Here is a 71,896-nt window from a genome sequence, read left to right as displayed (position 1 = left end):
TCGTGATCACATGTATTGTTCCAGTTTTCCATAGAGATGCTTTAGTTCTATTTGATCCAGTATCTACTTATTCTTATGTGTCCTCCTACTTTGCTTCATATTTGGTTGTGCCTCGTGATTCTTTGAGTGCTTTTGTGCACGTGTCCATGCCGGTGGGGGATTCTATCACTTTAGATTATGTCTATCGTCCGTGTGTGGTTACTATTGAGAGTCTTGAGACTACCATGGATCTTTTACTTCTTGATATGGTGGATTTTGATGTCATATTGAGTATGGATTAGTTGTCACCCTATCATGCTATATTGGACTGTCACGCCAAAATGTTGACCTTATTCATGCCAAGGTTACCTAGAGTAGAGTGGAAAGGGACTCATGGACATTCTACTAGCAAGGTTATCTCTTACGTGAAAGCTCGGCGTATGGTCGAGAAGGGGTGTTTAACTTATTTGGCTCATATTCGCGATACTAGTGCGGATGTTCCTTCTATGGATTCAGTCCCAGTTGTCCGTGAGTTTCCAAATATATTTCTTGTAGATTTTCTGGGGATGCCACCCGATAGGGATATTGACTTCTGTATTGATTTGGCTCCGGACACCCAGCCCATTTCTATTCCACCATACCGTATGGCCCCGCCGGAGCTAAAGGAATTGAAGGAGCAATTACAAGACTTTCTTGATTAGGGATTCATTAGATCTAGCGTCTCGCCCTAGGATGCACCAGTGTTATTTGTAAAGAATAAAGATGGTTCAATGCGGATGTGTATAGATTATCGGTTGTTGAACAAGGTTACTATCAAGAACAAGTATCTGTTACCAATTATTGATGACTTATTCGATCAGCTTCAAGGTGCCAAGGTGTTTTCAAAGATTGATTTGAGATCTGGTTACCATCAGTTGAATATTAGGGCATCCGATTCCCCTAAGCTAGCTTCTCGGACTCGGTATGGGCATTATGAATTCCTAGTAATGTCATTTGGGATGACAAATGCTTAGACAACATTTATGGATTTGATGAATCGGGTGTTCAAGCCCTATTTGGATTATTTTGTAGTTGTATTCATTAATGATATATTTATTTAATCCAGCAGTCGAAAGAGCATGAGAAGCATCTTCGTATTGTGCTTCAGACTTTGAAGAATAATTAGTTATTTGCCAAATTTTCAAAATGCGAATTTTGGTTAGACTCAGTTGCCTTTTTGGGGCATGTTGTATCGGCAGAAGGCATAAAAATGGATCCTAATAAGATTGAGGTCATTCAGAATTAGCCTAGACCTACTTGAGCTACAGAGATCCGGAGTTTCCCGGGTTTGGTAGGTTATTATCGCTTGTTCGTGGATGGGTTTTCATCCATAACATCCCCATTGACCAAATTGACCCAGAAGGGTGCCTCATTAAAATGGTTAGACGAGTGTGAGTTGAACTTTTAGAAGCTCAAGATTGCTTTGACTACGACGCCAGTGTTGGTATTGCACACAGGTTCAAGATCTTATACAGTGTATTGTGATGCATCTCGCATTGGTCTTGGTATAGTATTAATGCAAGATGGCAGAGTGATTGCATATGCTTCACGACAATTCAAAGTTCATGAGAAGAATTACCATGTTCATGACTTAGAATTGGTAGCCATTGTTCATGCGATGAAGATTTGGAGGCACTACTTTTACGGTGTCATGTGTGAGGTATTCACTGCTCATCGTAGTCTACAATATATGTTCAAACAAAAAATATCTCAATTTGAGGCAGAGAAGATGGTTGGATCTGTTGAAAGACTATGATAGCACCATTTTGTATCACCCTGTAAAGGCCAATATGGTGGTCGATGCTTTGAGTATAAAGGTTGTGAGTATGGGTAGCCTTGCGTATATTCCGGTGGTGAGAGGCTGTTAGTTGCAGATGTTCAGACTTTAGCCAATCAGTTCGTGAGGTTAGATGTTTCAGAGTCTAGTCGGATTTTAACGTGCACAGTTGCTCAGTTTTCTTTGTGTGGGCACATCAGAGAACGACAATATGATGAGCCTCATTTGCTTGTCCTTAAGGATACTGTGCGGCATGGTGGTGCCAAGCAGGTTGTTGTGGGGGATGATGGAGTTCTGCGAATGCAAGGTCGTATTTATGTGCCTAATGTGGATGGGCTTCGTGAATTAATTCTTGAAAAAGCCCACAGTTCCCGGTATTCTATTCATACGGGTACCGAAAAAATGTATCAAGATTTGCGGCAACATTATTGGTGGAGGAGAATGAAGAAGGATATCGTCGCATATGTAGCTCAGTGTCTAAATTGCTAGCAAGTACAATACGAGCATCAAAGACCTGGTGGTTTGCTTCAAATGATAGAAATTCCTGAGTGGAAATGGGAGTGTATCACTATGAATTTTGTTGATGGACTCCCAAGGACTCAGAGGAAGTTCGATGCAGTATGGGTCATTATGGATAGGCTGACCAAGTCAGCACATTTCATTCTAGTAGCAATTACCTATTCTTCAGAGCAGTTGGAGATTTACATCCGCGAGATTGTCCGTCTTCACGGTGTGCCCGTGTCTATTATTTAATTTCGAGGTACGCAATTCACCTCGCACTTCTGGAGGGTTGTACAACATGAGCTAGGCACGCAGGTTGAGTTGAGTACAACATTTCGTCCATAGACAGACGGACAGTCAGAGCGCACTATTAAGATATTGGAAGATATGTTTCACGCTTGTGTTATAGACTTTTGGAGGTTCTTGGGATCCATATTTTCCACTAATGAAGTTTGCCTATAATAACAGCTGATAGTCGAGCATTCAGATGGCTCCGTATGAAGCATTATACGGGAGGCGATTTCGTTCACCAGCTGGCTGGTTTGAACCGGGAAAGGCTCGGTTGTAGGGTACCGATTTGGTACAGGATGCCTTGGATAAGGTTAAGGTAATTCAGGATCGACTTCGCACAGCTCAGTCTAGGCAAAAGAGTTCTGTCGACCGTAATGTTCGTGACATTGCATTCATTGCAGGAGAAAGAGTATTGCTCCGGGTTTCACCTATGAAAGGTGTAATGAGATTCGAAAAAGGGCAAGTTGAGCCCTAGGTATATCGGACCCTTTGAAATTCTTGAAAAGGTGGGTGAAGTAGGCTACATGCTTGCACTACCACCTGGTTTATCAGCAGTTCATCCGATGTTCCACGTGTCTGTGCTTCGAAAATATCATGGTGATCTGTCCCATGTGTTAAATTTCAGCTCAGTCTAATTCGACCAGGCTTTGACTTACGAGGAGGAGCTGATAGCTATTCTACCCCGGCAGGTCCGACAGTTGAGGTATAAGAGTTATCTATCAGTTTGAATGCAATGGCGAGGTCAGCCGGTTGGAGCATCTACCTGGGAGTCTGAGTGAGACATGCGGAGTAGATATCCACGCCTTTTACCAGCCCAAGTACTTTTTCTAATTCCGTTCGAGGACGAACGTTTGTTTTAGAGGTGGAGAATGTGATGACCCGATAGGTCATCTTTAAATTTAACATTCGATTATGTGCTCTAAGACCTGGAATAGCACCATTTAGCATTCCTTAACTTGCGTGCGCAGTCCATAATTATTTTAGAAAAGTTTTTACGTGAAAAATGGATTAAAATGTGAAATAATGCTATAAAACTCACTTAAGTTGACTTCGGTCAACATTTTGAGCAAACAGACCTCGATCAGTGTTTTGACATTTCCGGTAGGTCTGTATCGTAATTTGGGACTCGGGCGTTTGCCCAAAATTTAATTTGGAGAACCCCAGCTTCAGTTATCGCAATTTATTAAAAATTGGAAGTTTGAAAGCTTAAATATTTCAAAGTTTGACCACAAATTGACTTTTATTGATAGCGGGGTCAGAATCCGATTCTGGAAATTTGAATAGGTCTGTATCGTTATTTATGACTTGTGTGCAAAATTTGAGGTTAATCGGACTTGATTTGGTAGGTTTCGGCATTAAATGTAGAAGTTGATTTTTTTTTAGTTTCATTAGGCTTGAATTGGGGTATGATTCGTCTTTTTAGTGTTGTTTGATGTGAATTGAGGCTTCGACTAAATTCGTATGATATTTTAGGACTTGTTGGTGTATTTGGTTGAGGTCCCAGGGGCCTCGGGTATGTTACGGGGTGAGTTTTGAACGAGTTTGGGCATTTCGGTACTCTGATGATGTTCTGGGAATAGTTGGAGTGCCGGGGGCACATTTTGGAGTGTTAAGGCAAAGCCTCATGTGCTGACCTTAGAGGAAATTTGCGGACTGCAGAAATCCTCTTGTGGCCGCAGAAAGGAGTATTTGCAGGTTCGATGGTCTAACTTCGGAAGCTTGTATTTTTTTTATCTATAAGGAATTTGGAGATAATATAAAAAAGAAAGTTGTATCCCATTGAGTCTAGTTTTTAGAAATTTAAAGCATTCATAGTTTGGACAATTGTACAGAAAAATGGATTAAACTATGAAATAGTGCTTTAAAACTCACTTAAGTTGACTTCGGTCAATATTTTAAGCAAACGGACCCGGATCAGTATTTTGATAGTTACGGTAGGTACGTAATGTAATTTGGGACTTGGGCGTATGCCCGAAATTTAATTTGGAGGTCCCCAACTTCAGTTAGCGCCATTTATTAAAAAATGGAGGTTTGAAAGTTTAAAGATTTCAAAGTTTGACCACAAATTGACTTTTATTGATATCAGGGTCAGAATCCAATTCTAGAAATTTGAATAGGTCTGTTTCGTCATTTATGACTTGTGTACAAAATTTGAGGTTAATCGGACTTGATTTGATAGGTTTCGGCATTGAATGTAGAAATTGAGAATTTTTAGTTTCATTAGGCTTGAATTGGGGTATGATTCGTGTTTTTAGCATTGTTTAATATGATTTGAGACTTCGACTAAGTTCGTATAATATTTTAGGACATGTTAGTGTATTTGGTTGAGGTCCTGTGGGCCTCGGGTATGTTTTTGGGTGAGTTTTGAACGAGTTTGGGCATTTCGGTACCGTGATGATGTTCTAGGAACAGTTGGAGTGCGGGGGCACATTTTGGAGTGCTGAGGAAAAGCCTCATGTGCGGACCTTAGAGGAAAATTGCGGACCGTAGATGAAATTTGGGGACCGCAGAAATCCTCTTACGGCCGCAGAAAGGAGTATCTGTAGGTTCGATGGTCTAACTTCTGCTTATATATTTTGATCTATAAGGAATTTGGAGATGATCCAATAATGAAAGTTGTATCCCTTTGAGTCTCGTTTTGAGAAAGTTAAACTATTCATCATTTGGACATTTTACAGAAAGTTATGATCAATTTACCGAAACCTGATAGTGCAGTCACTGCTCGACTGCGACTGCACAATTTGGGTTGCGGCCGTAGAGACCTTAAATGTGCGGTCACCACATTGGGAGATTAGATTGGTACCATATAAACGAGGGTTTCATCTCTCTTTTTTATTTTGGGACTTTGGGAGCTCGGTTTGTGGCGATTTTTTGAGATCTTTTCAAGAAATTCACCGGGGTAAGTGATTCTAACTCGGATTTGGTTAATATACATGAATATATCTTTATTTTCATCATTTAATTAGTATTTTAAGATGGAAATTTGTGGAAAATTATAGAAATTTCATAAAACAAAAATTTAGGATCTGAAAGACAATCCGATGTCCGAATTCGATAATTTTAGTATGGTTGAACTCGTATCGGAACGAGTGTCTGGATTCTGTGATTTTTTGTCGGGTTCCAAAAAGTGGATCCCACATTAACTTTTGGTTGACATTCCTAAAAATGACTTAAATTAAGTCTCTTTCGAATCATGAATAATTTCTAAAGCTCCAATTGAATTGTTGTCCAATAATTTGATAGGTTTGATTGGTGTGGAGATTAATTCGAAAGGAAAAGTTGTGGTCGAGTGATTACTTGAAATTGCGAAGCGAGGTAAGTGAAGTGGTTAACCTTGACTTGGGGGAATAGAACTCTTGAATTATTTATTACGTGAATTTCATGTGTAACGACGGATAGGCGAGGTTTCAAGTGCCTATACGTCGTCAAATTGGTTGTTTGCATATTTATCTGAAAATCATAAATTATTTTTTATCATGAATTAATAAACGTATTAATTATTTCTCTCATATTCTTTGTTCAATATTATGTCTTGAATTCATGCTATAATTGCTACATACTTATTTGACTTTTGTTTCTTAATTTCTACTTGACATTTAGCATATTAAATATTAAATTATCTATTTTCTCCTTGATTTTTATAATTAATTGCTACTTGTCATTACTTGTTTCCTAAATAAATCATAATTATTGTATGCCTTGTTGCCTAATAACTTCTTATTAAATGTGGTATTTATTGAAGTGGTTTTACAGTTAAGTGTTGTTAGATTATATTGTAGGATCGAGTTTCACGCCGCAACAGGTTATATTTTAAGTCTATATTGTTGGAGCGGGTTGCACGCCGCAACGAAATTGAATTGGAAGATTATATTATTTGAACGGGTTGCACGCCGCAACGGATTTTATTCTAAGTTTATATTGTTGGAGCGGGTTTCACGCCGCAACAAAACTTAATTAAAGGATTACATTGTGGGAATGGGTTGCACACCGCAACAGAATGATAAAAGAAAATAATTGGCTATGACTACTGAATTGACTTCAGTTATTGATATGATTTAACGCTTTTACCTCTATTCATGTTATTATTATTATTATTATTATTATTATTATTATTATCGCATACAAGTTAATGTAAGTGACTTGTCTTAGCCTTGTCACTACTTCGTCGAGGTTAGGCTCGGCACTTACAAAGTACACGGGGTCGATTGTACTCATACTACACTCTACACTTATTGTCCAGATATTGGAGTTGGTCCTAGCGGTGTACGGTAGATTTGCTCGGATTCAGCTATCAGAGGAGACTTGAGGTATAGGCGCACGACGTTCGTAGCTCTGAAGTCCCCTTCTACTTTATCTTAGTTGTGTGCTTTCTCCGAGACAACTTTATTTTTATTCAGACCCTTGTTTTTATTATTCTAGAAGCTCGTGCATTTGTGACTCCAGTTCTGGGATGGTATTTAGACATCATTATTATTTTGGTTTGTTCATTTAAACTCATATATTATTCCAGTTGTTGGGTTCATTACTATTTAATTAAGATGAATTGTTAAAAATGTTTAAATTATTCTAACGTTGGCTTGCCTAGCAAGTGACATTGGTGAAGATACCTTTCTTGGCTGAAATATTTTCTAATCCCCTCTTAAAAAGTTTTTGACGCTTGATTAAACGCATGTCTCTCCGCATTTAATGCCCCGAACATGTGTCACTCCACGATTTAGCAATACTTTCACCGGTTCTTGAGGTAATTATGGACACGATTTTAGCCGCCTATTCCTTTACTTATACGCCTCATTCTTCTTCTTTACACTTCACCGTTTTTCAAAACTCTCTCAACTTATTTGCATTCAACTCTTTTTTACTTTCATTCCTCTTTAATCTTCTTCTTTAACGAATTCTTGCTTTCTTCTACTAACTATGACATTCTCCTCCAAGAACTCAAGTTCTTCAAAAAAGAAAGAAAGTACCGATGATGCTATCCCTCCCATGGTGAGCACCATTATTCCTAGAAGGCTCACTACAACCAAGGATTTTGAAGAGAAATTTCGTTTTGCCAACTCTTGTACATGGGATGTTGGTGTGTACCCTTCTTCTATCCGTCCTTCTAGCATTCTTGTTGTGAAGGAAGATTGTTGTTTCCATGACCTGAACATCATCACTCCCGACCTGGTGGAGTGAGTAACCTTCCCTAAGAAGGGTTTTATCGTATGTTTATACGTATCCCTTTACTTTGGGCCCATTCTCATTGAGCGGGGGACTTGACCCCATAATCTTGGAGTTCTGCTTCTAGTATCAAGTCTGTTTGGAACAGGTGAGCCCTTCTGTGTGGCGAACGATATCCTGTCTTCGGCGTCTATGCCAGGAGATGAGGGAAGAGCTCTCCTTGACTCGAATGATGAACCTTTACTCCCTCAAGATTTTCCACCAGGGACATCATCCCACCAGGGGAGTAATAAACTTTAGCAAACGTGGTCACCATGCTTTGCTCACCAGCATGGATGATGACAACTGTCACGACCCAAACTAACCCTTGTCGTGATAGCGCCTATCGTGGAACTAGGAAATCTGACTCATTTCCAAAACAAACAGATATTTTTATTTCAAAGATAATTCCAATGTTATTTAACATAAAAACCTTCGTAAAGGAGTTCCATTCAAAATAAAAGTGCGGAAGGAAAAGCCGGACATTGGGGTGTCACTAGTCATGAGCATCTACTACAATCTGTCTAATAATATCAAGGCTAACTCATCCTGGAAAATAGCTAAATACAACTAGAGGAAGATAAGATGGAGAAGCAGAGGCTGCAATCGCCAAACAACTACCTTGTTATCTCCAATAAAATTTGCAACGAGAATAATCAATAACCGCTACCGTGTCCAGCTACACCTGAATATGCACACAAGGTGCATGAAGTAACGTGAGTATGCCAACTCAGTAAGTAACAACAATAAATAAATACTAAGCAGTAGTGACAAGCAATAAAGCATATAACATTCATATCTGGAAATCTCAGTAAAATACCATATGCTTTTAAAATCAGGGTTAGAATAAAAACATCTCGTTTAACCCAGTTCTAGTAAAAATTATTTAAAGATATTTTTCAGTATTTTTCAAACAGAGGGAAAATGCAAAGGTGAGAAACAATGATGAAATCATAAATAGCCCCTCGAGCAAAACATCACTCATATAAAGCCCCTCGGGCAAACCTCACAGTCACTTTTTCCACTCGGGCATACCTCACAGTCACTCTTGCCACTCGGGCATACCTCACAATCACTCATTCCTCCCAGTCACTCAGCACTCGGCAGTCAGCACTCGCACTCAGTAGGTACCTGCGCTCACTGGGGGTGTGTACAGACTCCGGAGGGGCTCCTTCAGCCCAAACGCTATAATATGAATGGACAACTCATGTGCTATAATAATAAAGTATGCTACATGCGGGCATCCCCGATCCACACTCGTCCTCATAATCAGGCCCTCGACCGATATCAAGATGCTGCGGCGTGCAACCCCACCCCATAAATATCCTAAAAAATCAGGCCCTCGGCCTCACTCAGTCATAAACCTCTCAAGTTACTCTGGCATTTCAGTAAAATAGGGCATTTAGCCCAAAACATTTATATGCATCAAAATAGAGTCATAAAACTGAGTTATGTGGTAAACAAGTATAAATATGACTGAATATAGATTTTCAATAAAAAATAATGAGAGGATAGTAAGAAAATGCCCCTAAGGGTCCAAACCGCACTGGCGCAAGGCCCAAACATGGCATTCAACCCAATTTACAGAAACTCTTTCTAAAACATATAAGTATCATATAGTTTCAACAAAGTATGCAACTTTACAGTTGCTACGGGACAGACCAAGTCACAATCCCCAACAGTGCACGCCCACATGCCTGTCACCTAGCATGTACGTCACTAAAATAGTAGAATGATACAAATTCCGGGGTTTCGTACCCTCAGGACTAGATTTACAATCATTACATACCTCAAGCCGGTAAAATCTCTACCCCGTAATGCTCTTGCCTCTGGACTCAGCCTCCAAATGCTTCGAATCTATTCACAATCAGTACAATACCATCAATACGCGCTAATGGAATGAATTCCACAAGAAAAGCTATAAAATTAGACCAAAACCCGAAATTGGCTCAAACCTGTCTCCGGTCCCACGTCTCAAAATCCGACAAAATTTACAAAACTAGAAAGCTCATTCACTCATGAACCTAACCATACCAAATTCATCAAAATCTGACATTGTTTGGTCCTTCAAATCCTTAAATTACTCTTCAAAGATTCCAAGCCCTAACCCCTCATTTTTTCGAATTATAATGATTAATTAACAGAAAATCACCATATATACGAGTATTAGGGCTCAATAAACTTACCTCACTGATATCCCTTGAATCACCCTTCGCGAAGGGTTCTATTTATGGTTTCTGCCCAGGTTTTTCGCACATACGGAAACTTTCACGCTTCTGCGCCACCGCACCTGCGGAAAAGTCCATCGCAGGTGCGGAACTCACTTAGGAGCCCAACTTCCGCTTTTGCAGCCCAAAACCCCGCGTCTGCGAAGGCGCACCTGCGCGTTTCCTCCACTTCTACGAAGCCTGCCTAACATCCCCCTTTCTGCATCTGCGCCCCAGGTTTCTCACATACGGGCTCGCAGATGCGACCTCCAACTCGCACCTGCGCAACCTGCCTAGCCTAGCATTTCCCACTCCTGCGCACTCCCCACGCGCACCATCGGCCTCGCACCTGCGACTCTTTCTCCCGCAGGTGCGAAAATAGCAGTAGCAACAGCTTCAGCTGCATTTTCCAACTTCAACAAATCTGTTAACCACCCGGAATCACCCCAAGGCCCTCCGGACCTCAACCAAAAATACAAACAAGTCATATATCAACATACCAACTTAGTCGAACCTTTGAATCACTCAAAACAACATCAAATCATCAAATTACCCTCGGATTCAAGCCTAAGAACTTCTAAATTTCCAAATTCGGCAACCGATGCCGAAACCAACCAAACCACGTCCGAATGACCTCAAATTTTGCACACACATCACAAATGACACTACGAACCTACTCCAACTTTCGGAATTACATTCCGACCCCAATATCAAATTTTCCATTGACGACCGAAATCGCCAAATTACCAATTTTGCCAATTCAAGCCTAATTATACCACGGACCTCTAAATCACATTCCGGACGCACACCTAAGTCTAAAATCACCTAACAGGGGTAACAGAACCATCAGAATTCAAATCCGAGATCGTTTACATATAGGTTAACATCCGGGTCACTTTTCCAACTTAAGTTTCTACTTAAGAAACTAAGTGTCTCAATTCACTTTGAAACCACTCCGGTCACGAACCAACTGACCCGATATAACATAATATATCTGAATAACACAAAAGAAGTAGAAATGGGGAAAATAGGGCTATAAATATAGAAACGACCGGCCGGGTCGTTACATCTTCCCCCTCTTAAACATTTGTTCGTCCTCGAACAAGTCTAGAAACATACCTGGAGTCTCGAATAGGCGTGGATATCTGCTCCCCATCTCCCACTCAGTCTCCTAGGTGGCCTCCTCCACATGTTGACCTCTCCATCGCACCTTCACTGAAGCTATATCCTTTGACCTCAACCTTCGAACTTGCCGATCCAAAATAGCCACCGTCTCCACATCATAAGTCATATCACCCTACAACTGAACCGTGCTGAAATCCAAAACATGGGACGGGATCTCTAATATACTTCTGGAGCATGGAAACATGAAACACTTGATGCATACTGGACAAGATGGGTGGCAAGGCAAGCTTATAATCCACCCCTTATCCTCTGAAGCACCTCAAAAGGCCCAATGAACTGTGGGCTCAACTTGCCCCTCTTCCAAAACCTCATAACACGCTTCGTGGGTGATACCTTCAGCAAAACCTTCTCCCAAACCATAAAAGACACATCACAGACCTTCCTATCCATGTAGCTCTTCTGCCTAGACTGCGCCGTGCAAAGCCGCTCCGGAATCAATTTCACCTTATCTAATGCATCCTGGACCAAGTTTGTACCTAAGAACCCAGTCCTACCCGGCTCAAACTATCCAACCGGAGATCTACACCTCCTCCCATATAAAGCCTCGTATAGAGCCATCTGAATACTCGACTGATAACTATTGTTATATGCAAACTTCACGAGTGGAAAAAATTGGTCCGATAAACCCCCAAAGTCAATGACACAAGCACGCAACATGTCCTCCAATATCTGAATAGTGCGCTCGGACTGCCCGTCCGTCTGAGAGTGAAAAGTTGTGCTCAACTCAACCTGAGTACCCAACTCTCGCTGCACGACCCTCCAAAACTACTATGTGAACTGAGTACCCCTATCTGAAATCAAGGAAACTAGGACACCATGCAAGCGAACGATCTCTCGGATGTAAATATCTGCCAACTGCTCTGAAGAGTAAGTAGTACCAACTGGAATGAAGTGCGCGGACTTGGTCAGCCGATCCACAATAACCCAAATAGCGTCGAACTTCCTCGAAGTCTGTGGGAGCCCAACTTCAAAGTCTATGGTGATCCGCTCCCACTTCCACTCTGTGATCTCTAATCTCTAAAACAAGCCACCGGTCTCTGATGCTCATACTTAACCTACTGACAGTTGAGACACCGAGCCACAAACCCAACTATATCCTTCTTCATCTGCCTCCACCAATAGTGCTGCCTCAAATCCTGGTACATCATCGCGGCACCCGGATGGATAGAATATCGCGAGTTGTGGGACTCCTCAAGAATCAACTCTCGAAGACCATCTACATTAGGTACACATATCCGACCATGTATTCTCAGCACGCCGTCATCACGAATAGTCACATACCTAGCATCACCTCTCTGAACCCTATCCTGAAGAACTAGCAAGTGGGTGTCATCATACTGACACTCCCTGATACGGTCATAAAGAGAAGATCTGGAGACCATACAAGCCAATACCCGACTAGGATCCGAAATATCCAATCTGACAAGCTGGCCTGCTAAGGCCTGAACATCCAATGCCAAAGGTCTCCCTGCTGCTGGAAGATATGCTAAACTCCCCAAACTCTCTGCCCGACGACTCAAAGCATCGGCCACCACATTGGCCTTCCCCGGATGATACAAAATAGTGATATCATAGTCCTTAAGAAGCTCCAACCATCTCTGCTGACGCAAATTAAGATCCTTCTGCTTTAATAGATACTGCAGACTCCGGTGATTAGTATAGATCTCAGAATGAACCCCATACAAATAATGACGCCAAATCTTCAAGGCGTGAACAATGGTTGCTAACTCAAGATCATGTACAGGATAGTTCTTTTCATGGGTCTTCAACTGGCGCGAGGCATAGGCAATCACTCTACCCTCCTGAATCTAAACACAACCAATGCCTATCCTCGAGGCATCATAATATACGGTGTAAGAACCTGGAGCTGATGGCAGAACTAACACTAGAGTTGTGGTCAAAGCAGTTTTGATCTTCTGAAAGCTCTCCTCACACTCATCCGACCACCTGAATGGAGCACCCTTTTGGGTCAATTTGGTCAAGGGCGATGCAATAGATGAAAATCCCTCCACAAAGCGACGATAGTAACTCGCCAAACCAAGAAAGCTCCTAATCTCTGTGGTTGAGGACGGTCTAGGACAATAGTGCACCGCCTCTATCTTTTTCGGATCCACCTGAATACCATCACTGGACACCACGTGCCCCAAGAATGCTACCGAGCTGATCCAAAACTCACACTTAGAAAACTTTGCATAAAGCTTCTCCTCCCTCAATCTCTGTAATACAATCCTCCAATGCTGAGTGTGCTCCTCCTGGCTACGAGAGTACACCAGGATGTCATCAATGAATACAATAACGAATGAGTTCAAATAGGGCTGGAATACATTGTTCATCAAATGCATGAACGTTGTTGGGGCATTGGTCAACCCAAAAGACATCAACAAGAACTCATAATGGCCATATCGGGTCCTGAAAACTGTCTTATGAATATCTGAATCCCAAATCTTCAACTGGTGATAACCGGACCTCAAATCAATCTTGGTGAACACCCTCGCTCCCTGAAGCTGGTCAAATAAATCATTAATACAAGGCAAAGGATACTTGTTCTTGACTGTGACCTTGTTCAACTGCCTGTAATCAATACACATTCTCATGGAACCATCCTTCATCTTCATAAATAGAACCGATGCACCCCAAGGTGACACACTAGGCCGAATAAACACCTTATCAAGGAGTTCCTGAATATATTCTTTCAATTCCTTCAACTCTGCCAGTGCCATACGATATGGTGGAATAGAAATGGGCTGAGTGCCCGACACCAAATCAATACCAAAGTCAATATCCCTGTTAGGCGGCATGCCCGACAGGTCTGCAGGAAACATATCCAGAAAATCATGTACCACCAAAACAGAATCAATGACAGGAGTCTCTGCTCTAACATCCCTCACAAAAGCCAAATAAGATAGGCAACCCTTCTCAACCATGCGCTAAGCCTTCAAATATGAAATCACCCTACTTGGTACATAATCTACAAAACCGCTCTACTCAACCCTCGGAATTCCTGACATAGTCAACGTCACCGTCTTAGCGTGACAATCTAGAATATCATGACATGGAGATAACCAATCCATACCCAATATCACATCAAAGTTGACCATACTGAGTAGCAAAAGGTCCACTTGGGTCTCCATACCCCCAATAGTCACCACACATGACCGATATACGCAGTCTACAATAATAGTATCGCCCACAGGAGAGACTCACGGGTCATATCCAGAAAATGGGAAAAATACGAGGAAACATATGAATACGTAGAACCAGGGTCAAATAATATTGAGGCATCTTTGTGACAAACTGAGACAATACATGTAATCACAGCATCTGAAGCAATAGCATCTGGTATGGCAGGGAGAGAATAGAAATGAGTCTGACCACCCCCTGATCTGCCTCCCCTCTAAGGCGACCCCTAGCTGACTGACCTCCACCTCGAGCTGACTGGGCGGGTGGTGAGGTAACTGGTGATGTAGTTGGAGGCTGACTCCTCTACTAAGATAGACCTCCATGGCTACGAGGACATTGCCTCCACATATGCCCAAGCTCCCCACACGCAAAATAACTCCCTGAGGTGGCGGCGGAAATTGAAGGGAACCCCTAGCACCGGGATAACTGGTAGAAAAACTTGGCATAGAAGAGCCCGGAACAGGTGGAGCACGGGACAAGCTCTGAGCTGGAAGGGCACTAAGTGATGAGTAGCCCTGATGAGAACTGTGAGAACTATAGCCAGATAATGCACCACGGTGAAATGGCTGAGCTGATTGAGCCTGTATGACATGACGACCTGTACTGTGCTAGAACTGACCCCCAAAAGGAGCACTGCTAAATCCACCCTGACCACGAGTCCTCTTGGACTCCCTCTCAACTCTCTCCTGACCGCAAACCATCTCAATCTGCCAAGCAATGTCGACAACCTCATCAAATGTAGCACCGAAAACCCGTTCCCTAGTCATGAGCAATTATAGCTAATAAGTGAGGCCATTAATAAACCTTATAATCCTCTCTCTATCCGTGGGAACCAACCAGATAGCATGACGGTCCAACTTGGAGAATCACATCTCATACTGTGTCACAGACATATCACCTTGGAGAAGCCTCTCAAACTGTCTGCGTAGCTCCTCTCTGCGGGATCGAGGCACGAACTTCTCCAAAAAGACCACGAAGAACTACTTCCAAGTAAGGGGTGTTGCGCCAATAGGCCTACGCCTATCGTAAGTCTCCCACCATCTGAGTGCAGTCGCAAAAAATTGAAAGGTAGTGAATGAGACCCCATAAGTCTGCAAAATACCAGTAGTACGGAGTATCCTCTAACACCTGTCCAAAAAGTCCTGAGCATCCTCTCTCTATGTGCCACTGAAAAGTGGTAGCTGGTGTCTCCCAAACCTCTCCAACCTACGTTGATCATCCTCATAATCCTGAGCAATAACAACCGGCTGGGCTGGTGGTGCCTTTGATGTTTGAAGTCCCTGAATAACCTGCTCGGGTGTGCGAGCGACGGGAGTCTGAGTGCATCCCCTCGCCTGAGAAGTGGTTGCGCCCATCGAAATAGAGACCGCCTGAGCAAGGCCAGTACACACTGTCAGAATCTGAGTTAGGGCTTCCTGAAGGCCTGGGATCACAATAGATACAGGTGGTGCCTGAGCTGGTGTATCAATAATTGGAACTTGGTCCTGATCCGGGATAACCGGTGGACCTGCAGGTACTGCCCCAGCTACTGTATTGGCTGCACCTCGGCTTCTCGCGGCCCTGGTTGGTGGTACTGATGGCTGGACCTCTTGACCGGTAGCACGAGTCCTCACCATCTGTGAGAGAATGAAACAACAAATGTTTAGTTACTAGAATCTACAAATTCGCACGACAAAAAATCAAGAATGTGGAGTTTCCTAAAGGTTCTGCAGCCTCTCGAAGATAAGTACAGACGTCTCTGCACCGATCCTCAAGACTCTACTAAACCCGCTCATGACTCATGAGACCTATGTAACCTAGGCTCTGATACCAATCTGTCACGACCCAAACTAACCACTATCGTGATGGCGCCTATCGTGGAACTAGGATAGCCGACTCATTTCCAAAACAAACCAATGTTTTCTTTTCAAAGATAATTTCAATGTTATTTAACGTAAAAACCTTGGTGAAAGAGTTCAATTCAAAATAAAAGTGTGGAAGGAAAATCCCGGCATCGGGGTGTCACTAGTTATGAACATCTACTACAATCTGTCTAACAATATCAAGGCTAACGCAACCTGGAAAATAGCTAAATACAACTAGAGGAAGATAAGAGGGAGAAGAGCAGGGGGCTGCGATAGCCAAACAGCTACCTTGCTATCTCCAAGAAAATATGCAACCAGAACAATCATTAACTGCTACCGTGTCCAGCTACACCTGAATTTGCACACAAGGTGCAGGGAGTAACATGAGTACGCCAATTCAGTAAGTAACAACAATAAATAATGACTCAGCAGTAGTGACGAGCAATAAAGCATACAACATTCATATCAAGAAAACTCAGTAAAATACCACATGCTTTTAAAATGAGGATTTGAATTAAAACATCTCGTTTAAACCCATTTCCAGTAAAAATCATTTAAAGATATTTTTCAACAGTTTTCAAACAGAGGAAAAATGCAATGGTGAGAAAAATGGTGAAATCATAAATAGCCCCTTGGGCAAAACATCACTTATATATAGCCCTCGGGCAAATCTCACAGTCACTCGTGCCACTCTGGCATACCTCACAATCACTCCTGCCACTCTGGCAAACCTCACAATCACTCATGCCTCCCAGTCACTCAGTACTCGGCACTCGAACTTAGTAGGTACCCACGCTCACTAGGGGTGTGTACAGACTCCGGAGAGGCTCTTTCAACCCAAACGCTATAATATGCAAGGACAACTCATGTACTTCACAGATAACTCAAGTGCTATAATAATAAAGTATGTTGCAGGCGGGCAAACCCCGATCCATACTCATCCTTACAATCAGGACCTCGGCCGATATCAACATGCTATGGCGTACACCCCAACCCCATAAATATCCTCACAAATCAGGCCCCCGACCTCACTCAGTCATAAACCTCTCAAGCCACTCGGGCATTTAAGTAAAACAAGGCATTCGGCCCAAAACACTTATATGCATCAAAATAGAGTCATAAAACAGAGTTATGCGGTAAACAAGTATAAACATAATTGAGTATAGATTTTCAATCAAAAATAATGAGAGGATAGTAAGAAAAAGTCCCTAAAGGTCCAAACCGCACTTGCGTAAGGCCCAAACATGGCATTCAGCCCGATTTACAGAAACTCTATCTAAAACATATAAGTATAATATAGTTTCAACAAAGTATGCAACTTTACAGTTGCTATGTGACGAACCAAGTCACAATCCCCAATAGTGCACGCCCACACGCCCGTCACCTAGCATGTGCGTCACTAAAATAGTCGAATGATACAAAATCTGGGGTTTCGTACCCTCAAAACTAGATTTACAATCGTTACTTACCTCAAACCGGTCAAATATCTACCCCGCAATGCTCTTGCCTCTGGACTCGGTCTCCAAATGCTCCGAATCTATTCACAATTAGTACAATACCATCAATACGCGCTAATGGAATGAATTCTCGAAATTGGCTCAAACCCGCCCCCGGACCTATGTCTCAAAATCCGACACAATTCACAAAACTAGAAAGCTCATTCACTCACGAACCTAACCATACCAAATTCATCAAAATTCGACATCGGTTGGTCGTTCAAATCCTTAAATTACTCTTCAAAGATTCCAAGCCCTAATCCCTCATTTTTACTAATTACAATGATTAAATGATGGAAAATCACCATATATACGAGCATTAGGGCTCAAGAAACTTACCTCACTGATAGCCCTTGAATCACCCTTCAACAATCCCTTAAAAAGCTCCAAAAACCGACTTGAAATTGGTGGAAATGAACCAAATTCGCGAATGGTTCTATTTATGGTTTCTGCCCAGGTTTTTTGCACCAGCGAAACTTTCATGCTTCTGCGCCACCGCGTCTGCGGAAAAATCCATCGCAGGTACGGAACTCACTTAGGAGCCCAGCTTCCGCATCTGCGGCCCAAAACCTCGCGCCTGCGAAGGCGCACTTGCACGTTTCCTCCACTTCTGCGAAGCCTGCCCAACATCCCCCTTTCTGTATCTGCGCCCTAGGTTTCTCACTTACGGGCTCGCAGATGCGACCTCCAACTAGCACCTGGGCAACCTGCTTAGCCCAGCATTTCCCACTCCTGTGCACTAGCGGCCTCGCACCTGCGACTCTTTCTTTTACAGGTGCGAAAATAGCAGTACCAGCAGCTTCAGCTGCATTTTCCAACTTCAATAAATCTGTTAACCACCCGGAATCACCCCGAGGCCCTCGGGACCTCAACCAAAAATACCAACAAGTCATATATCAACATACCAACTTAGTCGAACCTTTGAATCACTCAAAACAACATCAAACCATCAAATTACCCTCGGATTCAAGCCTAAGAACTTCTAAATTTTCAAATTCGACAATCGATGCCTAAACCAACCAAACCACGTCTGAATGACCTCTAATTTTTTACACACATCAAAAATGACACTACGAACCTACTCCAACTTCCGGAATTCCATTCCGACCCCGATATCAAATTTTTCACTGACGACCGAAATCGCCAAATTTTCAATTTCGCTAATTCAAGCCTAATTCTACCACGGACCTCCAAATCACATTCCGTGTGCACTTCTAAGTCCAAAATCACTTAACGGAGCTAACGGAACCATAAAATTGAAATCTGAGATTGTTTACATATAGGTCAACATCCGGTTGATTTTTCCAACTTAAGTTTCTACTTAAGAGATTAAGTGTCTCAATTTACTCTGAAGCTACTCCGGTCCCAAACCAACTAACCCAATATAACATAATATAATTGAATAACACAAAAGGAAGTAGAAATGAGGAAAACAAGGCTATAACTCTCGAAACGACCGTGGATGGATTGAGAGGTTCATTGTAGTTTCCACTAATGACATCATCCCAGCAACAACTCCATCTTTCCATGAGTCATGGGCTCGTACACGTAAGTTCAACGTTTGTCTTTTCCCTCATTGAAGGTTGTTTCAAGTTGTTACTGATCCTTCTTTTTTCACTATTTTAGCAACTTGGTGGACACCACCAAGGGTTGGAAGCTTGGACCAGTGGGTCTAGAAGATTTTGGATATTACCATGCCTAAGACCCGCCGGTGGAAAGATCTGGCCCTTCAAATATGTTTGGAAGGCCATGATAAGTTGATTCTCGAACTAATCTTGTTTTTACCTCACGTATAAGGAAATTGGCTATCTTCTCTTTCTGTTGAATTCAGGTCTTTCGCAGGGCTCCGTTATCGTCACTGATGAGGACGTTTTGACTGATCCCACAGATGCGGTGAGGTTACTTCATGAGGCTTTCACTCGAATGAGTGCCATCGGACCTGCTTCCGGTGCAGGTGCTTTCTTTTGGAGTCCCCGGCCAAAGAACAAGCAACAAAAAAGGCGATGTTCCTCTATATTTAAGGGTAAAAATAAAAGGGTGAAGAATGCCACGCCCAAGTCAGCAGCAACCACTATGGTGATTGATGATGATGGGGAGCCAGTGATGAATGGGCTTCCCTATAGAGGAGACTACGACCTTCATTAGCTTAATAGAATGCTCAATCTGAAGAGGTAATATCACCAATAGAGGACGTCGTCCAAGCGCTCTAGGGAGAGTGTGGTATAGTGGAGGATGTCAATTCTTACTTTCGAGCCCCAGTTGCTGCTCCCGGTACTGTGAGGCTGGGTACCGGGCCTTTTCCGTCGTCGGTTGATGAGCAATCAATAATTATCATTGCTTTTTTTGCTACCGCTTCTCAACCCACAATACCATCAGCTTCATTTCCTTATTCGCCAACCATGCATTCACCATCAACAACCCCTATATCATCCCCACCAGTCGCAGACATCTGAGAGGAGGATGTTCCCCCTCCCCAGTCCCCAAATCATGGGAATTTGGGGCATAACTATTCACCCTCTCTACAGATCCTCAGAGGAGGAAGATCGTCTCCTTCTCGGTCTTAATCGAGTCCTATCTGTTGTCCCGGCCGGTGGAACTTGCCAATTACCTGAAGCCACTTTCTTTAGAGAAAGATAAGAAGAAAATACACTCTCTTTCGGGGAAGTGTATGGTAAACAACGCCATGCACAATGCAACATCGGTATGATATTTATTCCTTTTATTGCTTCTTCTTGTCTTGTTATGACAGGATTTCTGATTTGAGTTTTTGCTTTGCAGGCTAACTTCCTTGCTTCCGAGGGCCATCAGAAGTTGATCCTCGATAAAGAAAAACTCACGTCCTAGGGGATCAACTGTTAGCCGAGGGGGATCAAATTGTTGCTCTCCTTCTGGTACATGAAGCACAAGCTGCCGAAGTCGTTGAGTTGGTGACTTAGTTGAAGCAAAGTAAGCAGGAAGTAATGACCCTCAGCTAAGTGGTCACCCTGTTAAAAGAACAATTTCAAGAGGCCAGGGCAAAATAGTCTGAGGCTCAAAATATTGTTTTTGTTGTTGTCGAATGCGAGGCTGCCTTTACTAAAAAACTTAATAATTTGGAGGCAACCTTGAACTCCAAAATTGAAGAGGTTGCTACTGCTTAGGAGAAGTGTGCCCAGATGGAAGAGAAGAATAAGAGGGTCATGAAGAACAATGAAGTTTATAACTCCATTATCCGTGACCTTGATCTCATCCTTCAGGCCACAAGATCCGAGCGGAATAGCCTTTCGACCGAGGTTGATCTACTTAAGTCATAGCTTCAGCTCCGAGAGGATTCCCTCATTGTTGAATAACTACACCCTATCTATAACATGAGGAGAAAATTTTTGGAAGAGGCCAAAGTGGGTGTCATTGATTTTGATGTCGAGATCGCCACGGCTCATGAGCTGGAGTTAACTGTTCGAAGGGGTCTCCTTGTTCAACCTGATGCGCCTAACTCTTGTGGTTCCGGTTCCGAGTACTCGGGAATTAAAGAAGAACTTGAAGGGGATGATGATGACGGCTGAGATCTTGAGCCGCCATCAGATCCACCTACTTCTCTTGGGGGTGCAGGCACTTCTCTTCCCCCGAGCTTTGGGGACGCAATAGTTTAGATTTTTGCTTCTTTTCCCCTTTGTTTTTCTTGTCATACTTTTGTACTTGTGCTGTTTGGCACGTCAATAATGTAAAAATGCTTTTTCGTTTAAGCATTGTGCAAATTTTACTTTTTGTGTCAAGCTATGCAAGGCTTTGGGTGCATCTTTACCCAATGGTATTTGGGTTCAGGGCATAAATTCATCCGGAACTAACCCTTTATTATGAGAGTTTCATAAGAGAGGGCCCTCTTATGTTTACGGTGCTCTTGAAGAGGACGTCTCTTGTTCATTCCGGCACTAGCATTTGAAGTACTTGATTAACTTTCAAATGATAAAATTAATTCATCATTTGGACAAGAAACAAGATAAAAATAAAAGCACTTTACTTTATTCATTCCATTTTCAAAAGTACATAAGCATTCGTTGTGCTGAAAAGAAATTTCCATAACTTATGGCGAATTTATACGACTTGTTTCTACGAGGCTGGTCACGCAGTCCCCAATCCCGATGATACAACTTTGTTCCCATTTTTTTGTAATCCCGATTTATGTGGCAGTCATATTGCCATATTCTCATATCATTCCCCCAAGTATTCGAATATGGAGAATGCAAATTGGAATACTGGAAGTCTTTCCAAGAATAAGGTTAATTCCCTGAGACTTAAGGTTGCGTATAAATACTTTGTAGGAGACCATTACTGAAGAGATTTGCCAACCCAAGAGATTTGATCCTTGGAAAGAAATTCATTCTTTCCAAGAATAAGGTTAATTCCCCTTACTCTTCCTTGATGTGCGGATTTTGACAGCTTTCCATTTTTAAGTCTTGATAGCGTCAGATTTGCTCCTTAATTCTGGGTCCTTCCAGTAATAGCTACTGATTGATTATCTTACCGGATCTTCAATGTTTCTTTTCCTTTTTAACTCTTCAATCAATCTCGGATTGATTATCTCGCCGGATCGCCAGTGCTTCTTTTCCTTTTGAATGCTTTAATCAATCTTTGATTGATTTCTTCCTTCAGCTTTGATTGTTTCTCTTTGTGCACTTTGATCTTGGTTGATTTACTTGAGTCCCTATACCAAAATAAATTATATTATTTTCATCATTAAAACTAAAACCTAATAATCTCCCCATTTTTTGATGATGACAAAAAAATAATATATGTAAGCATTAGTTAACTTCCCTATATTTTACTCCCTCTCAATGAGTGCAGTTGACTCCCCCTCAATAGGTGTCGTTGGGACTACTTCTTTTAGTCGACTTCTTCTGTAGTATCTATAGTCGACTCCCCCTGCAATATATGTACCTGCACGAATATACCAGATAAAAACCACAATACACCAGATACTAAAGCAGAATTTGTAGCATGATATGCATGCAGAGTTAAAACAATCATCCAACGAAACCAGTCCAAAACAACAAAGAAAAAAATTGTTTGAAACGTCCACACTAACGACACAAGAAATAAGTAAGAGTGTTGCAAATCACCTCCTTCAGTTGATCAAAGCTAGCATTAGCTGAGACAGTCACTCCATCAAGCTTGCAGTGTACTTCCTTGAATGCCTTGACTGCGTTTTCCCTAACTCTGAGAACTGCAACCCTTATCTTTGAAACATCCGACCTTGTCTCTTTGGATATTGCATGAATGTCCCCAATAGTGGACTGAGTGGCAGTAAGAAGATCTTTGATGGTGGTCAGCTGGTTGTCAATGACAGTCAGTTTCTCAACAAAGTCACGATTACTAAGACTGTAATGGGAAACATAGGCTTTGGTCTTGGGATCAGGTTGAACATGCTTGACCTCACCTTCCTGTTTCTTAACCCATGAGCCCTTCACACACACATATCTCATACTAGCAAACGCCCTAGAATTGTAAGATTTTGAAACAGACACGAAGGGATATTCAGAGATAGATATATTATGAGCTTCCAGAAAGTGAGTGATGGCCATGCGATAGGGAAGACTGGTGGGATTGTCAGCCCTTTCAGTCATAAAATTTATGACTCAGGAGGACAGTTTGATCTTGAGTTTGGTCACAAAGCAATAGACAAGAAAGGTATCTCTTTGAGATAAGGTGGAGAAGGAGTCAGTATGAGGGAGCAGAGTAGTTGCAACAATGTGGTCTAGAACACGAGTTTAAAAGCTAACATCACTTGGACCTAACTGGTTCGGGAGGGATTTAGATGAACACTCAGCAATACAACGTTTTGCTTGATCAAAGGTGATTTCCAAATCATCAGGCCAACAATTTTTGAAAAGCATGGGAAAACCAGAACACTTACACTGGAAAATTAATTCAAACATGGCACAATCAAGAATGATGCGCTATCCTAACACTAAGGATCCCAACTTGTTAGACTTACTATAGAGAAGATTGTCTTAAAACATTCTTACTAGGGGTTCATAGACTTTAGGAGGGGGAACAGAAAAGAATTTTGACCAGCCTTGATAAACAAACAGATCTTTTACCTTACTGTTTAGGGCTTCCATGTCATCAAGGTTGACTACTCTTCCATGAGCGATTGACTTGTCTTTCAGAGCAATAAAAAATCCATGTTTGGAGAATCCTAGAAATTTAGGCAAGACTCTAAAGAACTTGAGAGATCTATTTTCGATTTCTTTGGAGTAAAAGATTCATGAGGTTCTTCCAAAGGTATTTTTTCTAGGGCTTTTTCTCCTTGAGGGTGAGAATGATCTGAGAGTTCTGTCTGAGATGAGGCAAAGCCTTCTGAGTGGTCGGTCCCTAGGTCTACTTGTTCTGGAGGCCGGGAAGAAGGTTTTGCTCTGGAGCGAGTACTTTTCCTGGTGCAGACTGAGGGATTTTTAAAGTGTTTAGCCATGGAAGAAACTGGTTTAAGACAGTTTCGGAGAGGGTTTCTAGGCGATGGGAACAATGGAGATTGGAAGAAGGTTTCAGAGATTAAAAGAAGGGGTTTCTGATGATTGGGTATAGGAAAGGAAATGGTGTCAGTTGAACAAGCGTGATGATTGGTTTTCCTTTCTTGAACGCTGCAACTGGTGTGAAAAGAGAGGAAAAGACAGGGAATTCGGAGGCTCTATTAATGACTATGAAAAGACAAAGTTTAAACATTAGGCATACAAAACATAAAAATATCATATATGTCCTAATATTAATGATCAATGGAAATAATACCAAGTATTTCTCTTAAAAAGCAAAATCTGTCTTCAAGTAAAGGTTTAGTGAAAATATATGCTAATTGATCAGTAGTTCCAACAAAAGATAATTCTATATTTCCCTTAAGAACATGATCTCTAATGAAATGATGCTTGATGTCTATATATTTTTCCATAGAGTAATGCACAAGATTATTTGAGAGACATATAGCGCTAGAGTTATCACAGAAAATTGAAATGGGTTTAAAGGATAGTTCATAGTCACCCAATTGATGAGACATCCATAGTAATTGTGCACAACATTGTCTAATGGCGATATACTCAACCTCAGTTGTGGATAGTGCAACTGATCCTTGCTTTTTACTGTTCCAAGATATCAATGCTTTTCCAACATTTCCGCTGGTGATTTTTCTGTCTTCCTTATCACCTACAAGATCAGCATTTGAAAAACCTTCTAGTTTAAAATTGTTAGAGCGTGGATACCATAATCTGTGAGACATAGTTCCAATGAGATATCGAATAATTCTCTTTACTGCAGTCAGATGTGATTCTTTAGGAGCTGACTGAAACCGGGCACATTTACAAACACTAAACATAGTATATGGTCGACTAGCAGTTAGATAAAGAAGGGATCCAATCATTCAATGATATTTAGTATCATCAACAGGATTTCCCTGTTCATCTTTGTCAAGACTTGTTGAAGGACTCATTGGTGTGCCAATAGCTTTAGCATTACTCATACCGAACTTCTGAATCAACTCATTTGTGTATTTTGTCTGACATATAAACATTCCTTCTTCAGATTGTTGAATTTGAAGTCCAAGAAAGAATGTTAGCTCTCTCATCATACTCATTTCAAACTCACTTTGTATAAGATTTGAAAATTCCTTGCACATAAGAGTATTAGCACTACCAAAAATAATATCATCAACGTACACTTGAATAATGAGATTACCTTCCGATGATCTTTTAATAAAAAAGGTAGTGTCTACTTTACCTCCTGTAAATCTGTGATCAATAAGAAACGAGCTAAGTCTTTCGTACCATGCTCGTAGATCTTGTTTAAGTCCATACAATGATGTGGTCAATTTGTACACATGGTAAGGAAACTTTGAATCTTCAAATCCAGGGGGTTGTTTTGCATATACCTCCTCCTCAATGAAACCATTTAAAAAGGCACTTTTGACATCCATCTGGAAGAGCCTAAATCTTTTAAAGGATGCGTATACAAGAAGAATTCGTATTGATTCCAATCGAGCTACTAGAGCAAAGGTTTTGTCGTAGTCGACCCCTTCCTGTTGTGAGTATCCTTGAGCTATTAATCTGGCTTTTCTTCTCACAACCTTTCCATCCTCATTTAGCTTATTTCTGAAAACCCATTTTGTTCCAATTACAGGAGAATTTTCAGGCTTAGGCAACATTTTCCACACTTGATTTTTGTCAAATTGATCTAGCACTTCCTGCATTGCTTTTAACCACCTTGAGTCTTTCAGATCTTCCTTTATTTTCTTTGGTTCAATCTGGGAAATCAGTGTTATGTTTGCTTTCTTCTTGAGAGCTCCCCTGGTTTTCATTCATTCGCTTGGGTCTCCTATGATAAACTTTTGAGGATATTTTGGTTCACCTCTCCATTCATTTGGACGAATTGTACTTGTATGAGTAGTTGACTACTTTGGAGATTCTGATTGACTTTTGCTAATCTCATTAGTTGACTCCATTACACCATCAGGTTTATTAGTCGACTTTTGAGATTTGCTTATTTCCTTAATTTTTTGAATTTGATCTTCATCACCTGCAATAATTCCTTTCTCGGCCGAAGTGTTATTTTTATCTAAGATAACATGTGTTGATTCTTTTACACACAGTGTGCATTTATTATAGACTCTAAAGGATCTACTATTTAATGAATAACCCAGAAAATACCTTCGTCACTTCTTGGATCGAATTTTCCAAGATTGTCCTTACCATTATTGTCAATGAAGCACTTGCTTCCAAACGGATGAAAGTAACTTATACTGGGTCGTTTACCTTTCCACAATTCATAAGGAGTCTTCTTCAGGATGGGTCTTATGAGGCATCGATTGAGAATGTGACATGTTGTAATTACTCTTTCTGCCCAAAAGTGATTTGGCAATGAATATTCTAGTATCATAGTTATTTCCCTATATTGTAAAGTACCTATTTTTTCGCTCAACAACTCCATTCTGTTGGGGTGACCTTGGAGCATAAAAATTGTGGGTGTATGTTACACACCATATTTTTGTACGTGAGAATACGTCGTAAGTCAATTGATGTACACTCAGAAATAAGATTATATTTGGAAACATATAAAGCAAGTTAATCATGTTACCTTGGAGGTTATAAATATTTAAGATCATGAATAACGAGTACCAAGGGGGTTGTAAAGCTTAGAAGCTAAACCAATTGAAGAAAATAAGCTTCGTCGAAAGTCGACAAGTTTGGTGTTACACCTCGTGCGTCCTAAGGTGATGTATAATGAATATGAGACTTTTTAATCATGATTTGAATGAGTTTAAAGTCATAATATGACTATATGTGATGTTTGTATATAAAATATAATATTTGGAAAAATTTGGATTTAACTTACGGAAAAATCGAGTTAAGATTTGCCTTGTAACGAGCCGTCTTGAGAAATTAAATTCGTAAGCTTTATGATGTCATTTTGGGACATATCTCATACCAAAATGAAGGTCTTGGAACATAGTTTCCAACGGTCCAAACCATATATTCATACGACATTGGGTTAGAGAAAATATGGATTTTTAAAGTAGGATCGCCAAGTCACGTCGCCGCACTTCGGAGAAACTGGCACGTTTATAGGCCAAGTTGCGACGCAGTTTTCTCCCAATCTATTGAGAGTTACATGGAAATATATATATATATATGTATATATATATATATATGTCTGGTTTCCAATTCTGTAAACCGTTTGTTAATACGATATCGGAGTAGAGAGATACAAGTGTCTGAAGTGGCACTACTCAAGTTGCCAAGCATGCAGCTTACCCACCTGCTTGGAGAATTGAGGCGGTGGTCTTATCCCCTTATATATTGTCATCAATACATATGTTACTCACACAAAACCAATCTCAAGATCTCCAAAATCATCCCAAACATATCTCAAGATCACAAGAACAAAACTCAAGAAAACAACAACTCAAATCATCATCAAAGATGTTAAAGACTACAAGAGAATGCTTCTATGGTGTTGTGGTATGATTGAGGGCTATTGTGAGCTAAGTTGATATGGGGTTTCTAGTTGTAGCTGTTGTACAAGGTATGTATAACATCTTCTTAATTGTGCCTAAGGTTAATCTTTTGTTGGTTGTTTTGTTTGAGTGAAAAACCATAAGATGCACTTGAAGGAACATGAGATACATTTGTCTTTTTGGTTAGACTGTTTTGTGGCTAAATATATGGTTTCTGGTGGCTGGAAATTGTGAGAAATAGTTTTATAATGTTGTGGCTGATGTTGTTAAGCTTTTCTATGTGTTAATTAAGTTGATTGAAGAAGAAAAGATGAAAAATAAGTGTTTGAGGATAAAAATTAAGGTGCTAGACGTATGGGGTTGTTTTGGAAAGCATTTTGTCGATGTTTTAAACTAGAAATAATATGGAACATATATGTATGATTTTTGAAGGTTGTAAACTAATTTATGGAATAAGAAATGGATTCAATTTATATATTGTTATGAGTAAAAACAAGCTTGCCACTCAATATGATTGTTAAGATAATCGGAGAAACTCATATTAGATTATATTGTTGTTATTGCTATTGTCGGTTATAGCTGTTATTGTTGGGTTGTTGATGACCCTTAGTGGTCTTTGGGATGTATTAAAAATAGGGGAGTTGCTGCCCGATTTTCCTTAAGCCATACGACTAGCCAAATACGATGGTACGACATTATATGTTAACGACAATATCATTTCACTTGTTGTATATGCAAGACGTTGTGTCGAGCTTGGTTGAGTAATAAGGAAGATATCATGAAGGTATGTTAAGGCTAAACCTTTCCTTCATTTTGGCATGATCTCATAATTACATGTGTTTGATAACGAGGCATAAAGAGAAGTTCATACTCTAGAATTTATATACATTATCCTAGTCTCATAAATTATAGTATTCTCCTTATCGGGACTTCATATTTAATTGAGTATTGTCTTCTTCCAGTCAAGAGAGCAGAGAGCCTATATATACAATATTACAGTATTTTCATTACCATCGAGCTATAATCGATGGATAGGCCCTTATTGGGCAACCTCTGATCAGATGGTGAGTTATATACCGAGCCTACTGTAGCCGAGCGCCTATGAGCGAGACTAAAATGGCCGAGATACAGAGCCTAGTATGGCTGAGCGCCTATGGGAGAGCCTACTACGGCAGAGCAATTACACATACCGAGCCTTATAAGGCCGGACAACTATTTTACTTACTATATTGAGAGAATTGAATCAGTATCAGCAGGTAAGCATATCTTCTGATTATCTTTGACTCCAGTTTCTTTCAGTTATTATATTATCAATTTAGTTTCAGGTTTCAGTTATTTTGTTTCCTTACATACTCGGTACATTATTTCGTATTGACGTCCCATTTCCTGGGGACGCTGCATTTCATGCCTGCAGGTCCTGATTGACAGTTGGACAAACCTTCAAGTAGACAGAGTCAAACATCAGTTTGGTTGGTAAGCTCCACTTCCTCAGAGTTACCAGGTTTAGGCCTTGGAGTCCATTTTATATATACAGGTTTGATGGGTAGGTCGAGGCCCTGTCCCAACTATGGTACAATTCAATTATCTCTAGAGGCTTGTAGACGAGTCTTGTATACCTTTTTATCAGTAGATGTTCATGGCGGCTTCATCGGCCTGCACAGTTATATATATTAGCTTTTGGGTATGTTTACCCCACAGATAAGAGATACGTTATTTTTAGACGATTCAGAATATGGCCTCATCGGCCTAGGTTGAGGGTTACCCCTCCAGAGTTCACAGTTAGAGAGTGGTACGCTCGGGCCGAGTACGACACCGGGTGCAGGCCACGTCTCTTCAAGTTTGGGGCATGACAAACTTGGTATCAGAGCAGTTCTGTCCCAAGTCGTATCTAGTAGAGCCTGATTTATAGATGTGTTGTGCACCACATCATATAAACAGGAAGCTACAAGGCATTTAGGAGTATGTTACCCTGCTTTCAAATCCACATCGTGCTTTAGAGCTGAGTCATAAGATTTTGAGCCAAGACTTATGTTTGCTAATTATAAGGATGCTTTCAATTTGAAAAACTATAGCTAGCCAAAAGGATAATACAACAGCAGGTAAGGGCATTAGAAGAGAGAAAATTCTTGATGACGTGGCCCTGTTTGAGGCCCTATTAGATCGTGCATACCAGATAGTGCACTCTTGAATAGAACAGTCAGATATGAATACTAGAATGTCCAGAAAAATCTCAGAAGATAGGCAGTGGAATCCTAGAAGGGATAAATATTTACCTTTGTATGGCTCCCATCCCTAGTAAAAAGAGAATGCTAGGCGACCCGAAGAGCCAGTGGATAGAGCAAGGGGAGCTAAAAGCGAAAGAATGTTTTGTTGAAGTTTCTAGAATAAGGTAATAAACATAGATATTAGCAGGAGAATAAGAAGAGAGTAAATGAAGCATTACGAGTAAGATGTGATAAAAGGGTGGTAACGGTAAATCATAATATGATATGATATGATGACAAAGTATATAGTCAAGTGAAGGAAAAGACAAGAGGTGATAGATCTTGAGACAATAAAAGAGTCTAGGCCAAAAGTCATATCCTCATTTCGCGAAATGAGTTGGTGACTCCAATGTGATTACCAGAACAAAAATTTAGACCCCCGGAGTAAGAGACATCAACATGGGCTAGTGAACAAGATAAACTAAACATTAATTAGGGACTGAGTAATTTGATAATAGTCGCCATCATGAGAATTTCAGATTACGTCCGGCGATAATAGAATGTACAACAGAAGAAGATTCATGAGAAATTCAGAGAATGGTCATTTAGGAAGACGTTTCCCTAAAGCAAGCAAAGTGAGCAAAGTTAAGCTTAAGAGACTCTATAGGCCAATTATACTAAGTGTCACCCTCGCGAGTAAGGAATTTTGTTATCCTTAGTACAAAAGGATTACCGCAAGGCGAGTAAGGGTCATCGATAATGTGAAAATATGATGAAAAGGTAAAACATCTATAGGTAGATCCTCGTGGATCAACTCTTAGTACTCCTCTAAAGGGGGGAAATGGAGTGATATGGCATTAAGTCAGAATTAAGTGATTCTAGTAACTATGGAATGGTAAAATGAGGAAGGGATGAGATTGCACTTATTCAAAACCTACAAATATGTTACAATTCTAGAACATTATGGCAACACGACGTCAAGGAGAGGAAGTAAGGGTTCCTACCCGAGATATTATTGATAGATAAAGAGCCAGTGCGAGACGTAAGTTAAGACAAATAAAATGACCCAATAAAGATTACGTGGAATATTGATATGAGAATGGGCTAACGAGTAGTTAGTAGTTGATCCAAGAAGAGCCTAGTTATGGCTAGACAAGAGGATACAGACAAATCAATAGATCGTGCAAGATAAACACAATGAACCCCAACATGGGGAATTCAGTCTCGCAGATATGACATCGTGATCCTTAAGAAATATTCAGATAGGATTTGGGGTAGTTAAAGATACCGTATGAGTATTATGGAAATAAAAGAGAGTACCACTGGGAAGACAGTCAAAATATCAGTTCAAAAGCAACCCTACAAGCACAAGGGCGTGAAGGTAAGTAACTACGAATAATTATAGGCGAGGAAGGACATCAAAAAATTTACGTCGAGTATACGATGTAATAAGCTCGCAAGAGTCAGAGGTTCCTCCCTAAGTACTACAATAAAAGACTAGCTAAAGAAATAAGAAAGAAAGCTTCAACCTAAGCACAATGACCTAAAGAGGAAATGGTCTTGTAACAACAGTCTCACCACAACATTGTATGCACTCTATAAGAAAGTAGGATTCGAGATCATGTGAATTGCACGGAAATTTCGTCATGTGTGGGAACTAAGTAAAGCTAAGTATGCACTCTACAAGGGACAGAAAGACTAGGAAAAGTAATAGCCTACGTTTAAAGAAAGCTGAGAAGAAACGAAAGGAATTATTCGAACAATGACCAGAATTAGTTACGTTATGAACGCACTTAAGATTTCGGAGTATTATCCATGCAACATATATGTTGACAATCATACAGCCGTAGAAGACTCCTGTATAAGTTAAAAGAAAAGAAACAAATATAGTCTATATCATAGACAAATGATTGAATTGTTAGATAATAATGTCACAGGTATACCATAACGTCTATGAAAGGCTAAAGTAATAACTAATACCATGGGCCGCAGACCGGAAGATAGCTTAAGCCTACATAAAGGCTGATTAGAAGGAACAATAAACTAAAGAGTTACATGAACTAAATAAATCAAGAGTCTGGTTATTGGACCCAGAAAATTATGAAAATCGTGATTTCAAAAATTGTAGAATTACTCTAATATCAGAGGTACAAAAGAGATAGTACAATAACCATATTCTATAACGGCTCTACGATAAAGCCAGTTAGAAGAAGCACCAGCCTCATAAGAAGTTAGTATGAAGCTCTCACCGGATTGTATATGCACTAGAGGTGCAAGTATTATAATAAAGTTTCAAGTTGTGGATGTGAATTATACCTATGTGGAAGGAAGGTCATGAGAGAGATAGAAGACCTGATGCGAGATTTTAAGGTAAGTAAGGTAAAGGTGAACAACGTATGAGATACTCAAGTGCAAAAGGTTGTAATTAATATAAATAGATATGTATAGGTCGCAAGCTAAAGTATGGTAAAACGATAAGGTTTTAGGAAGACAAGAGTAAGGATAAGGAAGGGCGAGTGAGAAGGTGACGAGAATGGATAAGTCCTCAGGATTAAGCCCAGGAAAACAAAATAGCTGATGGTTTTTCTAAGTTATAGAAAGTTCAGTATAGCCTGAATGAACTCAAAGGAGTCTAAGACTAATAGCATTTAGAAGAGATGGAATGATGCTCTGGTAATAGAATAAGGGTGTAATTGTGATAGATAAAGGATGACGTTTGGGCCTTCGATTGAGTAATAATTTGAGAAAGGGGGATTTCAAGAATTGTACAACATCAAAATACCCACGTAAGTGAATCACATTGAGATGCTATGAAATACGGTTATGGAAGTATAGTATCGACCTCAGGTCGATCAGTCTAATCATTTCAGATATTCCCCGATAAGACGTGAGACCTAGAGGTAGTGTTACATAAGAGGTCAAGTTATCAATGGTAGATTATAGATCAATATTGAGGTGAATCAACAATGGATGGATAAAAGTTACAAAGTATGAGATGAGATTAGGCCATCATCCTTAAGATGAACAATAATGAGTAAGCAATAAAGGTAATAGATTTATACATACGGGATAAGAAACGAGAGTAACCTGGAGTTTGGTAGCAGACCTCAATAACAATAAACCGAAGTGAGAGTTATGGTATAGTATGACCTACATAGATAAAGTAAATCCATAGACGCCCAGAGGGACATCTTGTCATAATTCTATATATGTTCACAAAGTAAGGCTTATATATTGGCTAAAAGCTGGAGGGAAGAGTTGCATAGGAGCACATACCAAGAAAAAAGTCATATAGACTGCATGATAGAAGATAGCAATAGTTACGAGATTAGAAGGATTCATACCACAAGTTGTGGTGTGATAAATAGGCCTAAGGGGGGAATGCCCTGTCATTTGGATTGATTCACAGAACAACTGCCTAGATGGAAAGGACAATATTAAAGTATTGGTAAGAGCTATTTCTTAAAAGATAGATAAGTTCATCAGTCAACATTCGATGACGAATGTTCCAAAGTGGGGAATGATGTTACATCCCATATTTTTGTATGTGAGAATACGTCGTAAGTCAATTAATATAAGCTCAGAAATAAGATTATATTTGGAAGCACATAAAGTAAGTTAATCATATTACCTTGGAGGTTATAAATATTTAATATCATGAATAACGAGTACCAATAGGGTTGGAAAGCTTAGAACCTAAACCAATTGAAGAAACTAAGTTTCGTCGAAAGTCGACAAATTTGGTGTTACACCCTATGCGTCCTAAGGTGATGTATAATGAATATGAGACTTGTTAATAATGTTTTTAATGAGAGTAAAGTCATAATATGACTATATATGATGTTTGTATATAAAATATAAAGTTTGGGAAAAATTAGATTTAACTTACGGAAAAATCTCGTTAAGATTTGCCTTGTAACGAGCCATTTTGAGAAATTAAATTCATAAGCTTTATGATGTCATTTAGGGATGTATCAAACAAAAATTAAGTTTCCAACGGTCCAAACCTTATATTCATACGACATTGGGGGTAGAGAAATATGGATTTTTAAAGTAGGGTCGCCAAGTCACGTCGCCGCACTTCGGAAAAACTGGCAGGTTTATTGGCCAAGTTGCGATGCAGTTTTATCCCAATCTATTGAGAGTTACATGGATATATTTATATGGAATTAAAGCCCTATGTGTCTAGTTTCCAACTCTTAAAATAGTTTGTCAATACAATATCGAAGTAGATAGATACAAGTGTCTGAAGTGGCACTACTCAAGCTGCCAAGCAAGCAACTTACCCACCTGCTTGGAGAATTGAGGCGGTGGTCTTATCCCCTTATATCTTCTCATCAATACAAATGTTACTCACAAAAAACCACTGTCAAGATCTCTAAATCATCCCTAACATATCTCAAGATCACAAGAACAAAACTCAAGGAAACAACAACTCAAATCATCATCAAAGATGTTAAAGACGACAAAATAATGCTTCTATTGTGTTGTGGTGTGATTGAGGGGTATTGTAAGCTATGTTGAGATGGGGTTTTGAGTTGTAGCTGTTGTACAAGATATGTATAACATCTTCTTGATTGTGCCTAAGGTTAAATTTTTGTTGGTTATGTTGTTTGAGTGAAAAATCATAAGATGCACTTGAAGGAACATGGGATACGGTTGTCTTTTTGGTTGGACTATTTTATGGATAAATATATGGTTTGTGGTGGCTGGAAAATGTGAGAAATAATTTTATAATGTTGTGGCTGATGTTTTTAAGCTTTTCTAGGTGTTAATTAAGTTGATTGAAGAAAAAAAGATGAAAAACAGTTGATTGACGATAAAGATTAAGGTGCTAGACGTATGGGACTGTTTTGGAAGGCATTTTATGGATGTTTTAAATTATAAATAATATGGTAAATATAAGTATGATTTTCTAAAGGTTGTAAACTAATTTTCCTTAAGCCATACGACTAGCCAAATACGATGGTACGACATTATATGTTAACGGCAATATCATTTCACTTGTTGTAGATGCAAGATATTGTGTCAAGCTTGGTTGAGTAATAAGGAAGATATCATAAAGTTATGTTAAGGCTAAACCTTTCCTTCATTTTGGCATGATCTCGTTATTACATGTGTTTGATAAGGAAGCATAAAGAGAAGTTCATACTCCCGAATTTATATACATTATCCTAGTCTCATAAATTACAGTATTCTCCTTATCAGGACTACATATTTAATTGAGTATTGTCTTCTTCCAGTCAAGAGAGCAGAGAGCCTAGATATAATGTATTACTAATCTCTGATCAGATGGTGAGTTATATACCGAGCTTACTGTTGTCGAACGCCTATGAGCGAGCCCAGAATAGCCTAGATACAGAGCCTAGTATGGTCGAGCGCATATGAGCGAGCCTACTACGGCAGAGCAGTTATACATACCGAGCCTTATAAGACCGGATAATTATTTTACTTACTATATTGAGAGAGTTGAATCAGTATCCGCAGGTAAGCATATCTTTAGATTATCTTTGACTTCAGTTACTTTCAGTTATTATATTATCAATTTAGTTTCAGCGTTTAGTTATTCTATTTCCTTACATACTCGATACATTATTTTGTACTGACGTCTCTTTTGTTGGGGATGCTGTATTTAATGGTTGCAGGTCCTGATTGACAGTTGGACAAACCTTCTAGTAGACAGAGTCAAACATCAGCTTGGTTGGTAAGCTCCACTTCCCCGGAGTTACCAGGTCTAGGTCTTGGAGTCCATTTTATATATACAGGTTTGATGGGTAGGTCGAGGCCCTGTCCTGACCATGGTACAGTTCAATTATCTCTAGAGGCTTGTAGACGAGTCTTGTATACTTTTTTATCAGTAGATGTTCATGGCGACTTCATCGGCCTGCCAGCTTCTGGGTATGTTTACCCCGCAGATGAGAGAAACGTTATTTCCAGACGATTCAGAATATGGCCTCATCGGCCTAGGTTGAAGGTTACCCCTCCAGAGTTCACAGTTACAGAGTAGTATGCTCGGGCCGAGTACGACACCGAGTGTCGGCCACGCCTCTTTAAGTTTGGGCGTGACAGTGTATCCTTGATCATTGCAGAAATCTTCAAATGCTCTGCTTTCAAATTCTCCTCCATGATCACTTTGAATTGTTGTAATAAGATACCCCTTTTCTATTTCGACCTTTTATAAGAAGATCTCAAAAAATTTCAAAGCTTCATCTTTGTGAGATAGAAAAATCACCCAAGTAAAGCGTGAGTAATCATCAACAAAAACAAAGGCATATCATTTTTCTCCTATGCTAGCAGTTCTAGTGGGTCCAAATAAGTCCATATGAAGCAATTACATGGGCTTTGAACTAGATACAATGTCTTTGTTTTTGAAAGAGTTTCTAGTTTATTTACCAACCTGACATGCATCACATACATGATTTCTAGAGAAATTGAGTTTAGGTAAACCAATAACTAAATCATGCTTGGAAAGTTTATCTATTAGATGCATGCTTGCATGACCAAGTTTCTTATGCCATAACTATGAATCATCAGATTTGGATGTTAAACAAATACGACCATCTATATTTTCAAAACCATCAAGAATATACACATTTCCATACCTTTTACCTCGGAGGATTATTTTACATGTCTCATCTTCAATAACACATCATGTTTTCTTGAACTTTACTTCATACTCTGAGTCGCATAACTGACTTATACTCAGAATATTGTAGTTATGTCCGTCAACAAGACAAAACTCTGATATCATTATTATTATTGAAAGAAACTGTTCCGGTACCGACTATTTTTCCTTTTGAGTCATAACAAAATTTGACACTTCCTCCGTCTATTTTTGTAACTTCTTTAAACAGGTTTCTGTCACCTGTCATATGACTGGAACATGCACTATCTAAGTAACTATTTTCCTTTGCGACTCCTTCCGTGGTGTTCCTGCAAAACATAATTATCACTTCCTTTTAGGTACCCAAGCTTGCTTGGGTCCTTGTTAGTTAGTATTACTGGACTTAGGATTGTTTTTGGGTTTCCAAATCCATCCTGAGACATTTGATTTACGAAATCAACAAAAAATATATTTATATCCACTTTTGTTACAGTAGTGACACGTAAGTCCTGATCCATTTTTGGATCTTTCATTTGTGTTAGTACTAGTGGACTCTGTTCTGGTCGGTCCTTCTCCAGTTGACTTGTAAGTCGTCTGGTTCGACTTGATAGAACTATGACTGATGGATTTGCGCATGCCATTAAGTTGCACTTGCAATTCCTAAAAATCATCTTGAAATACCTTTTTTCAATTTCGTATACTTCAAGCTTGAGTTTTCAGTTTTTTACTTCTTTGTTGAGTCTCTTTAGTTCATTCATCATTTTTTGAGACTCTTTCAAAGTGAAGTCAAGAATATCATGCAATTCATTACATCTTTCACAGTTATAAGATCTTACCTCGCTTGTTTCACCTCGCGCCATGAAACAGTTCTCATTGTCATCTTTGCATTCGTCATCTGAAGTGTCCCCGTCTGTCCAGCAGCCTGAGAGTTTGTTCATGTCATTTTCCAGAATTGTCATGAAACATAGATTTGCTCTCTCTTCGTGTTCTGAAATGTCTTCATCACTCTAGCTTCCAAATGATTTGTTCATGTTAAAACCTCTGGAAACCTTTCTTTTAAGATCAAGACACTCAGCTTGAACATGACCAAATCTTCCACACTCATAACATTTGTGATTATTTCTGTCTTGTTCGTTATATTTCCTAGTTCGCCTGGGTGGTATCCTACCTCTTCTAGTATTCCTGTATCTCCTCATTAGACCATCCATATTCCTTGATACCATGGCAATTTCTTCTTGAAGAGCTTCAAGGTTGTCATCAATATCATTGTCTGCTCTTTCAATTGTAGCCTTACAAGCAACAATTTTCTTCTTTTCTTCATGGTTTGTTTTCTTGAGATGAGTTTTCTCGAAGGCTATAAGTTCACCTCGAAGTTCATCGTATGATAATTTGTGCAAATCCTGTGATTCAAGTGTAACCAATTTTATCTTCCAAGTAGTGGGTAGACTTCTCAAAAAATTTCTAACTTGATCACCACTTGAGTATGGTTTGCCAAAAGCTTTTAGATCGCTAATGATTTTGCTAAATCTGACAAACATCTCTTCAATGGATTCTCCTTCTTTCATCTGGAAGAGTTCGTAGTCATGAACCAACATGTTGATATGGATTTCTTTCACTTTACTGGTTCCTTTATAAGTAACTTCAAGTTTATCCCACATCTCCTTGGCTATATCGCAACCGGAGATTCTCTCATATTCCTTATCACTTACAGCATTATAAAGAAGATTCCTTGCTTTAACATTAACTTGCATAAGTGCCATTTGTTGATCAGTATATTCATCTATATCTTCAGGATCAACAGGTAGTTGGGCAGCAGTTGGCAGAGGATAGTTCCCCCTTTTGATAATTCGCCAAACCTTGACATCATAAGACTTTGCGTATATTTCCATACACACTTTCCAGTGAGAGAAATGTTATCCATTGAAATATGGTGGCCTTACTTTCAATGTTCCTTCTTGGAAGAATGCTCCGACAATAACTTGATTAGCCATGATTTTTTCTCACAAGCTGTTAAGCAAAAGAAAAATGTGAGCCTTGTTCTGATACCAATTGAAAGTCCAAGAGGGGGTGGATTGCTTATTTTAAAATTAATTATTATAAGTTGACTGATTTTCCAATTAGACGACTAGATGTAATAGCGAGATAATAAGAAGTGCAGAATTAAAGTGCAGGAATTAAAGACACCAGAGTTTTTATACTGGTTCAAATTCAATGTGAATCTTAGTACAGTCCCCTTGGATTGCAAGGGAGTTCTATTTTAGTGATTGAGTTTCTTGAGTACAAAGTGAATGGTTTAGTTTACACCAACAACTCAGTTTCTATGTCACTCGTCTTTTCTTGATACAATGCCTCACCAGTATTTTTTTCTCTTTCTTCTCTAACTTGTTACACAAGCGATCTAGTAGATCTACAATATTTGTTTGAAGTAGAACAAAGAGAGGGTAATTGGTTTGATAAAAGTAGATCTCTCCGAGACTTAAGGTTGCGTATAAATACTTTGTAGGAGACCATTACTAAAGATATTTGCCAACCCAAGAGATTTGATCCTTGGAAAGAAATTCATTCTTTCCAAGAATAAGGTTAATTCCCCTTACTCTTCCTTGATGTGCAGATTTTGACAGGTTTCCATTTTTAAGTCTTGATAGCGTCAGATTTGCTCCTTAATTCTGGGTCCTTCCAGTAATAGCTACTAATTGATTATTTTGCCGGGTCTTCAATGCTTCTTTTCCTTTTTAACTCTTCAATCAATCTTGGATTGATTATCTCGCCGGATCGTAACTGCTTCTTTTCCTTTTGAATGCTTCAATCAATCTTTGATTGATTTCTTCCTTCAGCCTTGATTGTTTCTCTCTGTGCACTTCGATTTTGGTTGATTTCCTTGAGTCCCTACACCATAAGTAATTATATTATTTTTCATCATTAAAACTAAAACCTAACATATGAGAGAAAAAGGCGTCTCTCTCGTTCTTGATATAGTCGTTGTTCGGTACACCTAACATATGATTTTAATTAATTACTTTTCTAAGTGGGTTGAAGCAGGTCTTTACCAGAAAATAGACGAGTGCAAAGTGGTTAAGAGGAATAAGGAGGTAATTTTACTTTGGATGGACCAACGGAGTTGGTTGTGGCAGAGGAAGGCATCGAAGAAGAGTCCGACTGAGAGGTTCTCTCATGATCAGGTCAACTGACTCAACTTCCTTCATTTTCTTCCTCTTATTTATTATCTTCCAAATGATTCCATTCCATGTCTTTTTTTTTCTTTAGGAGATTTCAGGTGTTTTCCTTTTTTTCTAAACCTTAAGAGTGTGTTTGGTACGAAGGAAAATATTTTCCGAAATATATTTTTCAATTTCTCTATGTTTGGTTGGCTTAAATATTTGGAAAATATTTCCCTTATGAACTCATTTTCCTCCAGTGCACTGATATCTCAATGCACTTTCGTATCATGGATTTCACAAAATTATCAAAAGCGAAAAGCGCAAAAAAAACTCTAAGGTCCACTTGGGCTTTAAGCGCAAAGCGAAAATAAAGTGTGAGCTTTAAAGAAAAAAGGGTGCAGGGGAGAAAAAAATACAAATATGTATATATAGTTCAAGATTAATAATTATAAGCATGAATAACAAATATGTGAATAAAGAAATTTAAAACAAAATTACGATTAAGTGAAATATGAATTGTTTCGTGTTACCTCTTCAGGATTATGCTCATTGGCAAGGAAAATAATGGCTTAGATCCTTGAGGAAGACACTGAAGCTCCCGCTAAGCGAGGCAAATAGCTCAATATATTTTGAGCCTCGCTTTAGGGTTTAAGCGCGACTTTGACAATACTGGGATTTCAAATTTTAATAGCCGCTTTGGGTGCTAATCATATTTACCGTATCACAAATATGTCAAATTGATTGTTGCATGACAACCCTTGCTTTAGGGTTTTCAGTGGAATATTCAAGGTTTAGATAGCAAATTTTGAATGCTTACGCACTGTTGTCTAGCAAGGCGCCCAGTCAATAAATATTATACCTCAATCTATACGCTGAATGCTCTAAGCACATAAGATATGTACTAGGTGACACATTCGTAGAATACACAGTGGTTGAAATGTTTCATTATGTCTCATTTGTCAATGCTGAATCCACATGTGGTCGATGCATGATTCATATGGTGCTCGAATTACATGGACTTGATTCCTCCATATACATGTAGATCCATTAAATTTATAATATTTAGGAAGCAAGAGGTATATGATGTTCCAATGCTCTTTACCGTATTATTACTTTAACTTTTTCCCCACACTTTCTGCTTTTGCTGAAACTAGAAAGAGGGAGATGAAGTCGTTAGAAAAATACTGCAAAGGAATAATTATCGTTTTAAAGAGGGAAATGATACTCAAACTTGGTGTAGTGAACTTTTGGTTTGTGCTTACTGATTCTACTCGGGAGCAGGCGTCGGCTCATGTAATTGCTATGCCGCATGTTCCTTCCCTTTACTATTGGAAACCGAGATTGCATTCATTTCCCTTGTCGTTGGTTGATCTCCTCTTATTTTTTTAATCCCCTATGGGGTTGGGAATTTCAGAAGTTGATGGTATGTTGATGGAACAACCTTCATCTCGTGTAGCCATGTCCTTCCAAGAATAATGGTGTAGCCCATATCACCGTCTATCTTCAAACATGGTCGTCTTCATTACCCATTTGGCATTCGTGGGCAGTGAGATCTCCCCCCGGGTTATCATGCTTCCTAAGTTGAACCCGACGAGAAGATTTTATGGCTGGAGTGATGCTTCTAGTTAGCTTGGCTTGTTCCAGCACTCTCCATTGGATAATATTGGTTGAACTCCATGCGTCCACCAAAATATGTTTAATTTTAAAATCTAAAATATTAAGATAAATTACCAGGGCATCATTGTGTGGTAGTAGGAGTCCATCTGCGTCCTCCTCCATGAAGGTGATATCGTCGTCGGCGACTTCCCGTAGTCTCTTGCTATGGGTCACTGATACCTTTATTTTTTCCGCTACCAAAAAAGTTACACAATTAATCTCGTTCCCTACCGAAGATCATGTTGATCGTTAGACGAGGAGGAGCTTCTCCTGCTTTCGAGGGTTCCATATTATCCCGGTTACGGCTATAGTTATTCTTAGCCTGGTCGCTTAAGAATTCTATGAGATGGACGTTTTTCGGCAATGTCTCCACCTCTTCGTGCAGATGTCGGCAGTCCCCAGTCCGATGGTTGTTAATTCCATGATACTCACACTATAGATTAGGATCCTTATGATTGGGGTCAGATCTCATCGGCCTCGGGAACCGTGCTTCCTTAATGTTCCTCATCGTCGTTACCAGTTCCATTATGTTGACATTGAAGTTATACTCAAACAATCTGGGGTAGGTGGAATCCCGGGAGCTTGAAATCTCTTTGTCATGCAACAATCTGTTATTCCTACCATGATTAGCTCTCCTATCAGTAGCGAACCTATCCGCCGACCAAAAACCTCTACCGCATCCTTCAGCCCTTTCGTAAGGCAAACATTAGCCTATATAAGAACGTCGATCTGTGTCAAAATCATCCTTTAATTTTTCCTTATTCTTCTCTCGGTCCCGACCCTTGGTTGATGCAGGGAAATCGAGCTAGTCATCCTCCATTCGTATCTTTGATTCGTAGCGGTTGTGGACATCTGCGTATGTTATCGCCTGGAACTCGAGCAGACTTTCTTTCAGTTTCCGAGAAGCATCAAAACTCCGCAAATTCAGCCCTTTAGTAAATGCCTTAGCTGCGCATTCATCTGGAACGGTCGGTAGCATCATCCTTTTCTTCTGAAATCATGTCACGAACTCTTTTTGCGCAATTATGAATTTATCAGCCTTTTGGGCATGTACCTTCTTGGCTCCGACATGGGCCTTGATAAAAGAATTCGCGAACATCTCGAAGGAATCTATTGAGTGCTCGGGTAGAAGTGAATACCATGTTATGGCCCTCTTTGTAAGGGTCTCCCCGAACTTCTTCAACAAGACTGACTCAATCTCGTGCGGAGCTAAGTCATTTTCTTTCACCGCCGTTGTGTAGGTGGTAATGTGCTCATGAGGATCTGAAGTCCCATCATATTTCGGCACGTTTGGCATTTTGAACCATTTCGGGATTAACTTTGGTGCCGCGCTCGGTTTGAATGGCAACTAGGTGTACTTCTTTGAGTCGAGGCCTTTCAACACTGGCGGTGCACCCAAGATTTGATCCATTCGAGCATTTATTTCCCTCATAAACCGCATGAATTCGATTTTAAAAGGATCATTCCCGTTATTGTTACCAGATCCGTTGTCGTTCCCCCCGACCCCGTCGAAGTTGACCTCACCCTTCGGGGTGTTTGTTGTCAACCATTTGTGCTGATTGTTTTGCGGGAGCACCGAGAGGAATCAGACCTCTTCCATTCGCGTTGTTGGAAGCACCCGACAACGCTTGCTTTAACTCTGTCATGACCTGATCTTGTCGTGAGAGATGGCCTATAACAGCCTTTTGTTGCTCCCTTAGGATATCCCCCGTTTCCACAACGTGCTCGTTTTCAGTATCATCAGGAGTTGCCTCTCGAACGTGTCGTAGATATTTCCCACCATGGACCGGCGTGGCTACGTCTTCCTAGTTGCGAGTATCTTGATCGAATCTTCGTGTCGATGCGTTTATCTTTGTGCCTCAACGTTGTGTGTAATGTTGACACCTTTATCTGCAAGTTTCTTACGATTTTTTGTTAAGAAACAAATAATTAAACATGTTAGTAATATATGCAAAGATCAACTCAGTTATGCAACTGTCTAAGCCTCACGGTGGGCGCCAAACTGTTTACCATAAAATGATACAGTTGAATTTGTACGTGGTTTATAGATAAGCGAATCGATATGATCCCAAAATGATGAATAAATTAAATAAAATACAAGACTTAGCATTAAAATCGAAATAAGACAACATATAGCTTGGTTCCGGGAGTAGAGTTTCCAATGGCAATAATAAGAATATCAATAAACAAGAAATAAAGTGTTATTGAGCTTAGAATAATGTGTAGCATAAATTTGTGAGAAAATTCGTGTCCTTACAATGGTTGTTGAAAGCACTATTTATAGTCGCACCTAGGGAACAAGGTCATAGGATCAAGCCCATCTTAAATGACAATCATGAGGGCCATTGAACAATGTGTAACATGAGGCTATGAATGCTAAATTTCTCTATAACAGATTGTGTATTTAATACTGCAGAATATTCTTCATTGAATGTTATCGGGGCAGACATTCATTTGTCTTCATTAGAAATATTCCATTCGGCGCCTTCCCGGTGCCAACATAAGTTGGTGTCCCGGTCTTGGTTTCCACTTGTCTCGCTTTCTGTTTGTCAACGATTCCACGCGTCACTCTATTATACGAGTATTTAATATGAACTGATTTTATCCTATACACATATATTAAATGTCTTTACATACACTTTTATAAATATCACTATAGTTTTTACACACTTTTATTTCATACAATTATTAGTAGTACCACTTATTACTATAAGTAGTACCGGAGTAGTAATAATTTTCTCTCTCCTGGGCACTGCGCCCAGTAAACCTCACAACATCACAAAATGGCCGGAGACCTGTTTGAAGATTTGCCTCCTCTGTCAGCGCCACTAACTTCCGCCAACGGTTCCGCCGTTACTCCTACGGTGGCTTCGGCAGCACCACCGCCACCGCAGCCTTCCCTTCCTCCTCCTGCTCTGAAGAGTGCCCTCAAACGTTCCAAATCACCTGCTGAATCACAGCCTGAAAGTAGGTCAATTTTCTGTTCTTACCCTTAATAATTTCTAACTTTCTGGGTTTTTTAGTTTCAAGTATGATCAAATAGGTAGGTGACTAATTCAATTTTAAGTTCGTCTACTTCAATTCGGGTTGTTTTGGTGCTCCTTTTTCTAATTTCCAGTCTTCAGGTCAATTTTGGTGACTGACAAAAAAGTTGAAATTGGGAGCTAGAAAAGGCTGCAATCTCAATCCAATTGTTGCGTCCTATTACCCTACTGATAAAAGCTGAAGCAAATTAGTCTGTGTATAGGCTATATTAGTCGAGTAAATGTTTTAGGCTTTAGCACTGCTACTGTAGCTCTTCTGCTTTCTAGGAGTGGTTTAACCTTTCAGAGATTTATAACCTTTAGAAAATATACAGATCTCCTACTACTTTTAATTTATATTTGCATAACATTGGCATGAGATGATGTAAACGGAGTAAGTGAGGATCCATATAGACCCAACTTGTTTGGGACTGAGGTGTAGTAATAGTAATAGTAGTTGTATTGTTGTGTTTTAGTATTGTAATGGAATAGGCCATATATAATTCATATGGCCTACCCAACTATTTTGGATTGAGGTGTAATTCATGGATTGATCTATCCTTTTTCTGTGACACATATTCTAGCAATTCATGTTTTGAGCATTTCTCTCGTTCATGGTCCTAGTCCTACAAATTGTTACTACTTGTTTATTGTTGTATGGTGAATATTTGAGTTGGGTGAAGTATTGAGTAGCTGTTGACGACTTGCAGCTTCTGCTCCTGAAAAACGATTGAGGTTTAAAACAACCACGGATGCCTCGGAGACGCAAGTTATTGAAGCCATGCAAAAAATAACATCACATATAAAGAACATTCCAAAGTTCAGTAAGGCGTCAAAGCTTGTGTTGCAGCTGATTCAGGCTGGCAGTGTAAAGCCTGCAACTAGTGACCATTTCTTTGCCATTCTTGAAGCTGCAATGTCATCGCTCACCACCTGTAATGATCCCTCTGTACGAGCAGATTATCATGAGTTGTTCTCGGCTGTGCAAGATACAATTGAAGTAAGCAGTGCATCATTTGTTTACAGGCGGTGTGGGTTGATTCTTCTTATAATGTAATTTATTTGATTGTAAATTTTCTCATTTGCAGTGTCTTTCGAAGAAACAGCAAAATATGATAACTACATGGACCATGAGGGCGGTGGTGGCAAATGACCTCTTCACCGATGACAGTTTCGTGGTATGCTTTCGTTTCATTTTACTTGCAACATGCAAGCGCCTCTGTTTCAACCGAGTTCTATTTAGTTTCTTACTAAGAGTTTCATGCATTTTTATTCCGGAATTAGATCAACCATTTTGAAGGCACTCATTTTGTTAAGCATTATGAAGGCACTTCAATGAGTAGCTCTTCTTTACTCTTAGATTCCTTGCAATTTGATCTGATGATGGGTTATAGACTGCGTGCCTACTATTTAATTCAGTGTGGAGTTTTATGAAGCTTCTGGATTTTTCAAAATGGTAATGCTTTTGCTCATGTAGGGAGTAAGGAGTCTGGAATTGCATGCTTGATTCAAAAGGAAATGGTTGTTGAAAGTCGAGAGAGTGTTAGGTTCTCCAACTGCCAAACATGTACTTTTACAAAGTTACCATTCTAAAAAAAAAAGAAGTTAATTTACAAAGAGAAAAAAAGTGAGGTCTTGCAAACTATTTAGGTGAGAAAAGAAAGCTTCTAATCTAAAAACTGATTAAAAAAAAAAGCTTCTAGGTTATCAATCTGAATTAGGGATCCCGTAAGAAAGATGAACCCATTACAAGCTCATCGAAACATTGAGATGGAAGTATTACTGCTACATTTTGTAACTGAATCAAAATGTAGAACGGGTAGCTAGGAGACTAGTAAGAGCATGATTTCACCTTATAGACATTTTTTGCTTGGCTTGAATAGGCTGACTGCCAAATGAAATGAGCTCTACAATTTTGATCTCGAGCTCGAAAACAACTGGCACCCAGTTTAGCAAGATCGAACAGCCAGTGATCCAGCTCAGCTTGGCCTTTGTCTGAAAACTAGTCCTGTAAGCTTTCTTTACCTCAGAATGAGCCCATGAGGGGCTTTGCTTTAATAACAAAGTGCTAGTTTCGTAGGAGGCACTTGCGAGGTGCTACTCGACCTTATAGTTGAACGTTAAGGTTTCTTGATTCAATCGAATTTCTGGCTGGAGCAGAACAGTTTTATTTAAGTTTGTTGTAAAACGAGAAGGATAGAACAGCAAACAGAGTGCAAGTGACATTTGAATTGACTTTGCTAAAATATTACTGATCAACTGAGCCTCTCCTTTCACACCATTGAGCAAACTTTTTTGGCAAAGTCTGCAATTGCTTAAGATTTCTCTGATTTAAGGGTTGATGAAGAATTTTATGAGTTTATTGTATCGTAGCAACATGGGTTTTAGATGCCGGTGGCTAAAAGCAATCATAATTAGCATGTTTTCAGAAGCAAAAATGGACATATTGCATCCTACCCTTTTGGTTTTATTCCACATGCAAAATGAAAGATGATATCTGCGAGTTATGATTGACACCATATAGTGAAGGTTAATAACCTATATGAAATCTGAAACTGTACCTTCTTCTCTTGGTCCTTTCCTTTTGTTTCCTTTCCTGTATTTCAATAGCTTTAACTGATGAACATTAATATATCTCTGCTGGGCAGTTGGCATGGCAAACAAGGGCTATTACTGTTTTCAATTATGTGGTTAAACTGCATATTATTTTCTTATGGTGAAAGCAGCTACGTGACATCTTGGTGTCTGACAACTTCTATGAGAAACACTCTGAATCCTTAAGTAGGTACTTCTTGTTCGCAAACATGGATAATATCAATTAGCATGTAAAAGATTTATTGTTCCAACCAAGATTGATCTGAACTGCAAAAATTTTAAATAATGGAATTTTAATGCTGGTTTAGGTATAGATTTGAAGAAGAGGTATCTTTAAAGCCGTTGCATGTTTTAATGGAAGGAGCAGAATTGGATGCATGTTGGGCGTGCTCTAGTAATTTTTTCTACTGACTTATCTTAAAAAGCAAAAAGCAAAACAGAAAAACATTGCCTGCTAGGAGTTGAAATAACACCATCACATCCCTCAGGTCCAAATGAGACTAAGAATAGTTTCGACGATCCTTATTAGTGGACTTGGTGTGAGTTAATGCGATTTTAGTAGTTTTGACTGGTTAGCTTCCTTTATTCCACTTTATTTTATTTCGACGTCTTCTATTCCTGTTTATTGCAATATCTTTGACTCTCCAAGACACTTATGAATCATCGTATGTTATATTTAGACTTCTAACTACAATGATTTCAGGACCAGCTCAATTTTATGCTGTTGAGATTTGACCTGTTTCTATAGCAGATCATAATGTTCTGTATACGGATAGCTTAGAAAAATTTAAGAATCATTTCTCACCCACTATGATATTAACATGTTTGAATCTTTATCCATAATAGTAATAATAAGGTAAAATACATAGTTTACCCATCAATCTTGCACCGAAATCCCAACCTTTTACAACCTTTCAGAAGTCTGTCTATTGCACACCTTTTTTGTTACGTGGCACACGCGGTGTTACACATAAAACATGTGCGTGAAAATTAACAGAAAAGAACACCCTCTCCTCATCTTCCCGACCCCATTATCTTCTCCACCACCACTACACTACCACCAACCCTTCCATCATAAGCACCTTCTTCCCTAACTTTACATTCGACCATTTTTTAACAAGTTTCAATAACATCTATCACAAATCCTTATAACAAATTTCAGATTCGTTATCAAAATTAATCACCAAATTTTCAGCATGTTTTAAGGAAATCGTCAATGGTGTTAGGGAAGAAGACGAAATTGGGGGGGGGGGTCTTTTCTGTTTTTCTTTTTTTTATTGTTCTTGATTTATGACACGTGTCGAGCACTGATAGACGCGTGTAATAGCAATCTTTACGAAAATGTGATCAAACACCGAAGTGGTGTAATAGACACACTTCTAAAAGGTTGGGTGTGTAAAAGGTTTTCCGTAAAAAAAAAAGGTATGTCAAAGGGATTTTGGTGCAAGTTCGATGGGTAAACTACTTAATTTGAAAAAGTTACTCAGACCGTAAAATATTCACTATCATATGGCATCGCCGGTCTTATAATTGTTTTGTAGAACTTACCATTATTCAAATAGTGAAAGATAAGTTCTATATAATAGCTATAAGACCGACAATGTTATATGGAAGTGAATATTAACATATCCACAAGATGAGTGTTGCAGAGATATGGATGCTATGATGGATGTGCACAAGATTAGATAAGACTAATAATGATCGCATTCACCAGAAGGTGCAAGTAGCACGCATTGAGGATAAAAGTAGAGAAGGTCGCTTGAGATATTTTGGTTATGTCCTGCATCGACCTATAGATGCACTGGTCCGTATGTTTGAAATCATGGTGAATTTAGGTGTTAAAAGGGGATGGGTAGACCTAAAAGCGCATGGAAGAAAGTTGTCTTAAAAGATCTATAAATTCTTGGAATCAATGGAGACTTAGCTAAGGGTAGAGCCAAATGGAAGAAAAAGATCCATATAGATGATATCTACTAGTTGGAAATAAGTGTTAGTCTTCTCTAGTTAGAGAGAACTTCTATTATTATATTTAACTTAATTTCACTTTTATTTTATTTGGTATGATGATGCCATGAGTTGAGCTTAAATGGTGAAGTGATGATTCATATAGCCGACTCCAACTTGTTTGGGACTGAGGCGTAGTAGTTGTTGTTGTTGCTGTACTCAGACCGTATCAGTTCTGCGTTGCTTATCTACCCCTCAGAAGGATTTCTCACTTCCCGTAGATGTACTTTCATTATTTGTCACCAGCAGATATTACAAAGTAAAGGCAAACAAGTATTTGATTATCTTGTGTAATTGCAGAATGTTGGTACTTGATGCTTTATTAGAGATTATGTGACACAACTGTTTCTGCTGTTTGTGTGAAGTGCATATATAGATGGAGTGTTCTTCTCTGGTCCTAGCTTCTCGTACATGAAGATCTGATAATCCTTCTACTCTTTGCGGACAACCTCAATTTCATTGACCACCATCACCTTTGGGGATTCTTTTGACTATGTCATCCATATTGCTAATCTAAGGCAAGCAAATAGAGACATGTTATTTTCATCTGGTCACATGACCGCACATATGCAAAATCCCTTTAGGTTTGATGGTCTGATGGTTTGGAGAGAAAAAATTATCGCTTTTGGCCTACTTGAAGGATGTTTTTTGTCGAGAGTGATACTTGAACCAAATTGAGTCAAGTGACATATTTTAGGTGGCCAATTAGGTCAAATTTTGTTACTCTGCTGTAAACATGTCCTAAAATTTGTTTCCTCCATTTATCTGTAATTCTGATAGTTTTTAATCTTCTGTTTTTTTCTCTGCTGTGTTGCACTCCAGTTTTCAAAAGCAACTGGGAGAATTAAAGAAGCAATTTCAAATCTTCCTGTGGCAACTGAAGATGATGATGTAGAAGAGGCTGCTTGTTTGGAAGAAAAGACAGAAGCTGTGAATGAAGATGCCCCGACGGGCAATAAAGAAGAGAGTGATCCATTTGGACTCGATGCTTTGATTCCGAGCACATCAAAGAAAGACGACAAATCAAAGGGGAAGAGGGTGACTCTGGCTAAAGCAAGAAAAGGAGGAGAAGAAGAAACCAAGAGATTCCTGAGATCACAGCGGGAAGCCTTGATTTCCTGTTTAGAAATTGCCGCAAACCGTTACAGAACCCCATGGTCGAGTATCTATGGACTATTAAAGCTTTATTATGTCCTTCAGCTAATTAAAATGTCAAATACGCTATTATCTTACGATTTCTCATAGGTTGTGACTTCTATTTGTCAGGTGCCAAACAGCTATTGACATCTTAGTCAAGCATGCATTTGATAATATTTCAAGGTTTACCTCCCGACAGAGGGATGCTATTGAGAAACTTTGGGCTTCTGTTCGTGAACAGCAAGTTCGGAGGAAGCAAGGGAAATCTGTGTCTGGTAAACTTGATGTAAATGCTTTCGAGCATCTCCAGGCAAAATATGCAACTGAGAAGATCAGCATCCGGCGTGCTGTTGGAGGCAGTGGGGATCGAAAGTGTCAACAGTGGCTTGGTTGATTTGATTTCTCTTGTAATGCAAATCTTTAGAAAGGCACATCTGGTTGCAAAATTAGTCTTTGCTAGTTATGATTGTATTTACTCTGAGAAAGAGGACTAAAAATATGAGTAGTACATGAATTCCATGGTGAGCAAAAGTGACACTATCATCCTTTTTTTTTTCGTTCCCTTGTGTGTCTTAATGAAATATTACACTGTTAGGTGTTGAAAATACTTAAACATTCCTATGACCGATGTCACTCACAATAGAAAATTGCCAATTTTAGAAGAATAATAGCAATACCAACTCACCAATAGACAGCAATAGCAATTGAAGTGGATTTGCAGATTAGGCTTCATGACGTGCGTTGCAACTATGTGCAATTTCATATAGAAGGTGCTAGAGTTCATTTTTTGAAGGAAACACTGAAAACAAAAAGATTTCTTGTTTCCGAAAAGAATAACACTGTTACTAGTTGTGGGGATGAAGCATATTTTAAACATTTTTAACTATAAAAAATGTGAATTCCAGTAATATTAAATGATCAATCTTCCTATAAATCCTACTATCATTTTTTTGGGACGAATGTACTGAAAGAAAAAACTTTTGGAGGGGGAGACTTAAAGATAAGAAGAAGTCTTGTACCAACAAAGAAAATATTTTGGGGGACTTGGGGCAGAACTCAAAATTCCAAAAAAGCTGGCAAAGCAAAATGTCGTGTTACGCAATTGCAAACAAAAGTTAGGAATAATGTGTAAAGATCTCAAACTACATGGGTAGCCAATGCAAAAATTAAAATCCTAAACCCTAATCTCCAATCACATGACTCTCTCTATAAATTTTGCTAAAACCCTAACTCACTTGCAATTGTCTCCAAAATCTTCTTCTGCACCCAAAGGTATGTCACTCGGCTTCTCTTTTCACCAAATTGGTTACTTTCAGCATCTCTTTTATTGATAATCCCTATCCCTATTTATGAGAAGAAGCACATATCGAAGGCTTCACAGTCAGAATTTTGAGAAACGCTGTGTGAGCTCAAAACTTGTGCTATATCGAAATTTCATATAACTAATCCATTTATTGGTGTCTTCTTGATCTGCATTTGTTGCAATTACACAGGAGGGTTCGTTATGTGATTGACATTTTTGTTATACTTCATGTGAAATATATATTTTTTTCAATCTGAATTCGTTATCTATTTAGATTTTTAAGTTATTGGATGTGGAGTAACAATGCACTCATTACTACTTTGTGATGGTTAATGTGAACTTAGTATAAATATATATATTTTGATGAATTTGTATATATAGTCTGAGCCAAAAACCGTGTGTGTATATGCTTCCAGATAACTGTATTTACCCCTGCTTTGGGTGTTATTTTCATTGTCCCCAATGCAATGTTGTGTTATGATCTTGTAGCTAATGCGGGGACTTAGGATGTTTTGTTGTTATCTGTGGCACGAGTCGAGCATTGTTGTGACTGATATAGCCATGTTGTGAAAAAATGAGCATGGGTGCCATCTAGTTTGTTGTCTAGTTATACTTAGTGGTAGGATTTGTATATCTGATATCTTTCTCTTGGTAGAGATGCTATAAGTTTGTATTCACCTGAACCCCCTTCTTGGAAAATTATACCTTTTACATATAAGTTAAAATCCATTTGTGCCTCTATATATTACATTTTGAATCCCCTTGCCACAACCCAAAAGCGTAGCTCAGTGGTCAAGGGGCTTTGTGAGGTTGCTGGTTCAATTACCATTGACCACAATCCTTTTTAATTTTTAACTTTTTTTGAGCCCCCTTAACGGAACTAATGAAAGAAATTTTAATACCGAGTATATATGTAGATTATATTCTTATTTGACATAAGATTGTTTTACGTATGTTTGTTCTTTTTTAATCTGTTCAGACAGTTTGTGCCTCTTTTTCCCTTTGTTTTGTTTTTTGTCATGGAAGGTTATATGAGAATCTTCTGTGCTGTCACAGTAAATATTCTTTTAGAGTGTAGTAACTGGTGTATGCATGTTATAATGCAGGTTTAAAAGTAATTATGGCGAAAAATCCTAAGGTTTTCTTTGACATATTGATTGGCAAGGCCAAGGCCGGGAGAGTTGTGATGGAACTGTTTAAAGATAAGACTCCTAAAACTGCTGAAAATTTCCGTGCTCTCTGCACCGGTGAAAAAGGGATTGGGGAGTTACGGAAGCCATTACATTACAAGGGTTCGGTGTTTCATCGTATCATTCCACACTTCATGTGCCAGGGTGGAGATTTCACCCGAGGAAATGGGACTGGAGGAGAATCAATATATGGTGCAAAATTTGCCGACGAGGACTTCAGTGTGTTGCACACTACACCTGGCCTCCTTTCAATGGCAAATGCTGGACCAAACACCAATGGATCTCAGTTCTTTATCACCACAGTTCCAACGCCTTGGCTTGATGGGAAACATGTCGTGTTTGGCAAAGTTGTAGACGGATATAGTGTTGTCAAGGAAATGGAAAATGTGGGTTCAGATAGTGGAAAAACAACATTCACTGTCTCCATTGAAGATTGTGGGGAGCTAAAGGAGAACTAAGTTAGGAGATAATTTAGATTTTGAGCAACATGTCATGGTACTAAAGTTTTTCTCAAATAGGCTGTGTAAAAATCTTATATATGCAGATTTTTTTTGACGAGCTGCTATTATTTGTAGAGGTTTGCAAAGTTATGTAGTTTCATTAAATAATTGGTGCAATGACATTGTATTTTGCTTCTTACCTTGTCTAATTCCCTTCACTTGGGAATATACTCTAGATTATTTTTCAATAAAATTGAAGGAGCCTTTCCTTGATTTCCCTGTAATGGATTTTTTTGGTCTAAATTTTGGTGAGCAGATCAGGTATAACCACAGCGACGACGACAAATTAGGATGACAGAGATGCTATTTCTGAGATGTCGTCCAAGTAAAAAAAACACCATACGTGTAAAGGAAAAAGGCATAACTGTTATAAAATAAAAGCAACTTAGTAAAACATGAACCCTATGAGTAAAAAAATCCTAGTAAAGAAAAAATAGTACACGTGTTTAGAAATACGCTTTTTGGTTGCCTCGTTAAAAAAACCTTGCAAGGAAAATTCAGTGAGATAAAATCTTGTAAGGGAAAAAGAGTATAACGCGTATTAACTCTCCCTGATGAGAGCATCAATTCACATCCTTGAGATTTCGCATCCCAATCTTGTATACTAGTTTCTTGAAGGTTGACGTCGGTAGAGATTTGGTGAACAAATCAGCTATATTATCACTTGAACGGATCTGTTGCACATTGATATCATCATTCTTTTGAAGATCATGTGTGAAAAATAACTTTGGTGAAATGTGCTTTGTCCTATCATCTTTTATGAATCCTCCATTCAATTGGGTTATGCATGCTACATTATCTTCATACAAAATTGTGGTTAGTTTGTCACACTTCAAACCACATTTGTCTCGAATAAGGTGTATTATAGATCTCAACCATACACATTCTCGACTTGCAAAACGAATAATTATCTCAGCATGATTAGGTGAAATAGCCACGATTGATTGCTTAGTCGATCGCCAAGATATGACAGTGCCTCCATATGTAAACACATAGGCTGTTTGAGATCGAACCTTTTGTGGGTCATATAAATACCCAGCATCGGCATAACCAATAAGATCAGGACTGCAATCATTGCCATAAAATAATCCAACATCGGTAGTCCCTTTTAGATACCGCAATATGTGTTTGATTCCATTCCAATGTCTCTTTGTAGGAGCAGAGCTATATCTTGTTAAGACATTAACTGAAAAAGTTATGTCAGACCTTGTAATGTTAGAAAGATACATTAGTGGTACTAAGATATGGTACGTCGGGATCAAGAAGCTCTTCATTATTTTTATGAGGTCGGAATGGATATGCTTTATCCATATAAAATCGCTTTAAAATCATTTTAGTGTATGTTGATTGATGGACAAAAATTCCATCTTTCATATACTCAATTTGTAGACCAAGACAAAAATTTGTCTTTCCAAGATCTTTCATTTCAAATTCTTTCTTTAAATAGTCTACTACTTTAGTAAGCTCTACTGCTTTAGGAAGCTCCCTAGGAGTTCCAATGATATTTAAATCATCAACATACACGGTGATTATAATAAATTTAGATCAAGATCTTTTTTTTTTAAAGACACAAGGACAAATTGAATCATTCTGGTACTCTTCTTTTAATAGGTACTCACTCATGCGATTATACCACATGCGCCCTGATTGTTTCAATCCGTATAAAGATTTTTGAAGCTTTATTTAATAAATTTCTTGGAAACCTTAATATGCTTCAGAACAATTTAAATCCTTCAATGATTTCCATTATACGCATATAATGTTTTTCTTGTATTGACAGATTAAAACCTGAAATAGCGACATCCACCAGAGGAGAACATATCTCTATATAATCAATGCCAGGATATTTACAAATTTTCTTGTGACACAAGTCGTCTTTATGTCTATCGACTTGACCTTTTTTTCGCACAAGAACACATTTATACCTCCACTGGCTTTATATTTTCAGATGTTGGGACTATCCGTCCAGCTTCATATTTTTTTTTATGTGAAATCAATTTTCATTGCGTATTTTTCATTTGGCCAATCAATTATCTGTCCAAATTTCATGACAGATTTGAGCTCAAGATCCTCGTCAATATTAATAATATTGAGCGCTACATTATAACAATATCGTCGACGATCATTTTATATCGGTTCTACTATTACCCAATAAAGACATAACTTATTGAGATCTCTTTATCTTATTATTTTCAGATACCTGAGCCTCTCCCATGAGATCTTATGAAGTGTTATGTCGTGGTGCTCTTCTAGAGCACTTGCCTCCTTATTATGACCATCTTGAACATTTTCTCATATCCTTCTTCAAGGAGTTTTATCTTTGGAAGCGATTAGTCTATTATGCTTATGCATGTCATGGACTCTATTCATTATGAACTTTATTTTATTTGGAGCATTAGCAGCTGAATATGACATTTAGCTTTGGGTCAGCAAATACGCCTGGCAATATTTTGCAAACGAATTATCACTTGAACTTCAAGTTCATATTTTCTCGTACCAGGATCTCGATGTACTCATAATAATTCATTACATGCATTACTTTTTCAGCTGCCTATTTTCTCCCCCTATTGTTGGGATCACCAACACATATCTCTAGTCTTATTTGGGGATCCATCTTTGTGCATTGTGGTGGAACAATTAAATCATAAAACACATTCATATTTCTAGATGGAAATTATTTGGGTCCTGACCCTGAACCGATTGTGATAGGGAGAACTTATCATAACTTGGCTAGATGCGTACAAGTGCTCTTGTATATTAAATAATACATCACATACCAAATTTTATATTGGCAATTTTGTTCTCATAGCCAATGGTTTAGATATAATTTGAGGCATACAATTTCTGCTAAACCAACTTGGATTTAAACAGTATTATCAAGATAAATCATCATAATTTATATTCTGAAACTGTGTTCTAATAATTTGAGCAATCAATCTTGCAAAAGTCAAACTACAAGTTGATAACAAATACATATGTGACTATAGAATAGATGCATCTATTAAAATCATATAATAGTAAACGGTCCACATGGAAGGTGACTGAGCCCATATATTTATCACCTTTTATTCGTTCCAAAAATTAAGGGATTCAATCCCAACCTTAACTGGTATATCATGAAAATAAGCAGCACTAGAGAATTCTTGAAGAATCTTATATTTCTTCAATATATGCCAATGCAATTCTCAATTAATTTTTTTTCGCATCATAATTGAACCGAGATGGTCAACCGGTCATGCCAACTAATATTTATTTCAGTAAACCTCTAGTTTACTTGTGGCTTGTGATTGCATCATCATGCTTATACTTGTGTAGTACAAATAGAAGAAAAGTCAGGTAACCTTTCATATTTACCTAGTATGACTATAGTAATATAAATATATTCAATCTTTTTTGCATTTATAGTCTCAATATGCCAACCACTTTGGCTAATATATTTGTAAATTAAAATATTTTTTTTGAGACTTACTACAATATTAATGTCATGAACAATTTCATTCATCCGGATAGTAACAAATTAGTTCTTTCTGAGCTCTTAACTGCTTTTATACTACAAGATCTTTTGTCACACCATCCATATAATGAATGTCTCCTTCACAAAGAGAATCATATCATAATAATTGTCATGTTCAAAATCATCACAAGCAAAATAATTTCTTGCTTTAATTTTGCTTTTAATAACTTTCATAAGGCATGACAAAATATATTTTGGCGCATCACATGCATGCGACCAATGATATATTCATGTAACTACACAATAATATTCATTATCTTTCTTTGTCTCAAACCTCCCTTAGAGGTGAGTTGTAGTATTTATCCAACTATGCACAAATACATTATTATGCATAATCTTTATCATATATATATATTTTCACATTCACTTTCAGGAATGAGTATATATATATATATATTCACATTCACTTTCAGGAATGAGTATGCAATCTCAATGTTTATCACAAGTCATATTCTCTTCAAAAAATTTCTCCCTTTTTATAATTACCATAGTTATAACTATTATTATTTTGGTCTTTCGCACGCCCACATTCATTGGTCAACCACTTTGTCTTTATTTAGACTTATCATGCATTGCTATCACATTCACTTCAAAAATGGAGCAAATCAAGTGGGACAAGTTTCATACTTTTTCATGAAAATTATATTATTTTTTCTTTAGTTATTATTATTATTATTATTATCAATATGGTGTATTAGGACTCAAACCCAATGTCTTACCCATATAAAGGCATGCTAGGCCATAATGTGTTGGAACTTGAATCCAACGTCTTTTCCTCAACATAGTGCGTTGGGACTTGAACCCATCGTCTTACCCTCAATCTTTGGCATAATAAGCCAAAATTCACTAGGACTCGCACTCGAGCCTTTAAAATATTATTACTTCATAATTATAGGCAAAAGTAAATTAACTTTCAAGAAGACATATATAACTATTTCAATCTTGAAACAGTTCCTCTGCAACAAAAATGCTAGTTAGGATATATGCCAATTTTGCTTTCAATGAAATACATCATGTTATGGTAAAAATATTATTACTAAATTACCTAAATAATTATCTATCATAGTATGTAAAAGGTCAGAACATATATATACGTTGGAATATTATCTTTGTCATATAAGAGATATAGCAAATAAAGACATGCATTTCCAGTTCTTTATTTCACTAGATACAATTGAAAAAAATATATTTTTTCTAAACACTGCACATAAAGTTAATGCAAAGATATGAAAGTATGAATGAGTTGCGTACATGTGATATGCTCAAATATTTCGCATACTAAAAGAAACCTATAAAATTAGTTGGTGAAAGAATAAATACAACCTCATATTACAAGTGTGAAGCACATGTATTTAATTACCATATGAACAATTTCGCGAGATGACATTAGCTCAAATAGAAATCAAATTACATGTGTTGCATTTTGATCGTTGTGTTTAATAAGTTTGGTGAAATAAAGTAATCCAATACTTTCTGCAGATAAATCACCCAAACAATGAAAGCTATAGTTTTTATGTTAAATAGGTGCCTGACTTAACAAAACCTTTTAGAGATGATTAATTTATCTAACCTATATAAAATTATAGAAAATACATTTAAATTATTACGAGGATATCATCATGTAAGCGACAACCTAACACACTTTCATAAATTAGTTTTAAAACACAAGCATGATTTTGTAGTAAATATAGCTAGTCAATCAACTGATATTGTTCAATTGGAAAGTATTAATTCTAGAAAAATTACTTGGTATGTTGATCTTTCCACCATCATGTATCACCAAGTAATTAAAACGGGAGTTAAAGGTGAGAACATGACGGAAGGAGCATACTAATTATAAACCATAATTATAATTTATACTAGGTGTACATATCTCATCTGACTTATTTATTAGAAATGTGCATACCTTGTTTGTACGATTAGAATGATCAGTAGAGGGAAATTATTACTGTTTGATGGCCATATAAGTGTGGTATAAGAAAAGTCCCAAAATATGAAAACTATTGAAGGATGAACTCTATATAACACACTAACAAAAGTTAAGACCTCAACGAAGCTAAGTCTACAATTCTGTTATCTCTTGTAGGAAGTATAGATAAAATAACAAATCGTGTTGATAACGTGTTACAAAATAAAAGCAACTTAGTAAAACATGAACAAGACATGTTTTTATGAAATAAAAGCAATTTAGTAAAATATGAACAAGAAATGGAGATAGAGAGAAGAAAGAGATTTTCTTCTTCAATTGTGTGTATTTTCCTATCTATTATAAGGCCTTTATATAGGCATGAAAAGTGAAGAAAAATATGTCATTGAATATGTCATTAAGCATTTGAGAAGATCATGGAGGAAGAGTAGACATCCACCATAATTTGATTTTTCTTATAACAATAACTACCTTTTTGACCTGTACCCGTATTTTCAACTACACTTAAATTTTGTGTTTTTTTATTATCCCTTACTATTTTAAAGTGGAATAAATATCCCTTTAGAGATGACATGCATAGAAAATGTGTTCACTTTCTTGAGGCGTGTGAGAGCATAAAATTGCCTTAAAAATTTATTAAATACGTCTGTCACTTTGCAATTAGATACTTTACAAGTAGTTATATTTTATTAATAAAATAATCTCTAACCCATTTAATTTTTTTTAGTCGTTATAAGGGATTCCCACAAGAAATCTGGCGAACTCCTTGCCGGGAAAATTCAAGTTCCTCTATTTTTATTTTTATCCGTACATCTCTCTTTTGCAGCAATAATAAATACCCAATAAAATAACATATAAACAGAAATGTAAATGAAACAGAATTTAATCTGAACCCACTGAATTTACACTGTTTCTTAAGGAAAAGCCGAAGCCGAGCCGAGTGACGTCGACGACGTCGCGAGGCTTGCCTTCTTCTTAACTCTTTAAGAGCTAGAAGAAGTGCAATTGTGTATATACTCACCCAATCATAATCTTTTCCTCTTCCAATATGGGATAATATCCATTTATCAAGGAGGGAAACTCAAATATTTTCAACTTCTCTCAATTTCCCATTCACCCTCTTTTAAGCTATATTTAAGCTTAAAAACCTATAAGTATTAATGTAATAAAAGTTCTATGGTTATGGAAAAAAAAATAGAGGTGGCGAATGCGATGATAAGTGAAAATAAAAATGGTGGAAGTCAAAATTTTCTTTTGGAGGTGGCAAAGAGATATTGTCCTTGAAGCATTATGATAATGGTGATTTTTGACAACGGAGGCAAGAGAAATAACAGAGAAAGAAAGGAGAAGATTGAAGAAAATGAAGAAAAAATTAATTTTAGTGGTAAAAAATATTGAAGCGCGTGTAGGTTGTGATATTTTAAGAGTAAATTTATTCTATTTAAAAATAAATAGGACTGAAAGTTTAATTAGTTAAAAATCCGGTTATAGTTAAGGGTATTTGTACCTTTTCATTATGTATATTAAAAATAAATAGAAGGAGAGAAGTGTAGCTAAGGCCTAAGGGTGTGAAAGCCCTCTCGCAATAGTCGTGGTACCCACTATGATGAATTATTGTTTATACCTTTGAAAACTCTGCATAATCCATGCGCGGGAATAATCTTTTAATTACGACGAAAAATTAAAGTGTTATTTGAGAGAAAAACCAAACACAAAAAGTCAATTGTTTTCTTTTGATTGATTGAAGAAACAAGGAAAGCAAATTAGTCTTTGTCTTCACTCACCAGCATGTCCAATTGAAGTTATTGGTATTATATATTTAACAACTAACAGCGAAATCATATCTTTTTCTATGAGAAATATTGAAATGTTTATATATTGCGACGCCAACAAGAATTACTTTGTTGTATGTTTTTGAGGACATTTTTTATATATTGTATTTTCTGTTCAAAATTGATGAAGCTTCTGTAAATTCAACTGAAAGCTTGACTTTTTATACCTGCCTTTTTTTTGGGGTGGGGTGGGTGGGTTGGGGGGGGGTGTTGCTGGTCTGTTAAGGTAGCTTTTTCTGGTGGGTCACAATCTCTTTCAGTTTTTGTTGTGATTTGGGTGTTATCCCCAAAATTGCGCTTTTATTTTTTGCTTTGGCTTTCACACTAATTATTACTTATAGGGAATGGAGAGGCACATGAGTTGTTGAAACGATTACATTCATGGGGTCCAAAATGGGAAGCTTATCTCAAATTTTACTTCTTTTGGGGGTTTTGAAATGACTCCAACTTCAAAGTGTTAGGTAGTGACTATTGAGGTGTGAATTCTAATCAAAGTTAAGAAAAATCCCCTCATCTTCTTTCCATAAATGTTCAGTACTGAGAATCATGGATTGGGGAATAATTGGTTTTATGGTTCTTGAGTATTATTGGTGATTAATTTGTAGTTTGTTTGGGATATGAATTTACAGGAATATTAGTAGTTAAGAGGAATGAGGAGGTAATTTTCTGTTGGATGGACCGGCGGAGTTGGTTGTGGCGGAGGAAGGCATCGGAGAAGAGTCCGAGTGGCAGTGGTGAAACTGAATGCTCTTCTGTTGGATCCATTTCTTCCCATTCTGAGAGGTTCTTTGATGATCAGGTCAGATTCATTTTCTTCCTCTTATTCATTATCTTCCAAATGATTCCATTCCCTGTCTTCTTCTTTTTTTGGGTGATCAGGGGTTTTCCCCTTTCTAGTATTTGGTTAGGTAGCTGAAAACTTCTTTTGTAAAAATATACTATAATTTAGGCAAACACTATGGGAGACGAAATGGGTAAGGGCAGCAGGAGCTGGTGGTAGGTCTTGCTTTAGTAACAACAACAACATACCCAGTATAATCCCACATAGTGGAGTCTGACCGGAGTTTAGTGTGTATGCATACCTTACCCAATAAAGAAGTTGTTCCCAATAGACCCTCGGCTCAGGAATAGGTCTTGCTTTAGTCCACTTGTTAAGAAGAACTGTATCACTTAGCATTGATATCTCAATGCACTTTCCTATCATGGAGTTCAACTTTTAATAGCTGCTTTGGGTGCTATTCTTATTTACTGAATGTCAAATTTGTTGCTGCATGGCAGCCCTTGCTTTAGGGTTTTCAGTGGAATAATCAAGGTTTAGACGGCAAATTCTGAATGCTTGCGCGCTGTTGTCTAGCAAAGAGCCCAGTCAATAAATATTATACCTCACTCTATACGCGGAACGCTCTAAGCACATAAGACGTACTAGGTGACACATTTGTAGAATTTCAGTACGCAGTGGTTGAAAATCATGGCTGAATCCACATGTGGTCTATGCATGATTCATAGGGTGCTCGAATTACATGGACCTGATTCCTTTATGTACATACAAATGCATCATTTTTATAATATTTAGGAACAAGAGGTATATGCTCTTCTAATGCTCTTTACCCTGCTATTGCTGTAATTTTTTCCCCACACTTTTGCTTTTGCTGAAAATAGAAAGAGGGAGATAAAGTACGTTAGAAAAATACTACAAAGGAATAATTGTCGTTTTAAAGACGGAAATGATACTGAAAATTAGTGGAGTGAACTCCTGGTTTGTGCTTACTGATATGGATCTTTTATTTGTTTCGAAAGGCTCTTCAAAATCATCACACTCAATCACCTGAAGTCACATCTAAAACTGCTCCCAGCGATGAAGAACTTAATGAAACTGTCAAGACTCTGTCAGCTAAATTGTCAGAAGCTCTTGTGAACGTCCGTGAGAAGGAAGATTTGGTAAAGCAGCATGCAAAAGTAGCCGAGGAAGCTGTCTCAGGTAGAACCTTATTTCCTTGAAGGTGAATCTTATGCTGGAACTCATTCAGCTATTTTACTAGTTCTTTTTAATACTAGTCGTTGACAATACCAGTATGATTTTTGGTCCTTCCTCCATATTTTAATAGTTAAAGGACATTGAAAAACTGAGCCAATGTTGCTATTACTGTTGCTTCTGATTTTATTATTGTAGTTGAGTTCAACATTATGTATTATCTATCATATTAAGGGTCTGGGGCTTTTTGCACAAGCATGAATCATTGGTTGACTCTTTATTTACAGTTTTTCTTGAGGAAGATATGTTGTAGTTTTTTGAGTTTTCCATTTACTTGGGCTATGCTATATCAATGAAGTTTAAGGATTCATATTCAATGAATTGGTTGTGCAATTTGCTATGTTGCTCGGACTCTCCGAAAATAGCGCCGGGTGCGTGTCGGATTCCCCAAAAAGCAGTGTATTTTTGGAGAATCCGACACAAGTGCAGCAGTATTTTGGAGAGTCTGCACAATATAGGCAATTGGAGATCCAAGCTCTTTTGCAGCTTGTGCTGAAATTTGTTTAATTCCAAAGAGTTGAAGTCAAATCCTAAAATGGAACTTTTAAATAGTTGAAGTCTGAAGTGAAACAGTTAGTAGTTTTCGCATAATTGATTGAACATGGTATATAATGTCTGCCAGTGAGGTCTTTGCTTTTTTGACATTTGTTCTGGTCAATAATTTTATTATATAAGGATGGGAGAAGGCTGAAGCTGAAGTGTTGATCCAGAAGAGACTAGTTGAGACAGCAAACCAGAAGAACTCAATCCTTGAAGAGCGCGTCAAACATCTTGATGGAGCACTTAAAGAGTGTCTAAGACAGCTTCGACAGGCAAGAGAAGAGCAAGCGCAGAATGTCCAGGTCGCTGTAGCCAAGACAAGTTGTGAGTGGGAGTTTAGGAAGTCTGAACTTGAAAATAAGCTTCTTCAGCTCCAGTCTCAACTGCAAAGTTCTAAAGCCGAAGACAGTAACGTTCAAGATCTTCAGCGTAAGCTTGAACATGCAGAGAAACAGAACTCAATCCTCAAGCTTGAGCTTGTTTCTATATCTGAGGAGCTCAAACTAATAACATCTGAGAGAGATTTAAGTACTCATGCTGCTGAAACAGCTAGCAAACAACACCTGGAGAGTATCACGAAGGTGGCTAAGCTTGAAGCAGAAAGCCGTATGCTCAAGGCATTTGCTCGGAAAAGATCAACAGTTGATGACCACAAGTCTACTGCTGCTTCCTCAGCTTATATTGAACCTTCCGCTGATAGTTTGTCAGATACTGGAGAACGGCTGTCTACAGCAGAAAATGATAGTTGCAAAATCAGTGGTTTGGAGCCAAATAATTATGACCAGAACAGTTCTTACTTCCTGTCTTCTGCTTTAGTTTCTGAATTGAATCAATATAAACATGAAAAGCCACATAGAAGAGACCTTATAGCATCATCTGTGGAGATAAATCTGATGGATGATTTTCTTGAGATGGAGAAGCTTGCAGCGCGTCCTGATACAGTGAGTGAAAGCAGCAACGTCAGAGGAGCTCACATGGGTGAACCCATTTTAAAAACTGAACGTAGAGCCATAATTAGTCAGACAGCTGAAGCTGAGAAGTTGGCAAAGATGGAGGTGGAGAAATTGAAACTAGAGAAGGAATTAACTGAGTGTCAGGACGAGCTTAAGATATCTAAAGAACAATTAAAAGAAACAAAGGACAATTTAATTGAGGTAAAAGCTCAGTTATCTATGGCAAATGACGCAAGGAGAAAATTGGAGCCTGAATTCAAGGCTACTATATCAAAGCTTAAAGACTTAACAGAACATTTGCAGAAAATGGAGGCTGAGATTGTGGAGCTCAAAGCACAGTTATCTGTGGCAAATGAAGCAAAGAAGAAGACTGAGGCAGAAGTCGAGTCTGCCAACACTAGGCTCAAGAATTTAGTTGAACGCTTAGAAGAAGCACATGCTGATGTAGCGGAATTCCAAGCTCAGCTCATTACAACTAATGAAGCAAAGAGAGCTGCTGAGGTTGAAGTTGAGGCTACCAATTTGAAGCTCAAGAAATCAGAATTTCGCTTGGAGGAAACTGAAGTCAAACTTTTAGGGCTTCAAACTCAACTAGAAATCGTGGAAGGAATGAAATCTGGAGTTGAAGCCGAACTTGAAGCTACCAATGCAAAGAAAGATCTGGCAGAGTCACAACTTAAAGCCATTGAATTCGAGCTGCAAACATTGCTTTCTAAAGTTGATTCTCTTCAAGAGGAGCTTTGCAAGGAAAGTGCTTTGCACCAGGAAACTGCTGCAAAGTTGCAGAAACTAGAAATCGATAATTCAATGATAAAATCTGCATCCCAGCTTCAGAAAGCAACTATTGTCGAGGAATTTAAGATCAATAAGGTTAGTTGCCAAAATATTTCATTATTCAACCCCCTTGTGCATAGCTTAAAAGTTCTAACAGATTACTTGCTAATCAACTGGCAACCTGTTGCTAAGCGCTGACCCTTCATTTCCGTAGTTCTTTTTCTAGAGGAGATCAAAGAAAGATCATATTTTTATGCTTAGCGACGGTTAAAGAGAAAATTGGTTATCATCATGCTTAGCGACGGTTAAAGAGAAAATTGGTTATCATCTACATTCACTGTTACTTTTAGTGGCAGAGAATGTGACCGTACATGAGTACTTTAGGATAATGGGAGGCTCAAAAGACGTGTGAGAGTTGAGATTGAAAGTGGAGTAAAATGTTAACTTAATACAGAACATGCTTTGGCTGCATTTGGTGTTTCAAAACAATAAAAAATGAATGTGAGAACATCTCTTTTATTGTCTAGCTCCTAAATAGTATTAAGGTTGTCCTAAGAAGTCAAAATTTTCAGGAGAGCAATTAAGTTTTCTTAATGACAAGACTGCTTCATAAGTTATTCTGGTTTTCTGTTACTTGTAAGGTAAAAACGACAGTTTAGTCAGCAGGTTCTTGAGGACAACTAAAACCCAGTTTTACCTTCAGATCATCCGTAGCAGTAGCGAAGCCAGGAAATTCAATAAGGGTGTTCAAACCCTTTGCCATGCTGCGCAAGGGTGTTCCGATACTTTAGGTCTCTTCTAACTAGTAAACTCTTTGTAGAACAGCGCTAAGATAAGACTTGCATTAAGGGGGTAATATCAGTGGCATTGGTTTTTTGTTGCATGCACAAATTTATATTGCAGAAACCCTTGCCAATGGTTGTTCTGTAACTAACAATATTTGCTCAGTGATTCCTCATATTTATGATCCATCTGTTATGTGCATGTCCAGGATAAACAAATGGCAATAGCAGCTAGTCAATTTGCAGAGTGCCAAAAGACGATCGCTTCTATTGGTTGGCAATTGAAATCCCTTGCTACCATGGATGATTTCTTGATTGACTCAGGTGAACCATTGCTGATACAATGATACAATGACATTCCCAAAAGAAGGTTTGGTTCAAACATACTGACAACAGGGTCAGTCACCTTTAAATTAACAAATTCTTGGCTGAAGGGAAGCTGAACGTCGAAGATTAAAATGATATGTATTATGCAGCAGAAATTCTGTAGAATTCAAGATGGAACAATTGGATAACAGAAAGTTGTAAAGCTGTGAAAAAGAAAATCTTTGGTGCCATTAGTTAAGTGCTTAGTCATGAACTTATCAGGTAGATGAATTCTTCTTTTTTTGTTAATAGTCATACCATGTACTATTGAGCGATAATAAGTGCTTATATAAACTATAAGGTTCCAAATTCACTGTAATGGAAGTTCACCAGAAAAGCAGGTCTTCATGTATATCATTTAATTCAATTATTGCATGACTCTTGTCTCATTATTAAATGATTAATATTTTTTACAATATTCTTATATATGGGAGTTGAAGTTAAGAACTCAAATTATATAGTTCTGAAAACTTAAAGATAAAAGGTTGGTTTGCTGGTTATATGATGTAATGTAATTTGTAAGAGAAAAGAGTTTGGAACAAGACAAATGGGAAATTTTATTATCATCTTAATTGTAGTACAATTCATATCTTCAATTACAATTCAAAATTGACTACTATTGGTGGTCTTTAACTGCAAGTGAGCTTAAATGGAATCCTGAATTTGTACCCTCTCTGTATTTGCTTCTAAATACTAGGTAATATAATAATGCCAAGTGAACAAAGTTAGTGTTCAACTAGTCAATCTTACCAAATCTAGCAGTGAAGGCTCAAAGATGAGCTTCAACTTGTCTTCAAATGAAAATTGCAGTGATATCCAATTTTCTGCATTGACAATATACAGCAAGGCTGCATTTTTATAAGGCATTCTTGAATTTAATCCCAATCTTCTTCACCCAATTGATCTTCATCTCCCCACTTTGGTGGCCTAACTACTATAAGCACAATCCCCAAGCTTTGTTCAACCCCTCTTTTCTTCAAAGTAGAACCTCTTTCCACTTTCAATCCCTCCTCATTGCTCCCATTGCCACCATCAACCACCAAATAAAACCCGTCCTCCGACGCCACTTCTGTCCTTCCCCTATCTGCCACTACCAAAACCGGCTCTTGCTTGTACTTGCTCTTCTCCCTCCACGGCAAAAAGTTCCCGCTCTTGAACGACACTGCAACTCCACCTCTCTCTAACCCCGCGATAGGTTGCCATCCTGGCAAAACAACCCATCTCCTCCAATCCTTCTCCGCCTCCATGATACCAAAATCCCCCACGCCACCACATTCCCATGGCGCCGCCTCCACCTCCACATCCCTCCCCTCCGCCTTACAAACAGGCAAAACCACTACAATCGTCGACTCAGCTACTTCCCCTAACTTCATTCTCACCAAAGGCACTGTCACCCCATCATCTATTACACTCTCTTTAGCAACCTCATTACCTTCTAGCTCCATTACAAGCAAATTCCTCGCACTTTCAGACTCAGCAACTTCTAAAGCCTTCTCCATTGACGACCTCCTCAAATCCTCAGAAGCTGCAGCAGCATATTCTTGAGCTAATCTAAAGTACATGAAAGCTAAACAATCACCAGGAGAATCACCATTAAACTTATCCCAACCATACTCCACACGTCTACGCGGATAATCTTTAATTGCTCTAGCTAAATCTTGAGCTTGTTTTGCATCAAATCCATTCTTCACTAAAAAAGTTGCAGCATCAGCTCGTTGCCTAGCACTAACCAAACGAATTTCATATAATAACTCAGCACCTCCAGATTCAAAATACGACAACGTTTCTTCGTCCAAAGCAGCAGACTCAACAAGAGAATCACGAACTTGGGCAGCAACTACCAAACGATTCTGATCAACTCCAGTAAGGCCAGTGATTTCCTCAAGAGTTGAAGGAGTGAAACCTTCACTTGTTAAAGAAGGTATTAAAGGAGCATACTCATACCAAAGGCCAAGGCGGTTAGCTAAAACTTCAAGCTTTGAATTTGTGTCAAGATTGCGGAATTTGGGTGGGAGAAGTGGAGGAGGAGGTCTAAAAGGCTGATAAAGTTGTTGCTGTTGTTGTTGGGTTGAATATTGCTGTTGTTGGCCTGAAGAAGGAGGGATTATGAGTGCAGTTATGGGTTTTGGATTGAGATTTGGTTTATGGGTTATGGAGGGTAGGGGGTGGGGGTGGGGGTGGGTAGGGAGAAATGGGGTGGAGAGAGATAGAAGTTTAGGGGAGTTTACAGTGAGAGAAAACATGGTTGAGGAGTTGGAGACTGAAGAACTGAAGAAGAAACTATCTTATCTTTGCGTGATATTTTTTAGGGAAGGGGAGATGGCAAATGGACGTGTCTTTATCTTTGTTTTGGGCTTTCTTCTGGACCTCTGATATTTTCTACTTTATTGGGCCTGGGCCTATATGAGAGCCCAACAACAAAGTTGAATCACAAACCATATAAATCGGCTGGACATTTGACTTCATATCCTATCTTCTGGGAACCTGGGCGAAGTGCATTAGTAGCCACTTTTAAGCCTGCTATTTAATATATACCTATAATTTGCAATGTATTTAAGTATTAGTTAATTTGCCCAAATTTCAGGACTACATATCCTAAATTTTTGAGCTGTTAATTTGAAATTCAGGACTAAGTCTAAACCGATAATTTAAAATTCAAGACTAAGTGCTTTAAATTTCTATATTGTTAATTTGAGGTTTAAACTTCAAGACGCCGCGTCCTGAAGTTTGAGTGAATTGACTAATAGTTAAATATATTGCAAACTATTGATATATTTTAAACAACATACTTAAAAGTGACTATCTCCAGCATTTATAAGGTAAGGGTAAGGTGCGCGTACACACTACCTCCCCAGACCCTATTTATGGGATTACACTGGTTTTTTTTTTGTTGTTTTACTTAAAAGTGACTATATGGTATCATTTCCACAGGGAACCTCTTGTTTGACCCATAACATTTTGATATTGAACTCGCTTTTCAGCCCATAAACAATTGAGAAATGTATATCTTTAGCCGCTTTAGAAATAATAGCTTATATATATATATATATATATATATATATATATATATATATATATATATATATATGCACACACTTTTGGGTTAGCAAATACAATTAATTTTGGCCAACCGACCAATTTTGTTTTTTTCCCCTAAACAGTTTGCGGTAGATAAACTTTGAGGCCCATATCCTTTCTAATTCGGGTGGTGCACAAATAGCCACTTCTTAATACCATAATTTAAAATCTATCCAAAATATATAAATTATTTAAAGTTTAGCTATCTCAAAATCAAACTTGAGACTAGTGGGGAGGCACCTTTGATATTTCTTCGCCGGAAAATTAGGCTGTGCAGATAGGTAAAATTTTCTTTTTAATATGTGTGTATATATATATATTTATTTATTTACTTTTTGACTTTTCATGGGAGGCACCTTCTTCTTCTTGACTTTTCATGTATTTACTTTTTTTATATTTCGACTCTCTTTACTGAAAATCCTTTCTCTACCACTGTTTGAGACCATGTGCTTGAAGTTTTAACCTTGAAACCATTGGGTATGAAGGTTTAAATTTATCTTTTTGAATGTTTAATCTTCTATAGATTTTATTCTTGAATACCAACTTGGTTAATATCTTTCGCTCGTGTGATTTATATTTCCTTTGTATTTGTTTAGTTTCTTTTACGCTGTTGTAGAATAGTTGATGAATTTATACTCTAGCCATCTTTCATATTTTCTTAATTCATCACCTTTTAAACTGTAAAAATGTCTAGAGAGTTTTACTAAGTTCTATAAAAGTACGTATGTTATTGCATTCTACTTCTACTGTGACTTTTATATGATATTTAAAAAAATTACCGAAAATTAATCGAACCGTACCGATACCGAAGAGAAACCGACATGATTGGGACGGTTTTGTATGTATGGTCGGAATTGAATTTTAGGAAGTTCGGAGTTGATTCGGAAGGAAAATTCTCAATTCGGAAGCTTTAAGTTGGAAGAGTTGACCAAGGTTTGACTTTTGACTAAACGATCTCGGAATCGAGATTTGAAGGTTCCAATAGGTTCGTATGATTTCAAACTAGGGCGTATATTCGGGTTGAGTATCAGGTGGTCCGGGAGCACTTAAGCGTTTATTGTGGAAAGTGGGCATTTTGAAGGTTTTAGAATTTTCTAAGTTTGGTTTGAGGTAGATTTTGGTGTTATTGATGTCCGTTTGGGATTCCGAGTTTTGTAATAGGTTCGTATTGTGATTTGTGACTTGTACGCAAAATTTAGCGTTATTCCGAAATGTTTACGTGTGATTCAGACGCGTTCGACGAAGGATAGAGGTTTGAAAGTTAAAAAATTGAGTTTGATCCTTAATTCTTGGTTTCGATATTGTAATTTGTGTTCTGAGCCTTCTTACAAGTTTACATAGAGTATATAAACTTGTTAGAATGATTGAACGAGGTTCTTTGGACCTCGGGTGAGTTTTGGGGTGGTTGCGGATCGCTTTTAGGCCTTTTGGAATTACTGATAACGGTGTCGAAAGTGTGCTATGAAATTGCGAAGGTTTGGGCCACGATCGCGAAGAGTAAAATGCGATCCAGGCCTTGTGAATCGCGATCACGGAAGGAATGGTCGCGATCGCGTAGAAGGAATTTCTGCTAACAGTCATCTGATTTCGGGAGCTTATATCTTGCAATTTATAAGGAATTTTGAGATGATCCAAAAATAAAAGTTGTAGCCCTTTAAATTTAGTTTTCAGAAAATTAAACAATTTATCATTTAGAATTTTGTACAAAGAGTTATGGCCATTATACCGAAGGGTGTCTGTGAAGAAGAAAATAAAATTTGTACATCGCGATATCATGATTTTGGCCGCGATCGCGAGGAAGGAAATGATGCTGGAACTTTTGTTAACCGCGATCGCATGGGTAATGACCGCTATCGCAAAGGAGGAGGCCTGGTAGGTGTATTAAATATCTAATTTCGGTAGTTTGAGCTCATTTTCTTCACTTTTAAGTTCTTGGAGCACATGTGGGGAGATTTGGGGCGATTCTTGAAGATAATTTTCGCCATATATCATGAGGTAAGTTAATATTATTTGTTGTAAGTTAAATACATGGATTATATTGGATTTAAACATGGAATTTTGGGCTCGAGGGTTATTTTTATTGGCTTTTCGAGCGGAGTTGAGAATTATTATAAATTGATTAATTATAAGCATGTGAGTATATTTTAATTGATTTGCACATTGTTTTACTAGTTTCGGATCATTTGGCTTTGAGTCAAGAAGATAGAGAGACATTGGAGTCGGTTATGGAACTTCGGAGCGAGGTAAGTCTCCTGTCTAACTTTGTGAGAGGGATACTACCCCCTAATATAACGACCCGATTGGTCGTTTTCCTTTCCAGATCCTCGTTCCCCTAAATAAGACTCCCCGTATGTGCTATTACTATTTTATGACTTGCAGAGATGGTTAGTTCGGGAATTGGAAGGGTGCGGGTTGAAATCGGAACACTTGGTTCCTTAAGGTTGGTTAAAAAGGGCTAAGTTTGACTTGAGTCAATATTTTGAGTAAACGACCTCGAAACCAGAATTTGTTCGTTCCAACAGGTTGGTATAACAATTTTAGACTTGGCGTATGTTTGGATCGAGTTTTGGATGACCCGGGAGCATTTCGACGCTTAATATTGGAAGTTGTCACCTTGAGGATTTTAAAGTTCGTTAAATTTGGTTTGGAGTAGGTTTTTATGTTATCGAGCTCTGTTTGGGATTTTGAGCCTAGGAATAGTTTCGTATGGTGATTTAAAATTTGCATGCAAAATTTAAAGTCATTTTAAAGTAGTTTAAGTATGTTTCGGCACGTTCGGAGTAAGTTGGAAAAATTTAAAGTTCATAAGTTGATTCTATTGGTTTTGGGTTGAGATTCTTAGTTTAAATATTTTTTTCCGTGTTCCGAGGGTGCGAGCGAGTCCGTTTTATGATTGCAAACTTGTTGGTATGTTTGGACGGGGTCTCAAGGCCCCCGGGCGCCATTAAGACGATACGCAGAGGTCGATTAGCCTTGGGTGAATAGCTGAAGCACCCAGCTTGTGGCGCAATCGCATCTGTGGAGGGCCAGCCACAAGTGCGAGCTCGCAGAAG

The 71,896-nt window shown here is 38.4% G+C and overlaps 5 protein-coding genes and 1 long non-coding RNA gene across 7 annotated transcripts; 3 read left to right on the top strand and 3 right to left on the bottom strand.

Moving 5' to 3' along the window:
• Nucleotides 1-36,775: 36,775 nt before the first annotated feature.
• LOC138893047 (uncharacterized) lies at nt 36,776-38,368 on the bottom strand. The gene is made up of 3 exons (XM_070176816.1): nt 37,519-38,368; nt 37,316-37,401; nt 36,776-36,913 (listed from the first exon to the last, which is right to left on the bottom strand). Exons 1-3 carry the CDS (start codon nt 38,366-38,368, stop codon nt 36,776-36,778), a joined length of 1,074 nt encoding a protein of 357 aa, XP_070032917.1.
• A 5,651-nt stretch (nt 38,369-44,019) lies between these two features.
• On the top strand, nt 44,020-50,583 carry LOC104114787 (uncharacterized). Its single transcript, XM_009625317.4, has 5 exons — nt 44,020-44,260; nt 45,027-45,316; nt 45,405-45,494; nt 49,738-50,072; nt 50,182-50,583. The coding sequence occupies exons 1-5, from the start codon at nt 44,077-44,079 to the stop codon at nt 50,444-50,446; spliced, it is 1,164 nt and encodes a 387-aa protein (XP_009623612.1). The 5' UTR covers nt 44,020-44,076; the 3' UTR covers nt 50,447-50,583.
• Nucleotides 50,584-51,169: 586 nt separating this feature from the next.
• On the top strand, nt 51,170-53,258 carry LOC104114786 (peptidyl-prolyl cis-trans isomerase CYP19-3-like). Of its 2 annotated transcripts, none has more exons than XM_009625315.4 (2): nt 51,170-51,324; nt 52,462-53,258. In XM_009625315.4, exons 1-2 carry the CDS (start codon nt 51,249-51,251, stop codon nt 53,001-53,003), a joined length of 618 nt encoding a protein of 205 aa, XP_009623610.1. In that variant the 5' UTR covers nt 51,170-51,248; the 3' UTR covers nt 53,004-53,258. The 2 variants fall into 2 exon arrangements, with proteins under 2 accessions (XP_009623610.1, XP_070031350.1); XM_070175249.1 differs by having other exon boundaries at nt 51,290-51,455.
• Nucleotides 53,259-60,530: 7,272 nt separating this feature from the next.
• LOC104114785 (filament-like plant protein 3) lies at nt 60,531-66,154 on the top strand. The gene is made up of 5 exons (XM_009625311.4): nt 60,531-60,779; nt 60,948-61,117; nt 62,116-62,296; nt 63,026-64,713; nt 65,609-66,154. The coding sequence occupies exons 2-5, from the start codon at nt 60,992-60,994 to the stop codon at nt 65,744-65,746; spliced, it is 2,133 nt and encodes a 710-aa protein (XP_009623606.1). The 5' UTR covers nt 60,531-60,779; nt 60,948-60,991; the 3' UTR covers nt 65,747-66,154.
• LOC138891625 (uncharacterized) lies at nt 64,626-65,050 on the bottom strand. The gene is made up of 2 exons (XR_011407991.1): nt 64,950-65,050; nt 64,626-64,911 (listed from the first exon to the last, which is right to left on the bottom strand). It is a non-coding gene; the product is annotated as an uncharacterized lncRNA (long non-coding RNA).
• A 143-nt stretch (nt 66,155-66,297) lies between the features above and the next one.
• On the bottom strand, nt 66,298-68,060 carry LOC104114784 (rubisco accumulation factor 1.2, chloroplastic). Its single transcript, XM_070175248.1, has one exon. The coding sequence runs from the start codon at nt 68,006-68,008 to the stop codon at nt 66,641-66,643; it is 1,368 nt and encodes a 455-aa protein (XP_070031349.1). The 5' UTR covers nt 68,009-68,060; the 3' UTR covers nt 66,298-66,640.
• Between the last annotated feature and the right edge of the window lie 3,836 nt (nt 68,061-71,896).

The sequence above is a fragment of the Nicotiana tomentosiformis genome, chromosome 5 (genome assembly GCF_000390325.3).
Source record: "Nicotiana tomentosiformis chromosome 5, ASM39032v3, whole genome shotgun sequence".
In the NCBI taxonomy this organism is placed as follows: Eukaryota; Viridiplantae; Streptophyta; class Magnoliopsida; order Solanales; family Solanaceae; genus Nicotiana; species Nicotiana tomentosiformis.
This window is presented reverse-complemented; position numbering and strand designations above follow the sequence as displayed.

Excerpts from the sequence above, each read along its gene's own strand:
- LOC104114784 (XM_070175248.1), bottom strand. The coding sequence starts at position 68,008 with ATGTTTTCTCTCACTGTAAACTCCCCTAAACTTCTATCTCTCTCCACC.
- LOC104114787 (XM_009625317.4), top strand. The coding sequence starts at position 44,077 with ATGGCCGGAGACCTGTTTGAAGATTTGCCTCCTCTGTCAGCGCCACTA. Across the intron at positions 45,317-45,404 it reads CTGTGCAAGATACAATTGAA|TGTCTTTCGAAGAAACAGCA; the intron begins GTAAGCAGTGCA and ends TCTCATTTGCAG. Across the intron at positions 50,073-50,181 it reads AACCGTTACAGAACCCCATG|GTGCCAAACAGCTATTGACA; the intron begins GTCGAGTATCTA and ends TCTATTTGTCAG.
- LOC138893047 (XM_070176816.1), bottom strand. The coding sequence starts at position 38,368 with ATGGAAATATACGCAAAGTCTTATGATGTCAAGGTTTGGCGAATTATC. Across the intron at positions 37,402-37,518 it reads TAAAAGAAAGGTTTCCAGAG|GCTGCTGGACAGACGGGGAC; the intron begins GTTTTAACATGA and ends ACAAACTCTCAG. Across the intron at positions 36,914-37,315 it reads CGCGAGGTGAAACAAGCGAG|GATGGATTTGGAAACCCAAA; the intron begins GTAAGATCTTAT and ends CAAATGTCTCAG.
- LOC104114785 (XM_009625311.4), top strand. The coding sequence starts at position 60,992 with ATGGACCGGCGGAGTTGGTTGTGGCGGAGGAAGGCATCGGAGAAGAGT. Across the intron at positions 62,297-63,025 it reads AGCCGAGGAAGCTGTCTCAG|GATGGGAGAAGGCTGAAGCT; the intron begins GTAGAACCTTAT and ends TTATTATATAAG. Across the intron at positions 64,714-65,608 it reads AGGAATTTAAGATCAATAAG|GATAAACAAATGGCAATAGC; the intron begins GTTAGTTGCCAA and ends GTGCATGTCCAG.
- LOC104114786 (XM_009625315.4), top strand. The coding sequence starts at position 51,249 with ATGACTCTCTCTATAAATTTTGCTAAAACCCTAACTCACTTGCAATTG. Across the intron at positions 51,325-52,461 it reads ATCTTCTTCTGCACCCAAAG|GTTTAAAAGTAATTATGGCG; the intron begins GTATGTCACTCG and ends GTTATAATGCAG.